At 33.5% G+C, this 70972-nt stretch overlaps 6 protein-coding genes and 1 pseudogene across 15 annotated transcripts in view; 5 read left to right on the top strand and 2 right to left on the bottom strand.

Annotated features, from left to right (window-relative positions):
* Positions 1 to 1826, top strand: part of LOC145626764 (uncharacterized) — a 4122-nt gene extending 2296 nt beyond the window's left edge. Inside the window, exons 5-10 of one of the 2 annotated variants that reach the window (XM_081679240.1) lie at positions 1 to 42; positions 130 to 258; positions 342 to 470; positions 561 to 755; positions 1104 to 1255; positions 1345 to 1826. The exon at positions 1 to 42 is cut by the window's left edge and continues 84 nt beyond it. In XM_081679240.1, the coding sequence (XP_081535366.1) occupies positions 1 to 42; positions 130 to 258; positions 342 to 470; positions 561 to 755; positions 1104 to 1255; positions 1345 to 1629 (932 nt within the window). In that variant the 3' untranslated portion in view covers positions 1630 to 1826. The remainder of the gene's footprint in view (positions 43 to 129; positions 259 to 341; positions 471 to 560; positions 756 to 1103; positions 1256 to 1344) is intronic. The other variant, XM_081679241.1, reaches the window with a different exon arrangement.
* Positions 1827 to 4002: 2176 nt separating this feature from the next.
* Positions 4003 to 6128, top strand: LOC145626763 (B3 domain-containing protein Os11g0197600-like). 2 transcript variants are annotated; one of them, XM_081679238.1, is made up of 5 exons: positions 4003 to 4564; positions 4651 to 4779; positions 4874 to 5044; positions 5278 to 5438; positions 5514 to 6128. In XM_081679238.1, exons 1-5 carry the CDS (start codon positions 4024 to 4026, stop codon positions 5793 to 5795), a joined length of 1284 nt encoding a protein of 427 aa, XP_081535364.1. In that variant the 5' UTR covers positions 4003 to 4023; the 3' UTR covers positions 5796 to 6128. The 2 variants fall into 2 exon arrangements, with proteins under 2 accessions (XP_081535364.1, XP_081535363.1); XM_081679237.1 differs by having other exon boundaries at positions 4648 to 4779.
* Positions 6129 to 19222: 13094 nt separating this feature from the next.
* LOC145626762 (uncharacterized) lies at positions 19223 to 22358 on the top strand. Its single transcript, XM_081679236.1, has 8 exons — positions 19223 to 19492; positions 19602 to 19730; positions 19827 to 19937; positions 20025 to 20153; positions 20240 to 20368; positions 20461 to 20649; positions 21666 to 21829; positions 21923 to 22358. Exons 4-8 carry the CDS (start codon positions 20081 to 20083, stop codon positions 22205 to 22207), a joined length of 840 nt encoding a protein of 279 aa, XP_081535362.1. The 5' UTR covers positions 19223 to 19492; positions 19602 to 19730; positions 19827 to 19937; positions 20025 to 20080; the 3' UTR covers positions 22208 to 22358.
* Positions 22359 to 23015: 657 nt separating this feature from the next.
* On the top strand, positions 23016 to 27366 carry LOC145626760 (B3 domain-containing protein REM16-like). Of its 4 annotated transcripts, XM_081679235.1 has the most exons (9): positions 23016 to 23377; positions 23483 to 23618; positions 24560 to 25118; positions 25211 to 25339; positions 25737 to 25868; positions 25950 to 26135; positions 26336 to 26496; positions 26782 to 27054; positions 27139 to 27366. In XM_081679235.1, exons 2-9 carry the CDS (start codon positions 23502 to 23504, stop codon positions 27154 to 27156), a joined length of 1575 nt encoding a protein of 524 aa, XP_081535361.1. In that variant the 5' UTR covers positions 23016 to 23377; positions 23483 to 23501; the 3' UTR covers positions 27157 to 27366. The 4 variants fall into 4 exon arrangements, with proteins under 4 accessions (XP_081535361.1, XP_081535360.1, XP_081535359.1 ...); XM_081679234.1 differs by having other exon boundaries at positions 23017 to 23377; positions 26339 to 26496; positions 26782 to 27366; XM_081679233.1 differs by having other exon boundaries at positions 23018 to 23377; positions 25740 to 25868; positions 26782 to 27366.
* Positions 27367 to 33525: 6159 nt separating this feature from the next.
* LOC145626759 (phosphatidylinositol 4-phosphate 5-kinase 1-like) lies at positions 33526 to 39059 on the bottom strand. Its single transcript, XM_081679231.1, has 8 exons — positions 37457 to 39059; positions 37151 to 37315; positions 36880 to 37045; positions 36587 to 36703; positions 36304 to 36497; positions 36093 to 36211; positions 35866 to 35950; positions 33526 to 34763 (listed from the first exon to the last, which is right to left on the bottom strand). Exons 1-8 carry the CDS (start codon positions 38764 to 38766, stop codon positions 34457 to 34459), a joined length of 2463 nt encoding a protein of 820 aa, XP_081535357.1. The 5' UTR covers positions 38767 to 39059; the 3' UTR covers positions 33526 to 34456.
* A 4391-nt stretch (positions 39060 to 43450) lies between these two features.
* On the bottom strand, positions 43451 to 46779 carry LOC145626758 (protein ROOT PRIMORDIUM DEFECTIVE 1-like; annotated as a pseudogene). The gene is made up of 3 exons (XR_014111070.1): positions 45680 to 46779; positions 44478 to 44803; positions 43451 to 44033 (listed from the first exon to the last, which is right to left on the bottom strand). The product of XR_014111070.1 is annotated as a protein ROOT PRIMORDIUM DEFECTIVE 1-like (transcript).
* A 12536-nt stretch (positions 46780 to 59315) lies between these two features.
* On the top strand, positions 59316 to 68418 carry LOC145628971 (uncharacterized). 4 transcript variants are annotated; one of them, XM_081681423.1, is made up of 4 exons: positions 59316 to 59456; positions 60747 to 62831; positions 62932 to 63022; positions 68004 to 68418. In XM_081681423.1, exon 2 carries the CDS (start codon positions 60775 to 60777, stop codon positions 62371 to 62373), a length of 1599 nt encoding a protein of 532 aa, XP_081537549.1. In that variant the 5' UTR covers positions 59316 to 59456; positions 60747 to 60774; the 3' UTR covers positions 62374 to 62831; positions 62932 to 63022; positions 68004 to 68418. The 4 variants fall into 4 exon arrangements, with proteins under 4 accessions (XP_081537549.1, XP_081537551.1, XP_081537548.1 ...); XM_081681425.1 differs by having other exon boundaries at positions 59322 to 59456; positions 60757 to 62831; positions 68014 to 68418; XM_081681422.1 differs by having other exon boundaries at positions 59322 to 59456; positions 60757 to 62831.
* The last annotated feature ends 2554 nt before the right edge of the window (positions 68419 to 70972 follow it).

Here is a 70972-nt window from a genome sequence, read left to right as displayed (position 1 = left end):
CTCTAGCTGCAGATCATTCTCACATATTGAAGGCCCACTCTGGTATCTAATTATTGAAATGAAAAGCTATCTCTCATAAATTCTGTAATTATCTGTATTACTTACACTTGTATGAACATGATATGGCAGAAAATCCACTGCGTAAAAATGTTACTGCAATTGATCCGAGTCAGACTAAAGTGAAGTACTTGCTTACCATGGAAAATGGAGATGGTCTCCGGGTCACAGACAATTTTTACTCAGAGAAAGCACCATCTGGTCAGTATTGCTTAGCAGATTTTCTTCAAGAAGCTAATTTACTTGTTGGTAAAATTGATGACTTAATTTACATGATATGGCAGAAAATAGGCTTAACAGAAATGACACTTCCAAGGATCGAAGTCAGACTTTACAGGAGGAGCTTATCACCCCTGAAAATAGTGAGATTTCACCAGTTGCAGATTGTTCTCCTGATTTCGAGGGTCAAGCAGGTAACCTTTTGTCTCCCTGTAAGCTGGAACACTAAGACGTTTGTATGTAAATATTTGAAACTTGACTCATTATTATTGATTTTATGTAAGAATTGGCAGAAAAGGAGCCAAATGGAAGAAGTATACCCAAGGATGCCATTCCTATTTCAGTGTGGGGGCCGTTGGTCACATCTGATTATAGAGAAAGTTCCCCTGAGAGAGATCATTCTTGCAAATCTCGTGGAAAAAGAGGGCAACCAAAGAAGCAAGTTCCTACATCTTCAAAGAAATCAGGGCTCAAAAGAGGTAATCCTCTCATCTTGTGGAAATTTTGCCTGGTTGATGTGCTGCTCAATATATTATATATTATTGTTTTCTATCATTTCTTATAGCTTATAAATTGTCGCTTTCTAACAGATTATTTATAAAAAATAAATAAATAAATAAATAAAAAACCCCTTGCATAGGGATGAATGAGGTGAATAAAGTTAGGGCCTTGCTCTGTTTGATGTTATGTACTCCGTACTTGATCAAATCTTATTACTCTTGAATGAGTTGATAGATGTTTTAATAGATTGTAGATGATACTGGTTTTTCTGAAATTTGGCTTGCGTTCAAACTACACCTTCTTATCGTGCTTGGAAATCTTTTCAGGAAAGAGTTTCTCAAAGGAGTACATATCAAATAGAAGGCCAGTGACTGAAGAAGAAAAAAATGATGCTTTGCGAAGGGCAAATCAAAAACAGACTGAAAATAGTTTCACTGCAATAATGCGACCTACTTGTGTTTACAGGAGGTTCTTCTTGGTACTGATTATTTGCAACTTGATCTTTCCACATTGTAGTATATGTCAGAAATATGTTTAACAGATCCTTTTTTTTTTTTTTTTTGGCAGCAAATTCCTGCTGAGTGGCAGTTCAAGAATCTATTTCGCCACAAACAAGAAGTCATTCTTCGTGTAGGGGAGAATTCATGGCATGCTTCAATAGTTAATTATGGCTGCAAAAATAGAGGGATTTCTACTGGGTGGAAGAAATTTGCGCTTGAGAATTTCTTGGAGGAGTTTGATGTTTTGGTATTTCAGCTGGGTAGCCAGAAAGACGAGGCACTTGTTGTGATAGATGTTGACATATTTAGAGTGATCCCAAGCACCATTCCTCCTCTCCCCATTAGTTCTTAGGCTAATATTAGTTTAAGTTATTTTCTTTTTTGGTCGAAAGTACAAAGTGTGTGCCTCGTCTCATGAGCGTATTTTGATATAATAAAATCGCAATTTCTTGTGAATGTAACTCTGGCTCAAAAGACTCCCTAGTGTATGTATCAGAAGAACAGATGGTAGTATGAATTATTAACTGTCAGATTTCTTAGTTGCAATCTTAATAACCTGTTATATGCATGACAAATCCTTCAAAATTTGTTCTTAAATACCAATAACAATGGTGCTTTAAGGTAATTAAGCCTTCTTAAGGTCCAAGGATTGTATTTCGAGTATTACACATAAGAGAAATTGTTTCCCCTAGTTATTTGATACTCCCTCTGCCACTTATTCACAAAGTTACAGTAATACTTTAATTTGAATCAGTGAGGTGGCAATTGATTTCAAATACGAGTTTATACTTTCAATATTCCAAAGTGTGTGCACCTAGTCTCATTATACCTTACACCGTGCTATGACAATCCCCATTTCTTGGCTTCGCCACGAGAAAGTCTCAATTAATCAATTTGATAAACAAAATTTGTTTATCAAATGGCAAAAATGGTAAATAAAACAACATAAATGCCTAACATAAATGCCTAGTCATCATGGCATATTCGTAAATATATCAACAACAGTGAGACCATATTCAATAAAAGTTGTTGATTTATTTACAATTTTGCCATTTGATAAACAAAATAAAAGTTGTTGATTTATTTACAATTTTGTTTATCATATTGATAAACTTGTATTTTTCTCGCCACAATATAAATACATAAACCCGTCCCACATGATCTAATTCATATTTGAAATTAGTTGAGCAAAATTGTCACAACCCGACATTAAGCATACCTAAATTGGCAAATTGCTCTATTTTCATGATAAGCTAACTTGACATTCAACAATAAATTTTTAAGTATTGCAACCTAAATCTACTCGACCCAAGCTAAAATCGAACGATTTTCACCCGAACATGACATGACAATAATAGAGTCGATCGAACCAAACGACCCATATGCCCACCTTGTAGCTGTATCATAAATTTATAATGGTCGTATGCTCATTCCCTGTCCGAAAGATGTTCAATCATGAATTCATGACCTTAATTAATGCATGATACACATCCTTGGTTTTAAACCCAATTTAGCACAATTCAGTGGGTTTTTCTTACCTGTCATCACACATTCTACACTTCTACTGGGTAATTCTCTCTCTCCTCTTTTTCCTTTGTGTGTTAGTTTTCATGGCTGATTGTTTCTTTTCTGTGTTTAGGAACTCATTTTCTGTTGCAAAGTTTCGATCTTCGGAAAAAAAATGGAGGAAATTTCAGGGTGTAAGAAATGCAGGACATGGGAAGAGGAAATGTATTGGAAACATTTCAACTCCATGCATTTCTATCTTACCTTACCCCCAAACTTCCATCATCATCTTGTAAGTTCATTTTAGTATTTAATTATTTTTAATGCTGTTTTATTTGCAAGTGGTTTTTGTAGTAATTAATTTTATTCATCTTTTAAATGGTATTAAAAACATATGGAAATGAAATAAAATAAAAACAGAATCCATGCAATTATAATTTAGTAGCTCAGGACCAATTGGATGATGTTGGTGTAATGGTGATTGAGATTACACTTGGTAGGGAGGTCTTGTGTAGTTGTGTTTGATCCCACAACAACAATTGGGAGGGAAATGGAATCTAACCACCCAGAATTTATCCCCGAATCCAGATTAGCCCTAAGGGTGAACCGGGTGGAACACCAAAAAAAAATTAGCAACTTAGGGAAAAATGTATAGTCAAAATGGCTAATTTCAGTTTTTTTTTTTTTTTTTCTTTTTTTTTTTTTTTTTTTTTTTAAACTGAAGAGGAATTTTAATGTTTTTGTTCATGGCGAGGATGAGATATTATGAGATTTGTTTTATATGAAAAATCTCTGTGGTTAGAGATTGATACTTGGGGAAAATTTTAATTGTGAATATACTGTACTAATAAAAAGATACGAAGTATTAATAATGCTGTATTGTTGTGTATATACATGTTTTGTTATTTTGTGTGGGGAACTTTTAGTTGTTATTTGTTACTTATTCACTTTTCGAAGTCTTAAACTCAAGTAATTGAGCCTTTTACAATCTTTCAAGTGTATTAATCTGAATCCGTCCACGAACAATCTGCAGCACATTTGACCTTAAAAATGTGTGACACTAGGAGTTGAGGTTCTTGAGGATCATTGTGAATCTTCTGTGATTGTTTTATGTATTTAAATCTGGTTTCAAATGTTATAAGTTTACCTTTGAAGATCTTGAGCTCGAACATAATTTACCACATAGCTAGCTGAATGTTACGTGATCAAACAGGTACTACCTCAGAAATTCGCTGTAAACATGAAAGATCAGTTGCCAGATAAAGTGCCTGTAAAAGGCCCGAGTGGTGTTCTGTGGGATATAGAGCTTCTGAAATCCAATTATGTTCTCTTTGTTGGGAATGAATGGAAAGATTTTGTGAAAGTTAATGATCTAAAGGAAAACAACCTCTTGATGTTCAAATACAAGAGCAACTTGACTTTTGAAGTCTTAATCTTTGACCAAGGGAGTTCTTGTGAGAGAGAGTCAGCTTATTTTGTTAATAAATGTATGCATCCTAAGGCTGACCTTGGAGGTATAGAAAAGAAAACTACAAGAAAGGCTTCGAGCACTGAGGTTATTGAGGATGATGGTGAAGAATATTCTGCCTTTCTTGTATCAAAGAAAGATAATGAAGGGGTGGTTTGCTCAGGAGAAAAGGTGAAAACTCCAACTCCATCACCAAGTGGAAATGATGCAGCATTTGAATCTAGGCCGATTTCAAAGAGGGACTATAGCGCCTTTGAAAATGAAGAAAATTTCCGGGTCATAGATCATTCTCACAAATTAAAGGCCTTATCTGGTCAGCTTTGTTATGCAGATTGTCTTCGAGGAACTAATTTATGTTTTTATGGTTAACATGAATTTTTGTGTACATGATTTTAGCAGAAAAGGGGATTAGTAGAAATGGCACTTTTGAGGAACTAAGTCAGATATTAAGGGAGGAGATGACCACCCTTGAAAACGGTGAATGTACTCCAGTTGTAGATTGTTCTAATATATTCAAGGATAAAGCAGGTACGCAATCTGTCTTCTTGAAATACCATAATATTATATAAAATATGTATTGAGGATTGACATGTTACTATTGGTTGCATAAATGATTTGGAAGAAATGGGTCCGAGTGGAAGCAGTGGAACTTTCAAGGAACTGAATCAGATTTCAAGGCCTGTGGTGATCAGACCTGATTATAGAGATTGTTTCCCGGAGGGAGATGATCAATGTCACAAATCTCATAGGAAAAGAGGCGGACCAAAGAAGCAGGCGCTTCCTAATTCCCCAGGTGAGCTGGTATTTTAAAGCGGTAATCCTCTATTCCTGTAGTTGATGCCTGGATCAAACAACTATTGTTGTCTGCTTGGTATCTATCTTCACTCTATGAAGACGGAGGATGAAAGTATATTTTACTTGAAATACCTTAGTTCGATTACGATTGAGTGTTGGTGATAAATGATGCTGATATGTCTCAAAAATCTGGTTGTTTAAGCTTAACCTTCTCATTATTCTTGAAAACAGCTTCTGCTGGAAAAACATCCTGCAAGGATTACATCCCAAATAAAAGGCCAGTTACTGAAATGGAGAAACAAGCAGTTTTTCAAAGGGCGAATCAAAACATGACTGAACATAGTTTCATTGCAATAATGCGACCTAGCTGCGTTTACAAGAGATTTTTCTTGGTAATGATTATTATTAGAGACACTATCTTTCGAATGCATTAAAAAACATGATATACCACTAATTCTCTTTTGCAGAATGTTCCTGTGGAGTGGCTACACAAGCATTCCCTTCGCCATAACCAAGAAGTCGTTCTCCATGTTGGGGAGAAAACATGGCTCACTACTTATTATTCCTATGGCAAAGGTCAAGGGCTCGGTCCAGGGTGGAAAAAGTTTGCTCTTGAGAATTTCTTGGCGGAGTTTGATGTGTTGGTCTTTACACCAATTGACAAGAAAGATGAGGCAGCTATGGTGATTAATGTTGACATATTCAGAGTTGGCTCTACCATTATGCCTCTGCCACCCATACTTTCCTAGATTAATAGTGCTTATATGGTGGTATAGTGGAGTCTATAATCTTATGGTGAATGTTACTCTTAACAAAGGTGTTACAGATTGGTACTCTGTAACTTTTAGTACAAGTAGCAGAGTTACTCTCAGCTATTTTAAGTCTGACTGACAAGGTGCAGTCCATGTATGCTGTGTTTAGATTGTCACGGTCTGAGTCCTGTAAAAAATCCTCGTAATGCTCTAACCAATCGATGTCTCTTGCCTGCAGTAGTGTTATCTGTCAAGGTTGTCTCTAAGTATAGCACAAATTCATGCTCATAGTTTGCTGCCTTTCTTGGTGATCCCCTCCCCCCCCCCCCCCCCCCCCCCCCCGCGCGGAAATGTGCAGATTCAGTGCCTGAGAATCATCAGTATGTGAAAGAGATGGAGAATACTGCATTTCTAGCTGACTCTACTTTGCACCTTGTTTGATATCTAAAATGTGAATATATGGACAGTTTAAGCAACTGTATTTCTTGTTATATTTAAAGATAACTTTGTATTGTAGTGACTAAAATTTCATGGCCATAAGAACTTGAGAAGGAAGTGTATTTGCGCAAGATTTTTCAATCTGTTATCGAATGTAAAGGGAGAGGGAAGAAGGTGTTCATCCACCCCTCTCCACCTCTCCCTGTTTCCACATGGTCACATATATGTATACTCGTCTTTAACCATTCATAAGTTTGTTGATTTGCCTGTCAACTTTGTCTTGGTGATATGGTAAGGTGTAATCTTGAACTACTACTAAATCTATAAGGTTTATCGATTTCCAAAGGTTTGTTTCACTCTTCGCAACAAACTCAAGTAAGAATACGACTATAGCAGAAAGATTTGACGATCAAATGAGCATCTCAGATTTATATGCAGACAAGAAGCTGGTGTAAGATCTTTCTTTGTACTCATATCAGCTGTATGTGGATGTTATACATCCAACTTTGCATGTATAAATGTATTGAGCTTAAACTTATGGGAAAATATTATGACTTTATCTAGCCCTTTGTTGTTACAGTGCAATAAACATGCATATTGTGGCCTAGATTCCAGAAATCTTGCTCAGAGTGATTTCAGTAATAGCTTTTTGTTCAGATGGATTTAAAAAGCTTTGTAGATGGAATAAGAGTATAAACGAAGTCTAAAAGGATCTTGGCTATTGATTTGATGATTTATAGCATGGCAATTTCGTAAATAAGTTGATCATTGTTAGCCGTTTAGAACGCCTCCTACAAGATACAAATTAATTGTTTACCATGTGTACGACTCATTAAGCCGTGTCCAAATAATTATGACTCACTAGTTTCGATATCTAAAGTCATCAAAAGTTAATCTGACATGACAACATGATATGAGTTAGACATGAATCAAGCGGGTTTGGGGCAAGTCTTTTTACCCATTTATATATATAAGAGAGTCAATTAGAGTTTTATTATTTTATAAATAATCAAGTATTCAAGTTAGTGTTGAGATTTTCAATATAAAACTAATATAATTACTCAAAGTCAAATATAAATTCAAGTTACAATCAATGGGTTAAGATGTCAATAAAGATCAAGTCATTTAAAGATTTTTGATAGGTTTATTGCTCCATATATTAAAAAAAAAAAAAAAAAAAAAAAAAACCCTAGCATTTTGGCCCGTTCAATGTACGACTTGTTACTTGGATTAATTATTTTCATATATAGGTATGCTTTTTAAAAGTTGAAACTTTTGATATTAAATACAAAGTAATTGTTTTGTTGCTAAAACTTAAAGGAAAAAAAGAGTCAGAGTAGAACTATGAAAAAAGATGAAGGAATTTGGTTACTGTGAAATAAGATGAAGGAATTTGGTTACTGTGAAATAAGATGAAGGAATTTGGTTAAGTATACATACATGAAGATTATGGGATATGAAATGACATATTAGTTTAAGTTATATTTTAATTCTATGAGATGAAAAGACAATTTTTATTATAATTCATATGTTTATGTAATGTGTACTAATTATAGTGGAAATGAAACACTTCATTTTCTTCCTTAATTTGCAAATTATAGAATGCATAAAGACTTAAACAAAAATATTAAGGGAGGTTACATGTGACATATGGGGTAATGAGTGATTTATGATATGTGTCATGTGAAAAATAGTGATTTGTGTTTTTAAATACTAAAGTATATAGATTTGAATTGAACACGGCTCTACCCGGACAAAGAGGAGGAGAGTTTGTTATTATTGTTATTATTGTTAAATTTTTACAAGAATATGAAATGAGTCTGGGCAACCCGGACAAAGAGGAGGAGAGTTTGGTCCACAAACAAGGCTATGGAGATTCCATACTAAAACCAATTTTTCCCTGGTCTCGAGACTAGCCATAGGAAGCTGGTCTCGCACTATAAAAATGAACATTTGCTAGAAACAAAAATTGAGCATTTACTAGAAAAGAAATGAACATTTAGTAATTGAACATTTACTAGAAAAGAAATGGACATTTAGTAATTGAACATTGCAATATATAAAAATAAACATTTATAATATGGAGCCCACTCTTATTTGGCTGATCCTTCCTCTAAACAATGTTGCTTTCTTTGTCAGCTAATATCTACAATTTTATTTTCTAGCTATATTTAATTTGTTTCCTTTGTTGAGTATATAAAGTATTTGTTTTCATTTAATTCAAACTTTCTCTCTCTTCTGGATTTTACAATATTTTCTCTCTCATTGTTCATATTCGATTTTTTTTTTGGATTTCTTGTGTTGAATTGTTCTACATATTCAAGATTTTTGATTTTTTTTGTTTATGAATAACAATGGAGCTTGCTACTAATTGTTCATTTGCAATTCTTCCTTCATTATTGGATGAATGTAAGTTTATTTATTGTTTTTATTATTCAATGTAGTTTTTTTTCTTTATTGAATAATTTTGTATGTTTTTTTATCCGTTCTTTACGATTGATTGTGAGTATATTCCTTGTTTAAGTTTGTTTACTAGAAAAAAAGGAAAATTTACTAGAAAAAGAATGAGCATTTATTAGAAAAAAATGAACATTTTAGTAATTGAACATTGTAATATATAAAAATTAACATTTATAATATAAGAATAAAATAAAGAGACTATGAAACTGAAAAAAAAAAAATTGTACATATAATGTTATATAACTGAACATTTCAGTTGTAAAAAATAAACAGAACATTTCATAGTGTTATTGTTCAACATCTATGCAATAAAAAAGGAAAAATTGACAAAAATAATCCCAACTTTCGCCGATTCGCTCAAAATAATCCCAACTTTGTATTATTTTTAAATAATCCCAACTTTAGGGGTAATTCGCTTTAAACGATCCCAAGTGACCGGTAACTTGCTAAAGAGGTAATTTTGTTTTATTTTTTTAAGTGACATGTGTCCCCACATGGTTGGTTGATATTTTTTTTATTCATTTTTTCTTTAAAAAAAACTTGAAAACCACCACCATCAACCCCCGGATTCCGGCAGGCGGCAACCTTCTCCCACCGCCCAGCCATACCCAAGCCCTAACCGTGGAGCCAGACCGCCTCAACCCCGTGCTGGCGCTGCTTCGGCGCTTCCCCCTCCCCTAGCCCCTGAACCACCTAAACCACCTCCGCAAAACCACCTTACCAAAACCCCGAAAACACTTTAAATAACCCAGCCCCACCGATAAAAACCCCAAATCGGCCCTCCTACAATCTCGGAACCCTAGCGCCGAGGGTTTTGAGGGTGGGGGAACTCGGGGAAGGTCGATTGGGGTGTTTTTGCGATGGGGCTGGGTTATTTTAAGGGTTTCGAGGTTTAATTTCGGTGGAGGCTTGGTGATTTAGGGGAGGAGGAGGGAAGCGCCGACGCCGGCGTGTTGGAGGGAGGTTCTGGGAACCGGCGCCGGTGTGACAGAGGTTGGCGGCGGTGGTTTGGGGCTTCGGAAGCAGCCGACAATGGTGAAAGGGAGGCGGTCGTGGGTGGGATGTTTAATTTTTTTAAAAATATATATTTTTTTATTTAAAATTTCCAACCTATCATGTGGTGCCACGTGTCCTTGTAACCTGATATAACAGGTTAGGTGACCGGTTGGGACCGTTTAAAGTGAATAACCCCTAAAGTTGGGATTATTTAAAAATAATCCAAAGTTGGGATTATTTTGAGCGAATCAGCGAAAGTTGGGATTATTTTTGTCAATTTTTCCAATAAAAAGTGCACATGTTATTTTGTACACTTTCGTGTAAGTAAATATTCATTTAGTAATTGAACATTGCAACATATAAAAATAAACATTTATAATACTAGATAAAATAAAGGGACTATGACACTGGAAAAAAATATATATATTTAATATTATATAAATGAATATTTATTAAGAATGAACATCATACTACATGAAAATGAATGTTTAATTATTGAGAAATACAAATTTATTGTAAAATATGTTCAGTTAGAAAATGTTCATTTTTGTATAGTAAATGTTCATTTCTGAATGAGAGACCATAAATATTTATCTGGTATAAAATATGGTCTCGAGACCAGCCTTCAACTAATATATATAAAAAAAAAAAAAAAAAAAAAACAAAACAAAAAAAAAACAAAAAATCTTATTAAATTAATTTTTTTCCCCCCCTTATAAAATCACTTATATTTTTAACCAAATGACCCCATAAAAATATTATCAAACGTATTTTGACCCCGTTAAATATTTTTTTCTAAATTCGCCACTGCTCCTCTACCTAACAAAGTGGAACCATTTCTCCTCTTTCTTCAATATGGGACACTCACAAGTGGGCAATAATGGATTTCAACAACTATAATAGTTTGTTTTAATGTCAACTTCACTAGTTTTTCTGTTTCTAATAAGGAAAATTTGTGAATTAATACCTCAAAAAGAGGGCCTTTGTGAATTACTACCCCTAAAAAAAGTTGTAAATTACTACCCCTAAAACCGATTAATTCTAGTAACTACTACCTTTTTCCCTAATCAACCTACTTAAGATTTTAATGACATGATTATTTGATGAAATTGTAATTAGTAGCTTTAAAGCCTTAATTGATTATATAAACTCTAGCACCACCTCCGGCAACTCCCCTTTACTACCTCCGACAGCTCCCCCACCCCGAATTCATCCCTCTCTTGGTCATCCACCACGAAACCTACCCTCTCCCGTTCTCCCACCGCAATTATCACCCCTCCCTTTTTCCCCAACCAACCCTTAAAACTTATCCCTTCCCTTTTCCTGAACCTCGATTACCACATCTCCCTTTCCCCCAAGCCCCGGAAACAACCCAGGCACGTGATGGGGCTGCAATTCATTGCGGGAGAACGAAAGGGGGATGAGTTTCATGGTAGGGGAAGGGGTGGGGTGGGAATTATGGTGGGGTGGGAATTATGGTGGGAAGCGGAAGGGAGGTGGTAATCGTGGCGGGGGAATGAGTGGGGATTAGATTGGATTTCGTGGTGGAGGGACGAGAGGGATGGTTTTCGAGGTGGGGGATCAAAAGGGGAATGAGATTTACGGTGGGGGAGCTATCGAAGGTGGTAAGGGGGCTGTCGGAGGTGGTGAAATGGTGGCGTGGTGGTGGTGCAAGGGTTTATCTAATTAATTAAGGTTTAAAAGTTATTAATTACAATTTAGACGGATAATGATGTCATTAAATGATTAAATAAGCTGATTAGGAAAAAAGGTAATAGTTACTATAATTAATTGGTTTTAGGGATAGTAATTAACAACTTTTTTTTAGGGGTAGTAATTCACAAAAGCCCTCTTTTTAAGGTAGTAAATCACAAATTTTCATTATAATAAATTGTAACATTTTTTTCATTTTCATTGGTTTTATGATTACAATCCTTCTTACATTGGAAGGGAATCAATATCAATTTTATTATTCACCTCCTTCAACTAACCTCACCTGTAATAATTTTTAATGTACCTCACAAAATATACTATATACTTTTTTTCCATTACTTTTTTCATTACTCAAAACATTGTCTCAAACACGATGACACGATGGGATTAGATACATACTTGTTTGGTTGACATTGTAAAATGGAGGAATTGATAAAATGAGTAGTTGTTTGGTTAACATATAAAAGCAAAAATAGGGGAAATGAAAATTTATGGGAATTTCAACTCCCCACAAAACATGGGAAGTAAATTACCTAGGCCCCTAGATAAACTACAATTTTTGGGAATTTCAATTTCCCTTGTTGTCAACCAAACACATTTAAAAAATTCCTAAGAATTTCATTAAGGAATTAACTTCCCATGAAATATAAATTCCTATGGGAAATTAAATTCCCACATCAACCAAACAAAACGGCGTGGGTAAAATTGTGGTATCAAGTGACCATGTATAAAGCATAATAAAGTTTCAAGTTTTATCACTAGACTAGAATTGTAATTAAAGCTTTACATTAATGAGTGCAATATTATGAGTTCAAATAGAGCTTTGGCCTACTGCCAAGTCAGCAAAATAACGGACCCTGACGCGCTCATAACGGGGGTTACTATTCATGCACATAATGGGGTTACTGGTTTTTTTAGGGTTACTTGTATTTTTCAAGGGTTACTTGTATTTTTTTTCCAGGGGTTACTTGTATGAATTACTTATCCTGGGTTACTTATATTTTTCAAGGGTTACTTGTATGGATTACTTATTCAGGGGTTACTTGTTTGGGCTAATTCAAGGGTTACTTGTATGAGTTACTTATTCAAGAGTTACTTGAATTGTATGAGTTAGGGTTACTTATTCAGGGGTTACTTATATGAGTTATAATTTTAGGGGTTACTTGTATGAGTTACTTAATCAAGGGTTACTTGTAGGCCCCATACCAAACCAGTAACACCCTACAAGTAACTAACCTTTGACAAAACCAGTAACACCTCACAAGTAACCTCTGACCAAACCAGTCGCACCCTACAAATATTCTACAATATACTCATATTACTATTGTTGTTTCTGTTGCTGAATTTTTTATGAAAAATGTTCGATCTAAGATTCCACGAAGAAAACGAGCTCACATTTCATTTCCGTAATCGTATTTAACATAAACTGTTAAGTGGGTGATTTTTTTTTTTTTTTTTTTTTTTGACGGGATAAGTGGGTGAAATTTAACTGAATTATTTTTAATTTATTTTTTAAAAAAAAAAATTAAAACACCCCTCCCCCACGCACTAGCCTAGCCACCTCCCTCACCTAGTCCCCTCTGCCGGCGCCGCCACTCCGTCTGCCGCTGCCGCTGCCCTCCCCCACCCCCCACTCTTCCCCCCAAATCCACCACAATCACCTATACACCACGAAATCACTTCTTTTCTCTTTCCCTTTTTCTATAAAAGCCCTCAAACCAACCATATACTTCTTTCCTTTCTTTGGATGCTCACGATCCACCCCAATTTAACCATCTTCATTCGTCCTCACCAACTATCTCCATTAGTCAGCATTATCATCAAAAAGATCAAAACCTTGGTTGTTTGCTGACTGGTGTTGTGGGGTTTGTCGATTTGGTGCGCGAGGGATAAGGGGTTTGGGTTTCGAGAATTGGAGTTGGGATTTTCGGGAATTAGGGCTGGGGTGTCGGGAATTGGGGCCGGGGTGTCGGGAAGTGGGCGTTGATGGGAGGGGAAGCTTGGGCACCGGCATCGACGTCGTCGGTGGAGGTGGAGATGGGAGGGGGTGGCTAGGCTGGTTAGGGGAAGGGTTGTTATTATTATTTTTTTTTTTGTTGAAGCATTATTTTTTTTTAAGATTAATTTAATTATGATATAACTAATCTTAGACCTTAGTTAAGTATTTTTTTAATAATTATAAAGCTAACCTCAGTTAAATTTAACAGTCATCTAACGGTTTGATCTTAATAAGGTTGTGGAAGTAATTTCTTAAGATTGGCGGATACCAAAGATAATTCATATAAAAACTGGCTACCAATGGGAAATACGCAAAAGTACGAGGCTACCAATGAGAATTTTCCAAAAAAAAATTATTTATTTGTAGTTGTTGTCGTTGCTCTAATATTTAGGCGACATATTCTCTTTTATTTTTTAAAAATCAATTATCTTAATATTGTTTTAGGAAAAAAAAAAAAAAGTAAAAAAAAAATTTTCGGAAATTTTTTTTATTATGGAAGCGACACATGTATTTTTGGGATAATCTTAATGATTACTTTAGTATATTACTAGTTATCTAACGTCCAGGGAATCCGGCTATCTCATTAGAAAGATCCATTATATATCTAACCATACATAGTTAATCCATCTCGCATATTGATTTTCCCGTGGACCATGGTAAAGGTGTATACATGCAAGTTCTTCGGATTGAGTTTAGTTCTATTTGAATGGATGGTCATTTTTGGCTAATTAATTAGATTTTTTTTTTCTCTATGTTTCTAGAGTTACAAAAGGAAATATGAATATGTAACTAAGCTAATTGGCCACATGTTTCAATCATAATATCAGTTAATATATATAGGTCATATTCAAGTGATCAGTTATACACATAGTACTTTTTATTAAATATGTTTTTGGTTGTTAGTTTGAGTCTAAATGATTTGTAGAAAGTTGTGAAGGTTAGTCAAATAGACATAATTAAGTTTATTCCTTAGTCCTTAGGTATGTACCACCCTCAAGATCAACTTCAACTCATCAACTAAGCTAAATATTATTAATTGAGATTTTACTCTGTTCACCTTATTTACTTATTTTATGTCTTAAAAAATTTAAATAGTATATGAGTTAATAAATTCAGACAAGATAAATTTAAAACTAATAAATTCAGACAAGATAAATTTAAAACTAATAAATTCAGATTAGATAGTAATCAAAGCATCATAGATTAAACAAAAAAAGTTGGAGTATAAACTTATCACAGAAATTATAAGCCTCAAATTACTTACTTTGTAAGCTTTGCAGATTATTATACCATGAATTGATAACTATTATAATGACTTATAAATTCATTTACTACATTTGCAAAATTATTTGAAAGATTAAGATTTACTTTGATGAGCAAAGTTAGATTATCAACCATATAATGAGTTATTTCATCTTCAATTCAATACTAAGGTACTCAAGATTTGGTGCTTTAATGCTAATACTCGGAGGTTCATGCATGTAAATTTTGATTTACGGTATCACGTATTTCTAATGTTTTCAACATCAAAATACTCCACATACAATTTCTTATCCAAACCACTACATTCTTTGATAAGTAGTTGTTGAAGAGATGGACAATTTTATGTCAACCTCTTCATATGTTCGTCGCCATTAAATTCTACGAGTAAAATTTATATCAAGCTCAAAATATTCACGTTTTTTTGCAGCATTCAACCATGACTCGTAGTTGTGAGTATCATCATAACAAGAAAATTCGTAATGAAAACGTTGTAAATAGAATATATCGTTCTCAACTAAAACCTTGCTCACAAAATTATTGTTACAGATTTTTGTCATGTTGCACAATGGAGGCATTGATGTATAATAATATTCTGGTATCTCATTAAAGTAATATACACAAAAACATTAATTATTATTATTATCATTGATAAACTATTGTAATTAATTAAAAATAAAACTTCTTTTTATTAATAAGATATAAAAACATAAAAAAACAATTTGTCAGTTCAATTCAACTAGAATTATCTCTTATCTTTGTTCTACACCTCTATATAGAATAGTCTATTCTTTTCCTGTAATTCTGGTACATATATCTTGGGTCTCCTGTGAATGACGCTGGCAAGATTATTCTACTTCCCTCTTCAGAGTATATTAATCTAAACTAGGGAGTCACTTTGTATAATAAAAAGTTTGTCATGCCACCATATAAAATTTTCAGATCTTGGAGGCTACAAGGTAGAATTTCCCTAAAAGTTATAATTAAATTTTGTTTTTATGAAATATTAGAAGTATATCGATAATAAAACACTATATAACATTTTAATCTTAGAAAAATCTATCCAAAATTCGTTTACTCAGCATCCTATGTGTCACAATAATACTTATTTGTCGCCTACGTGACTCGACACTTGGCGAAAAACTGGTATGGGTTAATTCAAGGGTTACTTGTATGAGGTACTTATTCAAGGGTTACTTGTATGAGTTACTTATTCAGGGGTTACTTATATGAGTTATTTTAGGGGTTACTTGTATGAGTTACTTATTCAAGGGTTACTTGTAGGCCCCATACCAAACCAGTAACACCCTAGAAGTAACCTTTGACCAAAACCAGTAACACCCTACAAGTAACCTCTGACCAAACCAGCCGCACCCTACAAGTATTCTACAATCTAGTCATGTTACTATTGTTGTTTTTGTTGTTGAATTTTTTATGACGAATGTTCGATCTAAGATTCCACGAAGAAAACGAGCTCACATTTCTTCAATTCTCATTGATTTCACTCAAATGTTGTTGATGATTTTAAGATTAATTAAAAGCAAATTTTTCACAGCAATTTGACACCCAATTTGTACAATTTTGGGCTTTAATTAAAGCAATTTGGCAAACAGGAGAGAGAAAATGGGTGGAGTAGAGATATGGTTGTTGGTGATGTGTGGTCTTGGAGAAGAAGCTAAGAAAAGAGTAGAGAGAAAATGGATGAAGTAGAGATCAGACATGTTATTGGTGATGTGTAGTTTAGCTTGAAGACGAAGCTAAGAATTTTTTTTAAAAAAATAGAAATACAAAAAATTGTGGAGTTCAAATATTGATACTAACATTTGTACCTAAGAGAAGGGTCCGGTAATTTTATTATTTTGTACTCCGTAAAAATAATTATTAAACCATGTATGGTAATGATCAAACTCACAAAAATAAAGAAAAGTCCAAACAAGACATGACTTGCTCAATACAATTACGTCAAAGTGATAAGTGTCCATAGATTAACATTTTTTTTTTTGGTGTGTGTGTGTGTCCAACACACATTTAGGTGTGTCTTTTTCAAACACACTGTTTATAGGGACCACATACAACAATTTTTTTATTTTTTTTAACAAGCGCATACAACAATTGTATGTGTAGCCTTTACAATGGACGATGTGTCCTTTATAATTGTAAAACATAAGTTGACGGGAAAATAATTAGAAGAGTATAAAAGTTTACTAATGCACAATATAATCTGTATTTATTGCGGACTAGAACTAGATGTCATGGCCTCATGGGGAGGTCTTAGACCAAACTGGTCAAATCATTTCATGCAAAATGTACACTACAATTATTACAGTAATGTTTTTCCCAAAAAAAAACTCCGATAATTACTTGTACATTAATATTTAATACAGATAGCAGTCACATTACTCAATTTTTAGCAACAAAAGTACACTGCATTAAGAGGAGCATCCTATTGGCTACCTCGGTAAGGAACTCTACCTCTCTCTTAAACAGAGACCTCTGTAGTCTGTACACTTCTCATTTATTCATGGTAGTAATTGGTAATTGCCAAATTGCTCAATTTCTCCCAAAAATTCACACATTTTCCTCAATTTCACTCTCATTTCTTCACTTTTTTGTAAGTGGGTATTTCTTCTTTACATTACATTGGGGTTAATTTACCTGTTTTATCTTAGTTAGTTTTGTAATCTCTTCCTGAATTATGTTAGGGATTTGTAGCAGATTCTCTGTACTATAAAAAGTTTTGATCTTTGGAAAAAAAAAAAACGAACATTTTCTAAACTCTTGTTTGAATTATGATTAAGACTTTGAAGCAGATTTTTTGTACGTACAAAAAAGTTTTAATCTTTGGGGAAAATTGGTGGAGATTTTTCTCATTTATTAATTTTTTGGTTTGATTTATGTTTAGGAATTGAAGCAGATTTTCTGTACTTCATAAAGTTTTGATCTTTGAGGTTAAAATGGTGGAAAATTATCTAATTTCTTGTTTGATTTGTGTTTGGGAATTGAAGCAGATTTTCTGTAGTACAAAAGTTTTGATCTTTGGGAAGAAAAATGGTGGAACATTTGGAGTGTAAACATTGCAAAACATGGGAAGAAGAAATGTACTGGAAACATTTCAACTCCATGCATTTCTTCCAGACTTTAACCCCAAACTTCCATGATCATCTTGTAAGTTTTCTTAATTTTAGAAAAATTTGATCAAGTGGGTTTAGGTTTATGAAAGTGTTTATGTTAGTACTTAATACAAAATTAATAGTCAAGTGCACCAACTCTGCTCCACTATACTCTGAACAGTGAAAATGCACCAACTCCGTCAAAAATTAGTAGTCACGTTGATAGTGTAATTCGATCTAGTGTTACCCGGACAGATATATATTTTTTTTTCTTGTTTCTAGAATCTGAAATAATGTTTGTTAATGTGACTTTAATACAAAGTGTGGTGATTTATCCCAATTTCTTGAGGTTAGAGAATTATTAAATGTAGGATCATGCAATTTTAATCATGTTAAATGATTATTGTGGTATTTTAAAAAAGTAAGATCTCTTAACAAAAATCGAACTATTTCTCTGGTATAAACAATTTGTTGTTTTTGTTCTTGTGTTTTGAAATAGTAGACTATTTCACTTTTGATTTTACGAATTAAGGCACATTATTTTTGTAGTTAGTTTGTAATGTGGTACTACCTTGGAACTACTTACGTAGTATAACTAATCATACTACTGTAAAGAATTGTCAGTTAGAGTAATAGAGATAAAGATAAATATGGGTAGAACTAATGGGTTATTTCAAATGCAATGATGGGCATGTATGACATTGCTTGGTGCAGCTTACTTTCATGAGAAAGTTTTGAGATTTGATGATCAGATCGATTCTCGTGGTTGTAAAATAACTTGGATAGAGACTTTTTATGAGATAGGTATGATGGTTGTGTTATGTTTTCTTGAGGAATATATGTAGTTAATATTAGTACATAATTGAAAAATAAGTAGTTTGTAATACTCTTAGCCTATTTAAAATTGTTACTGTGATAGTGTGATGTGGGTATGATGGTGTGCTTGTGCCTTGTGCTATGTTTTCGAGGGTTATATCTTATATTTGCTTAACTGAAAAACATATGTATAGTACTTTGTCATGCCTTATAGCCTAGTTTCATACTTTCATTGTTATTGTATGATGTGTGTGTGTGGTACATTTACTTGTACCTTTGCAAAATCTTGAATTCTCGAGCCTCTTTAAGTGTTTCCTTTTTACTATGTATCAATCTTAATTTGAGTTTGAACAATCAGGTACTGCCTGAGAAATTCACTGCACACATGAAATCTCAGTTGCCAGATAAAGTATTTCTTAAAAGCCCGAGTGGGGGTGTGTGGGACATAGAGCTGCTTAAATCCGATGATCTTCTGTTTGTTGGAAATGGATGGAAAGACTTTGTGAAAGTCAATGAATTGAATGAAAACTGTGTCTTGATGTTCAAATTTAAGAGAAACTCGAGTTTTGAGGTGTTAATCTTTGATCAAGGGAGTTCTTGTGAGAAGGAGTCAACCTACTTTGTTAAGAAATGTAAGCATACTAAGTCTGAGCATGAAGGAAAAAAAAGGACTGCAAGAGAGGCATCCAACACTGAAACTATTGAGGATGGTGGTGAAGAAGATTCTGCTTTTGTTGCATCAAAGAAGTCCAAGAAAGATGATGAAGCAGTGGTTTCCTCCGGAGGAAAGGTGGACACTCAAGCTCCGAGAAAACGTGTGCTGAATGCAGCTGCAAAAGCTAGAGAAGGAACAAGAAGGATACTGCCATGCCGATTGCCAATCAAACGAAAAGCTCAATCTGGTAAGGATCCTAACTTTCTAAAAAACTTTCTCTTAATACTTGTAATCTTGAAATGAAAACCTACTTTAAGTGCAAGAGCTTGTTAATATACTTCTTTATGATTTGGTAGGAAAAAAGTCTTTCAGAAATGAAACAGACAAGGAACTGAGTGAAACATCACAGAGAGATGTGATCACAGCTGAAAATGGAGAAATTTCCCCTGAGAAAGTTGATTCTGAGAAGCTAGAGTCCCATTCTAGTAAGCATTGTTATTTAAAGTGTTTTTGTGAAATTAGAAGCTGAATTTTTTAAAAAATTGCATACATATGTTGATATTGTGTACTTAATTTGGCAGAAAAGAGCTTGAACAAAAATAATCAGATTTCAAGGAGGGAGTTGATCGCCCCGGAAAATGGTGAAAATTCTCCAACTGCAGAACGTTCTAAGAAATTGAAGGGCCAACCTGGTACCTTACTTATGAAATGGTAAAAGTGATTTGTGTGAATTCTGGAATTTTAAGAATTTCTGACAGTTGTGCTTGTGCATACTATAGCAGAAGAGCAGCCAAGTGGAAATCATGTTGAAAATGAACCGATACTGAATTCTGAGATGGACATAACCACTGAAAATGAAGAAAGGGAGTTGGTTGTGGACCATGCTCCTAAACTGAAGCCCCAATCTGGTCAGTTTAGTTTTGCAGATTGTCTTTGAGGAGTTGATTTATGAATATATGATAAAGGTGATGTCTTTGTCTACATATTGTGGCAGAAAAGAGGCCTAGTAGTAATGGAACTCCTAAGGAACCAACTCAGATACTAGAGAAGGAGATGATCACCCCAGAAAATGGCAAAAATTTCCCAGTTACAGGTTGTTCTAACGGATTCAAGGGTGAAGCAGGTAAGCTACTTTCTTCTTGAAACACCAAGATGTTTTATGAAAATATTCAGAAAGCTATTAGCTTACTATTGGCTGTATGCATGATCTGGCAGAAAAAGAAACAAGTAGAAGAAGAGGAATTATTAAGGAACGGAGTCAGATTTCTGGGCGGGAGGTGATTAGACCTAATTATAAGGAAACTTCCTCAGAAGAAGATCGTTCTCGCAAGTCTAGTGGAAAAAGGCGCAGACTGAAAAAGCAAGAGCCTCCTAATTCATCTAAAAAGCTGGTATTCAAAAGCGGTAATCCTCTATTCTTGTAGTTTGGTTGCCTGGTTGATGGGTTGCTTTTTTTTGTCTTTTCATTTATTACAATAGGGTGAAAACACTGTGTCTTGTTACTGATGCAAAGTCGGTCTTGATATATGATACTGGTGAAGTGGTGATCATAATATATTTTGTGAACAAAATGATATTAAATGGGGTTCATTTGATTGTTAAGTGTGGAAAGAGTTTATATGGGTTTTCAACTTTTTATCTTTATTTAGCTGTAAAAAGAGTAAATAAAACCTTGGACTTCTCTGCTCTAACCATCACTCCCCCCACCCTCCTTTCCTCAATCCTCCGACTTATCTCATCTTTACTGATGCTTCTTCCTACATCGTTACCCTCCTTCGACATTTTCAATGGATCAAAGTCCTTGTCATGAGGCTGAGCTTATAGCAATCCTCATATTTCCCTAGTCTGGGTGAGCTTATAGCTACCTGCATCGCAATGGTGGGCAGGACTTCACATTCTTATCAGATTCTAGGACTACTGTCCTAGGAGTAACAAGGAACTTAAAGATTGCTGATCAATAGTTCAATGTGTATATTCTTTTCAGGCAAAAGCATACGAGGCTAGAATTGGAAGCACTCAAAGAATACTGTGTGTCAGCCATCCCACGGTGGATTTAGTGGATCGTCTGCTAAGCTAGCTAGAAGAACTTCCAATGTCTTATATTGCTTTCTCCTTAGGAACTAACCCATTTATCAATAATTGTTGTAAAATATCTAGTCTCCTAGTCCTAGCTGCTATTTCAAACAAGTTTGTGCTTGACTGTAATAACTCTAATATTCTATCCTAATGACTATCTTTTGATACTTCAAGTACGACTTTAGCAGTTAATTAATACTAAGTATTATTTTTCCCTTAAACCAAAAAAAGAAGGGTGGATCCGTTACAGGATTATACTTAATATTCTGGAACTGGGTTGTGATTTTCAGTAAATATCAGTAATTTCAGGATTATACTTATTTTTAAATTTTTGCTCAAAATAGTTCCGGAAGAAAGGAAATCTGTGGTGAAGGAGTACATGTCAAACAGAAGGCTAGTTACTGAAGTGGAGAAAGAGGATGCTTTGCTAAGGGCTAATCCGAAACAAACTGAAGATAGCTTCATTGCAGTAATGCAGCCTACTAGTGTTTACAGGAAATTTTTCTTGGTAATTATATTCGGAAACACTTTTTCTTGTTTTGGTGTTTCCACTTTCCAGTATATTTCGTAAATGTTTTTTTACTGTTCTTGTTTTTTGCAGGACATTCCTGCAAAGTGGATGCAACAGCATCTCCCCTGCCGAAACCAAGAAGTAATTCTTCGTGTGGGCAAGAAAGTATGGCATACTTCTCTAATTACTTACGGCAAGAAAGATGCAAGTATCTCTACTGGATGGAAGAAATTTGCCCTTGACAATTCCTTGGAGGAGTCTGATGTGTTAGTCTTTAAACTGGCTAATCAGAAAGACAAGGCAAGTGCTGTGATGGATGTTGACATATTCAGAGTCATCGAGAAAACCACTCCTCCTCTTCCTGTAATGTCTTAGACTATTAGAAGGCTTTTAGTGGTCTAGCTAAGAAATTAGACTTTGTTTGCCTAATCTTTGGCTGTGTTTTGATATACTAACAGCCATCAGACTTATTGTAAATATAACTCTTAACAGACTTAACCTTTAAAAAATACCTGGTGTCCTGGTGTATGTATGATATGGTATTAAAATTGCATCAGCTTCCTTAGATGTGGCAATTTTGTCTGAAGTATTTTTTTTTTACTTCTGTTTTAAACTTTGTTTACTGGATATGTTTCTGGAACAATGTTACTGATTGTTGAAACGTTGCTAGTGATCTGCAGTAGTCATCTCGCGCTAGCAGCTAAGCTAATGCTTTTGTAATTCTTGTCTCGCATATTCTAGTTTCTTTGGTTGAGAGTTTTTAAGATTGTAAAATGCTACACTATGAAGGACAATGGAAACTCATTGTTGACTCTTGTTATTCATTGGTGATTTGGTGTAACATCAAAGCATATACTGTTAATCAAACTTTCCTTTTGATTTAATACTTTGAAATCTAATTGCTCCTTCTATGCAGCACGTACCCATGAGCTTTTCATTTTGATTTTGGCACAAGGTTGAAAACGTATTGTAGAAATTTTTATTAAAATTACACTACGTATATGTGTTGGTAAATTTACTAGATTTATACACACACAGTGGTTTATAAGAATACTTCATTTTTTACTTGGTATGTTTTAATAGATTCGTAATTTGCATAAATCACAAGTTTTATATCGATTAAGGATGGTTGTGAGCCGAACTGGGTTATGTCTCGTGCCAAGCCTAAGTGCCGTGACCTTGACTAAAATTATCGAGAGTCTTGAATGTGTATACATACATGATACATATACATGTATTTTTCTCGTGCATGATACGGAATTACGGACCACCATATGAAGCCAATAAGCTGTTACAATTTGTCAATTAATATAGTTCTATTATCTAGGGAAGGTAAAGAATATGTCAAATTCCAAAGATTTTGTCTTTAAAATAAATTGCATTTCTACTGTATCATGCAAAAACACATTAGCTATTAAACATCCCATTGGTAAATTTCATAGCCTATAATAATCTTTGTCACAAATCACTAATCTCGAGGTATAAACACTTCAAAGTTTCTGAAAAAGTGTGTTTTTCTTCAATCTAGCTTCTGGGTTATCAATTGTGAGTAAAATCTTTTCTTTTTCTCCAGATTGTTTTTTTGTTTTAAATTATTTTTTGTTTTTTGGGTGTTTAATTATTTTTATGTTTGATTTTTGTTTTTTTTAGGTGATTAATTTGAGCAACAATGGAGGAGAAATCAGATTGTGAGAATTGTAGGACATGGGAAGAAGAGATGTATTGGAAACATTTCAATTCCATGCATTTTTATCAAATTCTACCCCAAAACTTCCATGATCATCTTGTTAGTTTTCTTCAATTTTTTAATTTTTATTTATTTTTGTTATTATTTTTTATTTTTCTTAATTTTGCTGTCAATTTCATGTTAACTACCTTTAATTAATACAAGTATTATAAAATCCAGAATCCCATATCTTAAATTGTGCCGAAAATTTTAGCCATTTAATGTGCAAAAATGTTTGTTGATATGCCTTTATTTATGCAACATGCTAGGTTTTGACTTTTGAGGTGTTTGTGAATTATAGTGATTTGCTCTTGAAAACATGCATTTTTGCATTTGATTTGATTTCAGTGGGAAAGACTGTCTTAAATTGGTATACTGAATGTAATGTGTTAGTGATTGTTGTTAGGGTAATAAAGTAAATGAGCTTGTATATGCTATGGACTCAATTGTGAGTAGGAGTGATAGGTGGATAAGTATTTTTATTTTCCGAATGAATCACTAGAGCATTACAAATTACAATAGATGAATAGGGAAGGGGCCGGGCTGGGGTGATTCAAACGGTGACCTATCGTATAAATGCCCTTAGTGAAGTTTGCATAGGTATTAAGGTGATTTGGGAAGGACATACAAAGAATGCTGAAAGGTGAAACAAAGCCTAACTACGTACAGCTTGAATTTTGTTTAATAGAATCTGTGTACATGGAGTGAGTTATTTAGTCTATAGCATGATGGGAATTTGTTGATCGTATACGGTTACACCAATTGAGTGGCCGTGCTCGGGTTAAAATTTCAGTGTATGCTTGAAGAATTTACTATGTATTGAGTACACCTTTCGGCCTGTTTGTTATGTTTTATGAAAGTTTGTGGTACCTGCTTATGATTCATAATTCCAAACTTGGCCATCTTTAATGAACAGCGATTATTATACTTTTTATTTGTATAGAAGATGGCCTTGTTGATACAATTTCCTGTGTAATTTGAACTTGATCATGAACAAACAGGTATTGCCTGAGAAATTTGCTATGCATATGAAAACCCATTTACCAGAAAAATTGTCTCTCAAAGGCCCCAGTGGTAATGTATGGCAAGTGGATATTCAGACAACTGATAATGTGCTGCTTGTCGGGAATGAGTGGAAGGACTTTGTGAAAACTTACAAGCTAAGAGAAAATTGTCTCTTGATGTTTAAATATAAGCGTAACTCAAGTTTTGAGGTCTTAATTTTTGACCAAGAGAGTTTGTGTGAAGAGGAAGCATCCTATTTTATGAAGAAATGCAGCCACACCAAGCCAGTAAATGAAAATCATAAGAAGAGAATTGTGAGAGAAGGTTCAAACACCAATGTAATTGATGACGATATAGATGATGATTCTGCATATGTTGTATCTAAGAAGTCTAAGAATAATGTTGATGGGGAGGTAAACTGTTTGGGACGAGAGGAGAACACTCAAAATCCTAGGAATCAGATGTTAAATATGGCTATAAAGAAAAATGGCAGAGGCATGCCAAGAAAGATGAAAGAACCATGCAATTCTTTGAGTAAATCAAAGGCCCAACCTAGTAAGCACCTTATATTTTGTGTTTCTTGAAAGAATTTTCTACTTAACATGAAATAAGGAGTGTTGAATATCCTTGTGTACATCGTTTTGTAGAGGAAAAGCCCGGCATAAATGAAGCTACCCATGTAGTGAGTCAGGTTTCACTACAAGACCTGAACACCCCTGAAAACGGAGAAAGTTCCCCCAGGAAAGATCATTCTAACAAGTTGAAGGACCAATTTGGTACGTGTTATAGTTACATCATATTGCCCTGAAATGAGTAGCTATTTTGTGTAATAATGTGAAGTTATGCTACTCGGCTCTTATTTATCTTGAATACCTGTGTTAGACCCTCAGCACTCCAACAACCAATGTGGGAGTGGAATCCTTATACATTTTATTTGTATTCAAAATTGGACTTGAGATAAGAATTTTAACCAGAAGTAGGTATAATTAAATCTATATTATGTCGCAATTAATAATTTTTATTAGAAGTATTCTATTATCAGAACTATGCTTAATTGCTTATGATCTTTGGGCCCATAATTTTTAACTAGGGGTATATTAAACTTACTTGTGTCTGTGTATCATAGATAAGAAGTTATGAATTTATCCTTTTTTTTTTTTTGTATATTTTTAGCAGACAAGAATCCTAGCGGAAATGACGCTGCCCAAGAACCAGGTACAAATTCAGGGAGAGACTGGAGCACCCCTGAGTATAGAGAAGGTTCCTTAGAGATTAATAATCACCACAAATCTAAAACAATATCTGGTAAGCATCGTGATGTATTATTATACAGTATAAATATTAGAAAGTTACTACATCACTATTGACTATGCCGAAATTTGGCAGGAAAGGAGCCAAGTGAAAATGGTACATCAGAAAAAATAAGTCAATTTTTGGGTAGCAAGCCAATAGTTCTAAATTTTGAAGAATGTTCTCCGACGGCGGATGCTTCTCACAGTCATAGAAGGAAAAGAGGCAGACCAAAGAAACAGGCAGTTCCTATGTCGTCAATGAAACAGGTGTCCAGAAGTGGTAAATCTCTTATCTAATGAACTTATGTCACCTCAATGTTACTTCAATAAAAATTATGGTAACAGGTAAAACATATACATGTAAATGTTGATCTCGATTTTTGGTGAAAAATTTGTGTCTTGATTATTAGACACTAGAAAAAAGAAATTTCTAATGTTGATACATAGTTGTAGGCTTAACCTGCTTTTTTTGCCCTGAAGTAGTTTCATCTGAAAAGGAATGCCCCGAGTATGTGTCCAATAGAAGGGCGGTGACTGAGATGGAGAAAGCAGATGCTTTGCTAAGGGCTAACCAAGAACAAACTGAAAAAAGTTTCACTGTAGTGATGCGACCTAGTAGTGTTTACAGGAGGTTTTACTTGGTATTGATTCCTTACCAAATCTATCAATTCTGTTCATATAAATCCTTCCATTACAACTCCATATAAGCTTTGCTGCAGTGTATCTAGCTTCAACTTTGAGAGTATTGATAAAATTATGTTGCTGTATTTCATATACTACGTATAAACTTACATTCATAATATATCTTGTTATAAACCTACAACCATAGTTCAATCATGAAAACAACCGCTATTTAGTAACAAAGGGAGTAATGAATATTAACATCATAGCAGTGAAAATTTCTTTTGTGCTTTTCTCTTTGCCAGAGCATTCCTGCAGACTGGATGAACAAGCACCTTGCTCTCCAAAACCAGGACATCATTCTCCGAGTGGAGAATAATATATGGCACGCCAAGTTTTATTATAATGGGAAAAGATGTGTGGGAGGACTCTCAGGTGGGTGGAAAAAATTTGCCTTCGAGAATTCCTTGGAAGAATTTGACGTCCTACTCTTCAAGCTTGCTAACCCGAAGGATGATGCAACTGTCTTTGACGTTGAAATATTCAGAGTGATCCCGAAGATCCTCCCTCCCCTCCAAGTGAGTTCTTCCATTTTGACATGAAGATCTTCTATAGGCTACATTAGCTTCTTGATCTTTAACTGCACTGTAATGGATTTGCAGGCATTTGATATGATATGATACATGTACCTTTTCGAACTACTTCGTAAAAGATAAGGCAATTATGAATGTTGGAGTCAAATATTTACTGGCTTTTTCAATATAATTGACATTAATCATGTAGCATTGGTCAAGTGACATTGAGGGGGCTTTTGGTTCAAATCAGTTGATTGAAACGGATCGGGAACCCATACCAAGGAGGTATGGATTGAGAATTTCATATTGATTGTATTGGTAATTGGTGTCTTAAATCTAGTAATGTTTGAAAGTACTAACAAAGTAACAACCATCATGAGTGATGAAATGGCTGCTATAGCTTTTTTCAATGGAGAAGTTGTGCAACAAACTTTGGGAGATACTTTATTAGAGTATTTCCATTAAAATTTGTTGAAAAATTTAAGTCTAAAGCATCAACATCTTTTCATATGGAGTATCATTGTAGTAACTAGTAATTGTATATTCCCTTTGTTTTTTATCTGCTTGCTCCATTTTCTCAACATGATAAACATATTGTATGTTACAAGTAAATCACCGAAAAAAAATATTTTGAATCAATTAATAGCAATCGGAGAAATCCAAGTAAGTTAACATGATAAACATGCATTATTTATCAAATGGCAAGCTTGTAAATAAATAAATAAACTAGTGTGTGGCCCGGGCGATGTCCCGGGTTGCTAGTTTTTACATGTTTAATTTGCTAATCAAATTCGACTGTTTAAATAATAAGACTTGTTGGTTTCAAGTTTAAGTCTTGCTATAAACATTTTTTATTTGTCAAACTCAATCATTACATAATGGAAACAAATAGTATAATAAAACACACAAATTAACTTATGTAAGTTAACTATAATTTTGTTGGATAAAAAAACACATTTAATAAATGACTAAGATGGTAAGACTCTTAACTTAAGACTTGTTGGTCTTGAGTTCAACTCTTGTTATACTAATGATGTTAGCGGTTTTATCCATTTTTGTCCTAAATATGCCAATTCGACCTTTTGATAAACAAACTTTCATGTGGAATAACTTGGGCCACCTCTGGGTAACATACATTTGATTTTTTTCACAATATACATTCTAATTAGTTAAAAAAATTTGAATCCACAAAACATACAACAACTTTTTGGTGCAGCAGGCCACACCATGCGGTAGTAGATACCTGAGTTTTTTTGCTAGGGGTTACCTGAGTTTTTAGTCAGGGGTTACTTGAGTTTTTCGGTCAGGGGTTAATTGAGTTACTCGGTCAGGGATTACTTGAATTACTCAGTCATAGTTACTTGAGGGGTTCGGACAGGGGTTACTCGAGGGGTTCACTCGGTTAAGGGTAACTCAGTCAGGGATTACTCGAGTTTCTCGATCAGGCCGCATACAAAAAATTGTGACTCGAATAATTCCGGCAACTCGAGTAACCCTTAATCAAAAAACTCAAGTAACCCCTGATCGAGAAACTCAAGTAACCCCGGAAATTCGAGTAACCCCTGACCGAGAAACTCAAGTAACCCCGAAAAACTCAATTAACGCCTGACCGAGAAACTCAAGTAACCTGGAAAACTCAAGTAACCCCTGAGCAAGAAACTCAAGTGACTCCGGTCACACGGTACAATAGATCACATATAACAATTGTGCAAGACATAATACGTTCGTTTGACTAACATTAAAATTAATTAAAATTTAGGCTAAATTTTCGCCTGACTTATATTTCTTCTTCCGTTTCTCAACTGATGCATCTCTCTCTTTTTAGGTTTTTAATCGATGCATCTTTTTTCTAATTAGTAAAAAAAAAAAAATAGTAAAATTCTATATGGAGTATGTAGGGCTGTACACAGTTTGGTCTGGACCGTAACCAAACCAGACCAAACCGCATTTTAGCGGTTTGATTTGGTTTACGGTTTAGAAAAATACGGTTTGGTTTCGACTTTTTGGGAAGTACGGTTTGCGGTTTGGTTTGGTTTTTCAAAAATTATAAACCAAACCAAACCGTAAACCAGTAAATCGCATTTTAATATTTATATAATTTCTAAATAAATTAAAATAGTTATTATATATTATTAAAAAAAAAAATTATTAGAAGACTATACGGTCAGTATACTACTATACTCTATACTCATTCTCAAATAGTTATTATATATTATGTATTATTTTTATTATGTGTTATTGTGTTAGCACTTAGCACTTGATTAGTTGGTTGTTATTTTGATTAAAACTTTGTAGTATAATTTAATCCCTTTGGCCTAATTATTTGAACTTTATTATAAATTTATTAATATTAGACAATTTTTAGGAAAAAATGTCGTCTCATCATAAACCGCAAACCAAACCGCACCAAACCGCATTATTATGGTATGGTTTGGTTTGGTTTCAATACTAATATGGTTTGGTTTGGTTTGGAAAATTGACCAAACCGTATTTTGCGGTTTGGTTTGGTTTAGACTCAAACCGCACCAAACCAGACCATGTTCACTCCTAGGAGTATGTGAAATCATTATGTTGCCCTTGACTTAAGTAAGGATCGGATCAACTCCACCTTTTACTTTACATGCTATGGTTAAAAGTTAACGCGTGTGCAATTATGTAAAATCTTCACTCTCCCTCCTTTTTATTGGTTCGTGTACCAACTCTCAAGAATTCATCAATTGAGAAATGGAGAATGTAGTTTATATCTCAATATAAATGAGTCTAATTAACAAGAAATTCCAAAGTTTCTTAAAATAGGAACAAACTATGTTTCTATGTTTCTCAAATGACAAAGTAGTAAACAAATCATTATTTATAACTTTTTATCGACAAATACGCTACTTGAAATAGTGGTTTTGCCTGTAATTTTACAAATTTGACTTCTTGAGAACAAATCAAAATTTGTTTATCATAATTAACTATGACAAACTTTCATATGTGGTTGGCCACACCGTTTGACCAACCACAATTTTTTTTTCCCCACTTCTCACTACTCACTATATTCTCTCTCCTATGTGGCATGAGGATGATTTCTCTCTCCTACCTTTCATGAATTACAACATACAAACAAATTCGTGCAAGAAATTACACAAAAAACAAGTAATTTGTAAACCGCAAAATTGATTTTTGGAGTTTTTAAGTGCAATTTTCGGCAAAATTTTCAAGCTATTCTACAACAAAAGTATGTATTAAAACTTACATTGATTGTTGGACTTCTGGGTTTGTTTGGTGGGTTTCTAGGTTGGTATGGACGTATGGTGTTGGGGTTTTTCGGCGCCTTTTTCGCCGTCATTGAAGTAGCTTCGAATGAGATCCATTGAAAAAGAAGAAGATGAAGAAAAGGGGTTACTTAGTAGGGGGTTATTTGGTGAATCAGGGGTTACTCAGTTGGTCAGTGGTTACTCGATTAGTTAAGGGTTACTTGTATATTAGCTGGCCACACACAAAAATTGCTAATTAAGCATTCATTAACTTAACCAAAAAAAAAGTAAGGAAAAAAAATTAACCCAAAAAAAAAAGGATAGGTCAAAATAAGTTGTGGATCAAAGCCTCTTAATCAAGTAAATTTACGACACTGTGATCATGAAATGAGTATAAAAAAAATCGGTCAAGGTCAAAATAGCTAGAATAGGATATTAGTTATGAAGTATAAAGTTAATCATAATCACATCACTGAAAAATATAAAGGAAGAAAAAGCATATAAGACAGAGCATGAGAATTGTAATTGTCTTTTGCAATGAGCATGATTATTCTACTTAAAGTAGGACACCAAGCAAATCGTAATGGCAGTAACTAAATCTTTTAAAATTGCACTGCCATGTGATCACAGTTTCAATACTACTGGATTATGAAAAGACCAAGTTATACCATTTCATGCTTTAGATCCCTTGCTTTTTAGGTCATGTTCTCTTATGTTATTTTAGATTAGTTTAAATTTAATCTCATTTTACCTTATTGTGGAATAATTAGACTTTTTTTTTTTTTTTTTGAAAACCCGTTAAGGGTGTCTCATATTGATAATTTATCCATCAATATATACGGAGCAACCTCACAAGGACTTGTGGAATAATAAGACTAGGTTAATGATCTAACAAAGTTTTATGCTACCCCGAAAAACGGATTTGGAATAGGCACAAACAGGAAACCATAATTCAAAAGTCAAAACGACCTACAACATTATATTGAGGGTGTTGTTTTCAAACCGTTGTGCTAGGTAATTTGTTATCAATAAATACTACAATAACTAGTCGATCCCATAGGAAGAAAAATTTGTTTAATACTCCCTCCATTTTTAAAAGTGTCACATAGGTTGTGTATTTGTTGGGTAGAATAACTAATTTATCAACTAATTCAACCATGAGTTGGTTCATTGGTTGTTATTGATTAAAGCATTCATGGTTAAAAAAAATAAATAAATAAATAAATTGTACCAGTATGTAGTATTAATATTTACATTTGTATATTTAATGATAAAACAATAATTACATGATAAATGTGAACAATCATAACATTATAGTACTCCGTATTTTTTTTTTTTAGTGTGGGGGATAGATCAAGTGGTTAGAGCTCCCCTCCCGATTCCAGGTGAAACTGAGATCGAAACTCATCACCTGCCCTTGTGGCTCTCTAAAACACCAAAAAAAATAGTACTCCGTTTTTTTTTTTTTTTGGGGGGGAATTGTATAAGTTTTTTTTTTTACACAAAGAATTGTATAAGTGAGGTGTTAGCTCCTTATACATAGCCCTAAGGGTTATGTTTATCATTTTCCTTAAAATTATACATTAACAAATGTGCCAAATACAGTGAAACAAAGAAAGTCATCATCTACATTTGATTTTATACTACAAATAGTTCAAAAGATAAAGTAAAAGCGGCATAAAGTGGGTGGAGTTTTCAAAAAGTCATAGTGAAAGCAACATAAAATTATTGTAGGCCGAAATGACAAGAGAAAGACTAGTAAGTTGGGCATGGGTCGGGCCGGCCTGCGGGCGCAAGGGCGCGGTACGATAGCGGGCCACTGAGTAGTGGAGATTGGAAACTAGAGAGAGAAAGTTAGGGTTTGTAAATTGTTTAGAATTTTGTTTCTGATATGGGCCGAAAGTTGTGAGTCTTGTATTAGAAATTTTATTTTTTTTACACAAAATAAATTTATAAAACGGATTCGGGTCCAGGTCTGGGAGTTAGACCCAGACCCAGATTCGTTTTTTCCAACAGGACCCGGATCCGACCCGGACCCGTCGGGTTCAAAATTTGAGGACTCGGATCCGTGAAAAATGGATTTGGATCCACGGATCTGGGTCGGATCCAGATCCACTGCCATCCTTAGTAGCGGCCCGACACGAGGAACGAGGGGTGGGTCGTGCCGTGAACAAAAAAAATAAAAATTCGGCACAAGCCCGCGAGCAGCACGAATTTTTGGCCCGCCAGCACTGCCTGCCAACCCGACCCATAATAATAATAAACTATAAATAATAAAAAAAAGTCATAATAATATGAAGTACTATAAATAATAAAAATAAATTAATATAAATATTAAAATTAATTAATTAAAAATAAAAAAAATAATGGGCTGGTCCACGACTCGGCACGACCCGCCCGACACGGCACGACACGAGGAACGAGGGGTGGGTCGTGCCGTGAACAAAAAAAATAAAAATTCGGCACGAGCCCGTGAGCAGCACGAATTTTTGGCCCGCCAGCACTGCCTGCCAACCCGACCCATAATAATAATAAACTATAAATAATAAAAATAAAAATAATAAAAAAAAGTCATAATAATATGAAGTACTATAAATAATAAAAATAAATTAATATAAATATTAAAATTAATTAATTAAAAATAAAAAAAAATAATGGGCTGGTCCACGACTCGGCACGACCCGCTAGGCACGTAAGCTATGTCGTGCCGTGGGATGGGGTGTGCCATTTGGTGGCCCAGCACGACACAGCCCGCCATCACCCAGGCCTGACACGACATGACATGACACGAGCCACCTTTTGACATGGCACGATGCCCAGCTATAAGAAAGAGTAACAAATGATTCATAGACACTATGTCATGGACGCTAATTCTATATTACTTAGGGTCTGTTCTCATTTATTGAACTCAGCTGAACTGAACTGAACTGAATTGAATTGAATTGAGCTAAACTGAACTGAACTGAAATGAATATTTTATAAGAGAAGGAAATTAGGAGCTGAGCTGAACTGAACTGAACTGAACTGAGTTAAACTGAGCTAAACTGAACTGAACTGAACTGAATTGAATTTCAACGTAAGAGAACAGGCCCTTACTCCGTTTTTACAATTGTTTCTTCTTTTCTCTAACATCACCCCCAAAATCAACACAAGTAATCTATAAAATTAACCAACACAATAAACGTTCTTGTAACAGTGACACAAGCTCTTGACATCTATTCAATATGTCAAAATATTCAAGTACTAGGTTAAACATAAAGACAAATGTCCTAATGTCTCATCTTAGTGAAAAATCCAAATAAATCATTAAATAGAGCATCAAAAATGCACCAAAATTAGAAATAAAGAAATTATCCAAATAATTTATGAAGATCTCCAAGCTCCAGCATTGTAGAATTGTTTCTTTCAAATTTAAGAGGGGACAAGAATAGAAAATGAGGGGCCAATATCCCCACTTCTTTAATATTATGCTTTTGCTCTTCTTTTAATAACCCAACCTCACTGCATAAAGCAAAACCAACCACATTTTTTTGAATTAATGTTGCTTTTTTTGGTCAGCAAAATCAAAGTTCTATGTTAAAATATTACAGTACATTACATTACAATTAAAAAAAAAAAATTACAAAAAAATAATGAAAATAATTTCACTATGTTATCCAAACTTTCCCTTTCCTGTTTAACTGTACAGTTATTTTGAATTTTCCTATTTCCTTCTTTTTACTTCCTGGCAAAATAATCCAGGGAAGGGAAAACACAAAAATAAAATTTAAAAAAATTCCAAAAAACGAAAAAAAAAAAAAAAAAAAAAAAGATACAAAAAATAAATACAAAAATTATGCTCCCCAACCCAAATGCATGATTGTTCCCTACAATGTACAAAATGTATTCACCCCCCTTTGATTAATCTCTCTCTTCAGTATAATGGCTGATCCCAAAAAATTCAGCCGCCATAAAAATTGTATTAGTAGTTTAGTACGATATGATGCAACAAGCCATTGATGGTTTAGATGAAGCTCATTGAAGCCGTGTTTTAAGAGCCCCGAGTGCTGTGCTTCTAGGGGGTCCGAGGCCAGGGCCAGGGTCAGGGTCGCAGAAGCAATCAACAATGTGTTAATGGTGTAATCTGATGATATGGTTTAGTGAGTGATTGTCCTTGGTTCTTATGCTTACTCATCTTCCACAAAGACGCGATGCATGAAATCCCGGAACCTTTTGGAGTAGAGCTTTGGATCCACAGCTGAAATAAGGGTGGGATCCACTTGCAAGGACTTGTAAGCATGTTCGAATTTTTTGATGATATCATAATCTTGGAGGATGTCAATGATACCAAAATAAAGAATTACTTCGAATACCTCCCCACCACCACCATTTCCACCAGTTACACTTCGTGGAGTTCCATTCCCTTCGAATTCTGCCCGTGATACTCGCTCTGCTCGTGCAGGCATGTTTGCTCCTAGCCGGATGAAAGGTCTCCTGTGATTTAACAAATCACAATAGCACGGATTAGAATAATGCTGGTAGAGACATGATTACTGTATTTTATTATCAATATTAACATCAAACGAATTTCTTACTACTAACTACTACATTAAACATAATTCACGTAGTTTGACTCGTGATGATCATGACAGCAACTCTCACAATCTGACTATATCACCAGTAAAACTCTTGACGTATTCGTTCATTCTCATTATTTATTATTTTAGTCCAGCTTATACCTTATCACCACATAATTTACACAAGTATTTGGTTCGTTTGATATGCCAGTCATGTTCTGCGGTTGTTAACACAAGTCCTAATCATCTACATTATTGTAAGCATACTAGATTTTCTTTTTTTGTAAGTATTCGACAAACTCCAACTTCCACCTATTAGAGATTACTACACATAACTGAAGATAATAACAGCTATTACACCGGCCAAAAGCATAAATAGCATAAACTACTCATATTACTGCAAGGACCGCTAAAATTATTCAGATTCGTAAGAACGATTTACTGCCACATCACAACTTAAAGGTTCCAACAATATATTAATCAATTTGAGCAAATCAAAGGGCTAAGTAAGCAGTATATAACATTTCCAGCCTGTCAACTACCAAATTATGAACCATTCCAAAAAAATTTGACAGTCCATTTTAAATTGGACCATATCCTACAGGTCATATATATAAACAAAGAAAATGACAAACAAACAAGTTCCTTTCATTTTAAGACAATTCATTCAAGGCTTAATGGAAAACTACTACGTCAGGAGACCAAAATCTATCAATGCAAAAAATAAATGAGATTAAACAGAGACATTCCAATGGTCTGTCTTACAGTACAGCATAAACAGCAGTAAATGCAATGTCGACGACTGAGGGCAGAAATGTAGACAAATCAAGAGTAGGAATGTTGGACCAGTACACTAATTAATCACTGCCACACAAGGCTTAAGAAAATACGCGGGATCAGATGATTTCCCATCCCAATGTATCTTATATTCGTAGCAAATCAGATATAAGGAAATTGATCTTCTGGTTGCAATATTTGAACTGAAGAGAGAATAAAAAAACAATGGTAAGAAGACTTACGTTCCCTCCATTATGCAGTTTGAGTCCTGCGTAAATATCTCGTACCCTAGAGGCGAACTCTTATCATGATTTGTACCCCCTCTGCCTGGAAAGAGCCAAAGAAACAATTCAGTAAATATCACATGTTCAGAGAGGCTACTCATGTGAACTCAGCCAAAACAGAAATATCGGAGGTAATAGTATTAGTAATGAAAATACAAAAACATGTAAGAATGGCAATAGTATACCAGTAGGAGACAGTCCTGGCTCATTACTGGAACAATCCTCACGAAAATGAAGACCGATCAACAGACTATAATCCATGATTTTCTCTGCCTCTAAGAACTCGCAATCTCTATCAACTTGACTATTTTTTAAAAATGTAAACCATTAAATAAATGCAAAACTGAATGAAATTGCAGTTTTGAACAGTTGAAACAAATTTTGAATGAAACTGACCTCATGAGCTCTTGGAACCAAGATTGCTGTAAGCGAAACACAAATTTTAGGTCAAGGTCCTTAAGGGTGGTAGTCTCATCAATTTCACCTTCAGGTTTGTCAATTGACCGACCATGGGAAGAACCTTTTAGATCAAATCTTTTATGAATACGGTATTCAGAGTGAAACAAATTTCCCATAACAATGAAGCGAGTCTATCGGCCATCAAAAAAAGAGAGTAACAATTAGTTTTTCAGCACAGCAACAAATTTGTAAGCTTACTCGATTTATGGCAAGATAGTACCTTTTGACCACCCACTGCTTTGAGTTTGACACAATGCACACCAAAGAACTTTGTCACCAAAGTATTCTTGTATTTGGCAACATGGTCATAATACTTAGGCAGCATTTTGATGAGTACCTGACATAAATTCCCACAATAACCAATTATGAGAATCCATTTTCAGAAATATTATGATGAATCTCTCATTCTAGCATATTAATCAACCATTATGAGTTGTAGTATTTGCTCATTTTTAATATACTACATGAATGAATGTCTTAAATAACAAACCTATTAGACAAGTGCAAACTGACCTTAACCTCGGCCTTCTTGACAGTTTTAATCATATACCGATCATCTTGAGTTAGATAGAAGCAACTTCCACTCTTTCCAGGGGAAGAAAACTCTCTCAACGCGTCACTTCCACAAATAGCTAACATATACTCAGCTGGATCGATCCCAAATAGTTCTCTCAAATGTCTAGACATCCATATCAGCCACATATGGCAACAATGAACAAAGTCAGCAGATTACACAAGCAAATTGAAGTTCGATCATGACATCAAACTAGTACAATTCATTCACCTGAACACCATGGGACAATAGTCTTTCCATCTGAAATCAGCTGATTGATGTGGTGGTGTATGTTTTGATCCTTCAGGAGGGAACCTAGTCCAAAATTTCTCCTTAGGCTCAAAATCAGAACCTTTAAGATCCCGAGTTTTCGAGGCATGCTTCCCAACAGAATGCCTATACATTATCAAATTCAAAATTCAACCCACCATTCAAAATCAACCTAATTACCTAAAAACAATGCATTCATGCTAATCAAACTCAAAACACAACAATCAAAAACCAACAAAACAAAACCAATGCTAATAATGTCATTACCTGATACCTAACTGCAAATTAAGCATAAGCTCATAATTCTTATGACCTTTGGAAATGGGTTGTCCAGGCTTCTTAATCTCATCACATCCACCACCATACCAATACGGCGTTGAAGGAGTTGAACCCACATTTTGATTACTATGATTACATACAACAACATTCATATCCCTAGGACTTTGACTCCTACTCAAAGCACCCTTAGGACTCTTCTTAGCACAACTACTAGCAACCCTATACAACTTAGAAGCCTCAGAATTATCAATAATATCACATGTAATATCCCCAGCATCCTCATCCGCTTCCCATATACATATCCTTGGAAAATTCACCCCTCTATCCGACACACTCATCCTCCCCCCATCCTCCCTCTTAGCATTCGTCGTAACGAAACCTTCATGATTAGTCCCACTCCCATTCCCATTCCCATTCCCCCAATTGCCGGCATAGGTGCTACCATCAGGCCGAGTAAAAACCCCGGCGCCTTTCGGAACACCGTTCTCCCAATGCCCTTGATACCTATTACCATTAGCCCAAATCAAAACCCCTTTCCCAAAGATCACCCCATTCCTCCACTCCCCAATATAAACATTCCCATTACTCCAAACATATTTTCCTTCTCCATTTTGCACATTCTCCTTCCAATCACCATCATACAAATCACCATTAGCATACAACTTCTCCCCTTTACCACTCTTCTTATCACACACCCACATTCCTCTATATGTATCCCCTTCTGTCCCTGTAAACGTCCCTAACCCCTCCATTCTCCCTGACTTGAATTCGCCTTCATACGTCGCACCCGACGGCCATGAAAACCTCCCTTGCCCCGTCGCCTTCCCTCGCCGCCACTCCCCCTCGTACATACACCCATCTGACCACAAATATTTCCCATTTCCATGAGGTACATTCCCCACAAATGTGCCTGTGTAATAATCCCCATTTGCCAGATTCCTCTCCACCACCTCCGGCACCTCTAACTCCGGCGACACTCGCCGGAGACTCGCCGGAGATCGGTTTCTCATCTCGGCTGTAGGTAATACAATCTGGGTTGGTTTCTCTTCTTCTGAAGATGAAATCTCCTCCTCTTCTTCCTCCTCCTCCTCCTCCTCTGCTTCTTCGTCGGAAGATTGTGTAGATTCGGAGTACTTTGTTGTTGTTGTTGAAGCGCGTGAGCATAGACTGTAGGATCTTCTGAGTGTTTTCAGCTTAAGGGTGTCCTGCATTTTGTGCACCGGAGAGAGTTTTGCTGTTTTCGACAACGGTTGCTGTTGTTGTTGGTGGTGTTGTTGGTGGTGTTGGGCTGTTGTCATGATGAAATCAAGTAGTGGGTAGTCGGAGATTTAAGCATTCTTTGATTGTTTGATTTGAATTTTGTATTGTTTTGTGAGTTAATTAGTGAACTAAAAATGGATGGTTTTTGAGGTGGGATTTTTGGAGAAATTGGTTGGATTTTTGTTGTGATGATGAAGAAGAAGTGTGTTGTTTTTGGTTTGAAGAAAGAGGGAGAATCGAGAGACAGAGAAGACAATACAGGAAGAAAATGGGAAAGTGTAAGAATGAAAGAAAGAAATTCAGGAGAGAGAAACTCAAAGAGAAAGAGAAAGGCCGGCTATACGTTTGAGAGACTACTTCAAAATTTTATTTAAAAAATAAATAAATAAATATTGTTTGAAAAAAAATTATTTTTAATAATAAAATTTGGAAAATTATTGCCATTATTGATAATCATAATAATTATAATAATTTTTATTATAACTGTAATTATAATAATAATAATTTTTATTATAATTATAATACTAAAAATTTATTATTATTATTATTATTATTTATTTTGTTTGGTGAATCTGACTTACAAAATAAAAAAATAAAAAAAAAAACAACAAATTTTGATAAAAAAAAAATTGATTTTTTTAAAAAAAAAATATAAATAAATGTTATTTTTGGTGATTTAATCAGTAATGGGGGTGTTAATAATCTGGTTTGGTGAATCTAAGTGACCTCTCAAAATTTTATTTATTTTTTTTAAAAAAAAAAAGGAAAAGATAGGGGCTAATAAATGTGATTTGTTATGCCAACAACTTAATTTAATTGAGGTTATTATAATGAAAGAGAATTTTGGGAGTAGTGACATAGCATTATAGAAGCATCATTTATAAGGTTGCTGTGTTTCTGATTTTGGTTTAGTTTTGTGCTTCATTTTGGGAGGAGTGACTACTTTATGACTTTTGATTTACTACCAATATTTTATTATTTGAACTTTGTTTCTAATTCATGAATTAATTATACAAGTGTTTGATTCTGGTTAAGTTGGGATGCTAAAATAGGTTTGATTTTTTAGATTTTTTTACTCACGTACAAAGGTCCCTAGAGGTCTAACTCGTAATTTGTAATATGTAATCGGAGTGTTGATCCCAGTTTTTAGTTTTTACTACTCCTTCCGTTCCTTAAAGAAACGATCATTTTGGAGAGTTTTCACAGGTATTAAGAAATTTAAATGGAAAATACAAGTGTATGGGAAAGCTAATAAAAGTACATTGAAAAAATACATTTATAAGGATTTTTTTTTTAATAGCAAAAATATTTCATTAATTAAAAGGCATACGACATCTACAATAGAGATTCGACGTTAACAAATACATCTGTTCGTATTCGAAAACTTGATAACCTTTTCACCAACGAAATCATTTCACGACAATCCATTAGATATGCTACCATGGATTCATAACTAAAAAATTTCTCCCTCGAAAAGAGGAGATAAACCTTGTCTTTCGAAGGAGGTCGAAAAACCCTTGTCTTTCGAAGGAGGTCGGAAACCCTTTCTTTCGAGGGAGAAAAATTTCACTGGTTGTTATTCGCCTATTTCACAAAATATCACTGGATCATCAGCATGTGATCTTGTTGGACTTGCCGACTTGGACTTATTGCATTCATAAGTTGATTGCATAGTCCAACAAAAGCATAAAGCTAACAATAAGTCTATTGTAGACCCTGGTCCATCTAGAATAGATGGAACACTGGCCCATATAGGCATATACACTACAAACCTCAAATTTTGTGACCCAAACACTCTCAAAATTTCTTCTTTCTTTTTGTTATTTTGCTTCAACAAACATATCTCTCTCCTCTGCAATTACTTTCATTTTTCAATTGCTCAATACTTATTTCTCTCCTCTGCAGTTGATGAATCGCCATGGAAGAAAACGAGAAAAAGGTCCAGAAAGGTAATTAAATATTTGAACAACTTAAAATTTCTTTAGATTTCGAAATTCGTTAATTGATTTCCTTCAAACTTGTTGTAATTTGTTAAAATTATTTAAATTTTGATAATTTGTGTATAATTTCTAAACATTTTTCACATTTTTTTGACAAATTATTCTACAAGTAGTGATAAAGATGAATTGTTGAAGCTAATCCAATCGATTTCAATGCGTGCAGTGGTACATTGCGATTGTTCGGATATTTTTACTAAATGTTCAAAATTTGCGATGTTCGGATTTTTTTACTAAAAGTTCAAATTAAAATTTGAAATTGTTCAGATTTTTTTACTAAATGTTCAAAAGTAAAGGCGTGATATATTGCGATTGTTCAAATATTTTCAATAAATGTTCAAAATTTTCGATGTTCAGTTCGGATTTTTTTACTAAATGTTCAAAATTTGCAACATTCAGATTTTTTTACCAAATGTACAAAAGTATTGGCGTAATACATTGCAATTTTTTAGATATTTTTACTAAATGTTTAAAATTTTCGATGTTCAGTTCGGATTTTTTTTTACCAAATGTCCAAAATTTGCAATCGTTCATATTTTTTTACTAAATGTTCAAAAGTATCGGTGTGGTACAATGCGATTGTTCAGATACTTTTACTAAATGTTCAAAAATTTTGATGTTCAGTTCAAATTTATTTTTTTTACTAAATGTTCAAAATTTGCAATCATTCAGATTTTTTTTACTAAATATTCAAAAGTATAGGCGTGGTACATTGTGATTGTTTCGATACTTTTACTAAATGTTCAAAAATTTTAATGTTCAGTTCGGATTTTTTTACTAAATGTTCAAAATTTGCAATCGTTCAGATTTTTTTTACTAAATGTTCGAAAGTACAGGCGTAGTACATTGCATACATTGCGATTGTTCAGATATTTTTACTAAATGTTCAAAATTTTCAATGTTCAGTTTAGATTTTTTTTTTTTTTTTTTTACGAAATGTTCAAAATTTGCAATCGATCAGTTTTTTTTACTAAATGTTCAAAAGTATAGACGTGGTACATTGCGATTGTTCAGATATTTTTACTAAATGTTCAAATTTTCGATGTTCAGTTCAGATTTTTTTTTACTAAATGTTCAAAATTTGCAATGTCCATTTTTTTTTTTACTAAATTAATCGACAACAATAAAAAAATATCAATTAATCGATCATAATGGATTACGATTGAAATTGATCAGATTAGTTGCAACAAATTCACTTGATATTAAACAATAATTTCATCCACAAATTCATTGTAAAATCAAAAAATTAATTAATATTGATCACAATGAATTCATAATAACTAACCTAGATTGATCTCTTCAGGAATATCGACAATTTCCATCACGTTAAATGTAGAAAATTAATGAAAAATAAAAATCAAAGAATAGAGGAGAGAGAAAATAAGAATTTGAAAAAAAAGGGGGGGGGAATGAATTAAAATCGAGAAAGAAATAAAAAGAGATCAAATTTTGTGTTTGTTTTTTTTTTAAAAAAGAGAGATTTTGTATGGAAGGAACAAAAAATTAACAAAAAAAAAAAGGACGAAGAAGATGTAAAGATGCAGGAAGAAGAATGAGTTGAGTAGAGTTGTATTTTATTTGTATAGAGGTGTCTTTTAGGACGTGGTCCATCTCTTTTAGATGGACCAGGATTCACACAAGAATTTGTATAAAGCTAAGGCTTGTGTCGAATGCCAACCTTGGACTTGAGCACATTGAACTGAGGTTCAGAAAGTATCTTGGTTATACATCAGCCAGGTGAGAACCTATAGGTAGATAAGTGACTTTCAAGTACCTTGTCTCATGTAAAATGAGAGTCAATATCTATGTGTTTATTTTTTATGCTGTTGAACGCAGGGGGAATCTTGGCTGAATAGAGATTTGCGAGCCGCCCTATCTCTTCTAATAAATGCAGCATCTGTGTAAGTTCAATTATTCAAATATGCTGCAACTGCCATTGCTCTGCACTCGACTTCTAAAAAAACAAGGAAATCATGCTCTACTTCTTAGATTTTCAGCTGATTAAAGCCAAGACGAGCTTGAAATTAGAAGATGATTTCTACCTGGACTTGAGAAGGCTAATAATCTGAGTTGATCAGTTACCATCAGTTGATCCCTTTTCATGCTGCTGTTGCTACATTATTGAGAACATGCACTATGTTTTTATAATGCAGTTTCTTTAGTTGATGCATATACTGACTTCGGGGTATATATGAATTGAAACCTATAAGCAAGATCAGGCCAATATATTTGAGGAAATTCAACTTCCAAATTAGGTTCCTACTATCTGGCATATAACTTGCTCTAACAGGGTTAAAGCCTGAAACAAGTCACATTATTCAGCATATAATTTGCTCTAAGGTAAAGGTGTAGCCATTGGTTTAAAATGTTGATCCCACTATCTTTAAGAATTTTCTTAGTAAACTTACCCTAAGTGTATACTCTGTACCAATCTACCACATAATTAAACTAGACATCCCTAGAAGATAGGTTAACTGGTTAAGTATCCCAACTTCCAAAGGCTTCAATGCTGAATGCATTTTGCAGATGAGCCTTCAGCTTCTGAATTTCAGCTATATTAGTCTTCTTAGAACTACATAATCTACATATACTGCATCAAAGGTGATATTCCCTTTTCAAGTAAGGAATTGTCATCCTAGGATTAATCATAATCTTGCATCTCTAAGTCTAAAATTAATTTGGCAAACCATTGTCTGCTTGCTTGTTTCAAACCATAAAGCCGGTGGATAGTGAAGTCTAGCTGACCTCCAAGGTTCAATGCTTAAGGTTTTAGTGTTAACTGTGATCTCATGAATTGGCAATAAAATGTCTGTAAAATAACTTCCACACAGTAAACCCCCAAATGTAAGTTTCTAATATGATCTATACCTTGTACATTAGCACGGTATACTATAGTAGATAAAATAAAAAAATTAAATTAAATCAAAACACATACAGCCTTGAGGTGATTCAAACAACAGTAGATAAAGCTGTAAGTGCAACCATAACAAAGTGTCCAAATGGAGAACACATACCAAGTCAATGTGTAATTTAGATAGCCTTGGGGGATGACTGAGCTACAAATCTAAGCACTACCATCCTGTGGATCACAATATGGATTTCTAGGATGAACATATTCATTGATGGTCCTTGTCTTGTAGACTGTATTGAGGAAGAACTGATGCATGGGCAATGGCAGGGACATCCACGAGAAATCACTGACTAGACGCAGGATTAATTCCTTGGGAAGAGATATGATTGGCTTCTTGCTCGCACAAACCACACCAGCTACTTCACACTTTCACATGAGTAATAGACAGAGTTGGCTGCTGCACTTAACAACAGGGGAAATTGGATCAACCATAAACATATTTACTGAATGTATCCTTGATAACAAAAAAAACAAAAAAAACAAAAAAAAAAAGTGCAAAGTTAAAAAAGCTCAATCGTTTGGGGCTTTATTTAGACCAAAATCTCATGGTATTTAAGAAAAATGGGTCTCACATAATGTAATACACTTAAATGGGGGTGAGAAATTGTTAGAAGTATAATTTAGTTGTCCATGTGCTTTAAATAAGGTTATCAGTACAACTTTCAACAAAATAACTTTCCAATTATAATGTTGAATGTATTGTGGCATTTCCATTTTAGGGAAGTATTACAAGTATTAAAAAACGGAGGAAGTATGAATTAAACATAAAGACACAATACATGCAGAGAATTTCAGCGAAGGCAATTGGTATTCAAAGCTTTTTAGTACAAAAAATACTCACCCCATTTTCCTTTTCACCTTTTCAGGGTAGCTCAAATACTTGCCCCATCCTTTTATGGTCAACTTTTCACTAAAATGTCAGTGACGTTAGGCCTTTTTCTCTCTATTATTTCACTCATTGAATAATGTACCAACTCTGCCAACTGCATACGGAGCAAGTAATTTGAGAGATTGAGTCTGAAGAGTAGATATTTCAGCAAGAAGTATTCCATAAATAATTAATGTGACTTTATTTCCAATCTTTTGAGAGATTGAGTCTAAAGAGTAACAGTAAATTGAATAGGCTTCATTGCCAACCTTTAATTTCCAGTAATCCAACATTTTGATCTGCAGCAGCAATACATCAACTGTTAAACAAAACAGTTTAAAAAGTAACACAAACGGTACTTGAATTCAAGTATTTCCTAAACATACAAAGCATCCACCACAGAACAATCCCTTCAACTTTACAAGGGAATATACACTCTAACAGTCAGCTTCAAAATTTCCCCCATCCCCAAATTTAGGGTGGAAATGATCCGACTTCTATATGCCTCAAAATTTAATTTGCCTGGATTCATACAACTATTAATGAAAAAATCCCGATGAAAAAACAGCATTTCAAAAATAAGATAACATGCTCTGATTTGGAAAATATATATTACTAGATAGATAAGTGATCACATGTACCCTTCTAGTGTATTAAGTAACCAGTTCTAATCATCCTTCTATGTTCTTACCAAAATCAATCATACATTTCTCTACATAATATACTAAAAAAAACTGTGCAGACATGACTTAAGTAACCGATTTGAAATGATGATATAAGTATTTATACCTCAAAATAAATATACATCTGATAAGGATGTGAAATTGATGCCATAATAAATGAATCAAAAACTCACAAAGTTAAATATGCAACACAGATTGCATCAAATCTCAGAAGGTAGAAAGCTGGAATTGTTACAAATTTCAGTAAGAATATACAGAGTCAATATTGTATAATACGAAGTTAACAATATGGATTTTTGACGAAAGCTGCTATGTGAAATCACTGAAACGTAATATGCAATAGATAAAGTGATCTCTCCATACCAATATCAGTCAAGCATTTTAGCATAACGAGATAGTAGTATATATCAGATTGAGATAAAATTCAAATCAACAATAGTTGTTTTTTATTAGAATGATCAGAAAGATGGAAAAAGATGAGCATGTACCCACCATCTTAGTTATGATATCATTGGTCTCTTTCAGTATTGTCTAAAACTGAAGAGGCAGAAATCTGTCTATCATCTTTGTCTCGCACATCATCTTTAGCAACAGCTCGTTTCTCCAACTCCTTTAAACCAATCTTTGATCTCTTCTTTTCTCCTACAACCTCATACGGCCCAATATACGGCAACTTCTGCCATTCCCTAACCTTTGTCCTAAAAGTCTTCTTCAACTTCATTCCAGGTGGAAACCGTTGCTTAAAACTATATTGCATCTCCGTCCTATCAACCTTTGAATCCTCCTTACAACACTCCAAAACCCGCCAATTCAGGATTCCTAGCAGTAAAATGATCACTAGGGTAACTACCAACTAGCTTCAAAACATGGGTATTAGGCTCATTCCCATCACAAAGCAAGAACTGAGGATTCCTAGCAATCACAGACTCCTTAAAATCATCAGGAAGACCCAACTCTCTCCACACTTTAAAAACCGCCCTCAACGGCACTGACCTAGACACGGACATCAACAACACTCGAACCAATCGTTCCACAACCAATGACAAAAACTAGTAATTGCACCCACCTCCAATTTAGCAATCTCAACCACTTTATCATTCAATTTACAATAAGGCATAGACTTAGTATGATCATAGAAAATGTCAAAAACATGAGGGTACCGCCGATGGTGCACCCTTGTTTAGGTGAAGTCTTTGAGACAACCTAGACAAGAAATCAACTGAAACTGAAGGTGGGTTTTTGTTAGGGTTTGCCAAGATTAAGTCTTGAATAGCAATTACTTTAACAAGCTTCTTGTAATGATCCATATACTTCTCAAATGTTGGGTCTCTTGCCCTAGATGCTACATATTGTACCGATGAAATTGTTCTTATTGTTGAATTTGAACAAAATGAAGCAGAATTTGAGAATTTTAACATGAATTTGACTAATTGAATAACCATTACACTAAATTCAGATTAAATTCAAGGCTACTGAACCCCAAAATCTGAAGAAAAACTTGTAAAAATTGAAAAAAAAATTAATGTAAATTTGAATGAAATTAAGATAAACATTGATTTACCTGAGCGAGAAAGTCCTGAAATCAATTTTCTGGAATGTTTAATTACTCATGAAAATATGAAATCCCTTCCTCAATTCCAATGTGTTAATTTGATTATAAATATATTTTATTGTAATATCAGAACACTAAACGCTGCAGTAGCACATTGGCTAAATCTTAATGTCAAAGATCCAGGTTCGAACCCTGGCTGCAGCATATTTTCAGTTTTTTAATTCATCGCTTCTTTATAATTTTATATTAACTAGGGCAGTCAACGCGCGCAACAGCCTTTGCAACGTAATTTTACTTGTCTTGTGTTTGCACTTCACATGGAGGAATAAAAGATCGACAAAGGAATATACGTAGTATTTTTATTGCTTAGGCATTGTTTGTTTGTAGTCGTGCTAAGTTGAATGTTACGTGTGAAATATCTCGTATATTGAAAAAAAATCTTTATTTTTATTATTTGTATATGGTGATTCTTTTAATTGGAATACTATGAAGAGTCACAGTAGAATATAATTCTTAGGTTTTTCAATGATAATGTAGAAAAGGAACAAATGTTAGAATTGTTGTTTGTTTATTTTCGCTGTGTTGATGTTAGCATTACTTAATTGTGGTGGTACAATACGAAATAGAGAAAGAATCATCAATGATGAAATCGAAACGAACAATTCCTAATCCACCACAGAGGCTAACAATATTAAACAACCGCTATATATTAGTATTGTCAACTTTTTTTTGGCCACAATTTGATTTGGAAATTTTGGGAAGGTGGTGAACAAAGATGTGGAATTTAGTACTTGGATTGACAATGATAGTGTGGAGAGAGAAAGTTAAAAACTTTCAAGAGATGGAGTCATGGAGAGGAGGAGAGAAAGCTCAAATGTGTAAGGAAATGTAGACGGGTAAGAACAATTTGAAGTTGGACTGTTGGAGTACAAAATTACAAATAGGGATACAAAGGTAAAACACATTTTAAAGAGTAAATAGGGGTACAAAGGTAAAGTAACATTTTGAAGGGTATAAAAGTCTGTGCACTATTCATAAGAACAACTTTCTACTTTTTATAAGGTAGGGATAACTAGTTTTGCGTCCGTGCGATGCCCGGGTTGTTTATTGAATTTTAAGATATATTTTTAATCTATATGTCAAAATTTAAAACATATCATTGATACAAAATTAGTTAGGAATTGATGTGTTTTTGTGATGATTTAAACTTGTAGACATGTAATGACTAATAATAATAACATTGGTGAAAAATATTTCTTGACCCGTAACCTGAAATAATGACCCTGCCTAAAATGACTGTGACCCGACCTGATTTACAGGTCTACACACAGTACTAAAATTATATTAGATTGTGAAGTATATTATTTTAATTGATTAAAATATATTATAAACAATCGATGTGGTACATTTTGAATTAATTCCTTCACTCCAGAAAAATATTATGATACAAAAAAAAAATTATATGATAATTTATAAGAGTTATAATCTAATTATTTTTTGAATAAAATTATAATTTAATTTGTACCTATGAAATATTGGTACTTTATCAAAAATAAAACTCTAAATTAAAAATTTTATCCTAAAATTCTATCCAAATTTGATTGGAAATAAAATTCTAAACTAACTTTTTTATCCTACAAATTGAATTCGATATAACTCTATCTTATGTGGCACGACACTTGGCGAAAAGTTGGAGCGCCAAGTGTCGCTGTCTTATCGCCTGACTAAAAGTTTAGCTTTATATATTAGTTATTATATTATATGATTAGTTTTTGAAGATTGTTATCACACTGAAGCTGCAGTGGCACATTGGCTAAATCTTATAGAACAAAGATCAAGGTTCAAATCCTGGCTGTAGTATTTTTTAAAATTTTTTTAGGATCAGGGGTTACTCAATTAGAGGTTACGTGGTTAAAGGTTACTCGATTGGTTAGAGAGGATACTTGATCAAGAGTTACTCAATCAGGGGTTACTTAATCAGTCTGAGGTTACTTAATCAAGATAGGGTTACTCGATTAGGAGTAATTCCCAGCTCATTCAATGTTTTGGTGTGTGTCATTCGATGTGGCCAGCCACACAGAAAATAAGCTGGATGAACACATCGTGTGACATGGATTATTTGGTTAAGGGTTACTCGATTTGTTAGGGGTTTTCTGTTGGTCATGGATTAATCGGTCTGAGATTACTCGATCGATTAGGGGTTACCTGACTAGCGTTTTGGTGTGTGTCAGTCGGTCACACGATGTATATAGGGGTTACCTGAGATTATACACTGTATTTTTTTAATTTAAAAAAAAAAAGTTTGTGGCTATATCATGGGATGTAGATAGAGAGTATGTTTTATTAATAATAATAATAATAATAATAATAATAATAATAATAATAATAATAATAATAATAATAATAATAATAATAATAATAATAATAATAATAAAAGAGCACAACAGTCATCAATAATCAATCAATCAATCAATCAATAACTATATACTAAAAGACACACCAAAAAAGACACGTGTCATTTTCTGGCGTGTCCCATAGTTTTTTTTTGTTTTTTTTTTTTTTTTTGTGAAACAAATCTTATACGAAGTACATAAATAAAATATTTAAAAAGACTTAATGTATTCTTCCACAAAATATGTTGATAAAGTAAGTTTAAAAAAATCAAATTCTTAACAAAAATTGTTACATATATATAGTGTTATGTCCTACTTTACCATTAATAAAACAAGGATTTGTGAAAAAAAAATTAATGTATCCTTCCACGATATATGTTGGTACCATAAAGTAAGTTTTAAAAAATCAAATTCTTAACAAAAATTGTGACATATATAGTGTTATGAACTACTTTACCATTAATAAAACAAGGATATTTTTAATTTTTTTTAAAATAAAAAAGGATTTTGTATTTAATTGTATATGAAAAACTTGCCAAGAAAGATTTTAAACAATACTTTAAGTCAGTTGATTATTGGAAAAAAAAATAACTACATAAGAGAGAATGAACAATAGTGTGCAAAAAAGAAATCTATTTACGGGTTAATACAAAAAAAAAAAAAAATAGTGTGCAAAAAAGAAAAAACTACGGGACACACCAGAAAATGACACGTGTCTTTTTTGGTGTGTCTTTTAGTATATAGTTATTGATTGATTGATTGATTGATTATTGATGACTGATGTGCTCTTTTTTAAGAAATCTATTTACGGGTTAATACAAAAAAAAAAAAAATAGTGTGCAAAAAAGAAATCTATTTACCGGGTAAATACATATTGTTAAAATATTTATTTAATTAACAAGAAGAAAATGATATAAATTTGTTGGTAAAATACTATATATAAACTAGATTAGATCTCGTGTCATGCACGATATATTTTAATTTTCACTATTAAATTAGCATTATATTTGATTAAAAAAATTCTAAAACTATTGTGAACAGAATTCGATTTTCTTAATGGTCGTTAATTAGCGATCATTTTAAAATCATTCGCTACCATTTCATTTTACCGACTGATTTGATGCCAGTTGGCAATATTGTTCGCTAAAAATGCATTTTCTTGTAGTGTTCATTAATCGTATGGGTAATTTTAAATTTTCAAAGACAAATTGATGTATCCTTTTTATTTCTTACTATTAATCAAAGAAATATTTTAAAATTATATATATAGGCTTTTTTTCCTAATTAAGTAACTATTCCTATCAAGTATACGAAGATTATATTCTGAAAAAATGATTCTCAAATATTGTGTTTTTTATGTAATTATATACTGCCAAAACAGAGACGTATAGTAGTTGCATATCCATCTATAGCATGTAAAAGATCTTTACTTATTTTATACGTTTACCTATGGCAATTATTATTGTATATAATAATTTTCTAAAATATAAGAGCTTTATATAAGGATTTTTGTTTATAAAAATAATAATAAAAAAAACACTAAGGACACACCAGAAATTGACACGTGTCATTGCTGGTGTGTCTTTAAATATATAGTTATTTATATACATACATATGTACAGAAAATCTTACGTGGACCTAAGGTTTATACACACGTAACTGCATTATATTCAACATAGTGACCCTTAATTTTAATTTAATAACCTTATTTTTAACAGGAAAACTTTTTTTTAAAACTTGTGTGACCTTTAATGTTATTATAAACTTAAATTACGACATTATGTTGAATAGTGACCTAATTTTAACATAGTGGTGTTTATTATTTATATTGACCATTGTATTAAAAATTTTATCAAAAAAATTAATTAACCTCTTATAGCTTATGACACACTAAATTTTATTTTAACATAATAACCTTATTTTAATATAGTGACCTTTTTTTTTTATTAACAAAACAATCATATTGTCTCTAATATTGGTGATGGTCCACAATAAATTAGTGTGAATCAAGCCCATTTAAGAATTTGTAACATATGTATTCAAAATATTTATTTTGCTAATAATAGACTATTCATAGTAAATTCATTTTACAAATTAATAACTTAGTCTTTTTTTTAATGATTAAACATAGTGGTAATTATAGAATAGTTATTAAAATTTACTGTGCATTGCATACTACCTCCGATTTTTTTTAGTTGCAACTTTGGAATATTTTATATCTCTCAAATAATAGCCCAAAATTGTAACTAAAAAAAAATCGGAGGTAGTATAATCAATGTGATTGTGCATAACTCATTATGATCTAAAAAGATTAAACATGACCAATATATTTGAAGGGCATAACTTAAACATTTATCATATAGCTATTTCTAAATTTTTTTACAGTATTGAACATCAAATTGAAAACATGATATGGAATGTTGTGGTCGATGATTAGATGTGCAACACATTATCCATACTATATATTAAAAGGCGTTCCTTTTAAAGAAACGGTGTCACGTGGCACTCTTCAATGTATGTGTGCCTATGTCACAATGTCACGTCATCATCCAACGTATATTCGCCACGTAATAGCTAGCCACTTCATTTAACAAAATAAAATATGCTTTCAACAAGAGTCAAACCCATATCCTCCAACCAGAGCTGTTCATGGACGGGTCAACCCGCTAAATCCGCCCAACCCGGCCCGCAAAATAAGCGGGCTTGGACAACCATTTTGAAAAAAATTGAAAATTTTGGCGGGCTAGGCCCGGCTCATTAATATAAATGGGCGGACACGGGCAAGACAATATGTACCGTGGGCTAGCCCGCCCGGCCCGTTTATTTCAAAAAGTAATAGTTTAATGATTTTCTAGTTAGTTGATTATGTAGTATATTTTAGAAAATAAATACAAAGAGACTATATTGGACTCTAACATATTATTAGCTACAACTATTTATTTCAATTTTATATTTAATCATTATACTTGTATTAAATAAATTCATTCTTTCCTTTTTTTTTCACTAACATATGTCACAAGTTAAATATTTTTTTTTCTAGTATCATTAGTGATCAAGAAATTTTTAAGATAACTAAATCGAAATAATATTAATATATGTAAATGATAAAAAAAAATAACTAGTGTTAGATATATGTAAAACAAATATTTTAGGCCCGTGAGCCCGTGGGCAAGCCCGGCCCGTTAATAGAGCGGGCTTGGACAATTTATCAAGCCCGCATAAAAGGGCTCGGGTTAGCTACAATTAGCCCGTTGGACAAAAAATGAAGTATAGGCCCGGCCCGTTTCCCGTCCAAGCCCGCAAATGATCACCTCTACCTCCAACATATATTGATAATACTTTTACCATCTCAACCAACTATTATTAATGTTTTAAGTTTCACCTAATATTATAATATTCCTTTCATTCATTAAGTAATATAATTCATTTATTAAATTTCACCTAATATTATAATATTCCTTTCATTCATTAAGTAATATAATTCATTTATTTTCACAAGATTAAAATATGAATGCATACATATGATGTGAAAAAAAAGTGACATCCAAGGCAATGCCCGAACCACTACACACACTAACTACACAAACAATCGAACATAATTGTTAAATTAAAGCAAGAAGTACACAAACTAGCAACCCGGGGCATCGACCGGGGTACACACTAGTTGTGATTAAAATTGTTACAAAATAATGAATAATCAATTAATCTATAAATATAGCTAAAGTAATTACCGCTGATGTCATTACTTTCCACATGCCGACTTCTTATAAGCAAGTTTCCCGCCAAAACTAATAATGACATCATTATTTTTTTCAACATAAATTAAAATTTGAAAATGATAAATTAATTATACATTTCCTAACATATTTTTATTTTTAAATTGACTAATTATGTAACTTCCATTGGAGAAATTAAAGGAAGGCCGGACTATTTTATTTTCTTATAAACATTATCTTTTTCTCCTACTTCGTATATTTTATACAGATTATATGATGAGGAAATACAAGTTTATCAATTTGATAAACAAGACATGTTTATCAAATGGCAATTATGTAAATATTTGGTCTTGATATTTGAGCTTATATAATAAAAAACTCAGTGTAGTACTTATGTATAACTGTCACTATTCACGGCGTTATTTGACGGAAGTGAAACTTACAAACATCCACTTGTTTAGGAAGAAGGTTAGACCAACTTCAATGGGGGAAGAAAAGCTCACAAGCAATCAATAAACACCTACCCTTAAGGGTTAACCATACCCTTAATTTCTCCTTTTTTATCTTAGGGTTTTCGTTTAATTCGGCGGCGAAGCTGCCGAAAATGGTGGTCGAAAATGGAGGTACTTGAGGTTGGCGAAATCTCCATATTAGCAACTTGAAGAAGGAGGCAAAGAAGATGAAGGTGGGTGGGGAAAAGACAAAGTCTCCATTGTTGTGCAATGGCCGGAAATATACGAAGAAGATGAAGATGAAACAATAACAGCATCTAGTTAACCGTGATTATTAAATTACATAAACACCCTTCATTATCAACTGAAAATGACGCTTTTACCCCTTGAAAAACTTCAATTGTTTATCAAATTGATAAACCTGGGCAACCCCTTATATGATTGGGGTTTCCACTCTTTATTAATTTATCAATTTATTAAATTTTGTTTAAATTATTTGTACTACATACATATCACACACAAATAAGCTAAATTTTTTTGTTAAAATCATAAAATAATGTTAAAAATCGTGCATCGCACGAGCCTAATCTAGTTGTACAGTAAAAGATTTCGCTATTATATACTCCCTCCGTTTTTAAATACTCGCTCCATTTCTCTTGGACACGCATGCCGATGTTAATCTTTGATCACTAATATCTTTAATTACCAATAAGTAAAAATTCTAGCAATTGAAAATTAATAATCTATTCATTGAGATAATTCTAACAAGTACCCACAAGAGTATATTTTTTCTTATGTATAAATCACAAACATTAGTCAAAGTAGGACAAATAAATAGTGCAAAAAATAGAAATGGAACAAGTATTTAAAAACGGAGGGAGTACTATGATAGCCAATAATTTAGATTGGTACTATACTAGTTTGAACTACTTTTTTTTTTTTTTAAAAAAAAAAAAAAAAAAAAAAAAGGTTTGAACTAAATGAAACAAAATTTGAGAATTTTTACATGAATTTGACTAATTGAATTACCATTACATTAAATTCAGCTTAAATTCAAGGCTACTAAACCCCAAAATCTGGGAAAAACTTGTAAAAATTGAAAAAGTTAATGTAAATTGAATTAAACTAACCTTTTGGCCCGTGCAATGCACGGCTTGTTCATAGAAAATTGCATTGAGAGATAAGTGAGGAAATACCAATAAATAATTATGAGTGTAATATGTAAATGAAAACATAATTAAAGAAATAAAAATTTTGGGACTTTAATTTGAAATGAGGCTTAATAGAAAGAAGATGGAGGGACTAAAATCAAAGAGAGAAAATAAAAAGGTTGAATTAAAGAGGGGAGATGAAGATGAAGTGTTTAATGAAAGAGTTAAGAAAAATTGTATAATTAAAAATAAAAAATGTAAAACGACATGTGACACATTGAGTTGAAGAAGAAGATAAGGAAGTGTAATAGAATGATGACATGTCTTTTTTGGTTTGCTTTTTTAAATACTAAGTATAGATATAGATTAAGATAAACATTGAATTACCTGAGTAAGAGCGAGAAAGTCTTGAAATCAATTTTCTGGAAATGTTTAATTACTCATAAATACAGTATATGAAATCCCTTCCATAATTCCAATGTATTAATTTGATTGCTATAAATATATTTGATTGTAATATTAAAATACAAAACAGCTACAGTAGCACATTGGCTAAATCTTAATGACAAAGATTCAGGTTCGAACCCTGGCTGCAGCAAATTTTTTGTTTTTTCAATTTATCGCTTCATAAATTAATTGGATATAAATTGTATTTTTCCGTATCTAAACATCACTAAAGCTGCAGTAGCACATTGGCTTAATCTTAATCAGAAAGATCCAGGTTCAACCCCTGGCTGCAGCAAATTTTTTAGTTTTTTTAATTCATCACTTCTTATGTTAATAATTAGTTTTTGTAGATTGTTAACACTTAACAGTAAAGCTGCAGTAGCGCATTGGCTAAATCTTATAGAACAAAGAGCAGGTTCGAATCCTGGCTGCAGCAAATTTTCATTTTTTTTTTTTAAAAAAAAAAATTTATCGCTTCTTATATTAATATTGATATAAATTGTTTTTTTCTTGAGGCCTTTTGTTTATAATTTGTGTGTTACTTGGTGTGTAAAACTCTATAATTAATTAATATATCGTCTTTTATGTGTTAAAAAATATATATATATTATTGCTTGAAAAGTATATAATCATAAATGAGTGGAAGGATAATAAAAGTATGTGATAGATTAATTTGGAATTTGAATTTTTTTAATTGTACCATCCAATACACAACTAAAACAAAAGTAGGTAAAAAATCTTATATATATATATATATATATATATATATATATATATATATATATATATATATATATATATATATATATATATGTATATATATATCTTGTTGTAAACAGGTCACAAAATATTTTAAGAATATAATATTTGGTTTATAGTTGTCCAAATTATTTAAAAAATATTTTAATATAATAATTATCACATTAATATGAAATATGTATAAAAAAATATATTAATTTTGTAAATAATTTGTTTACTTAATTATAAATAGATTCTTTTAATTAAAAAAAATAAACTTAAAAGCGCATCAAAAGATGACACGTGTCATTGCTGCTATGTCTTTTAGTGTACACACTATATAGTTATTGATTTACCAAAATCTAATATATTATATAAATAAAGTAGACATTTTTGGAGAGCATTGAGAGCGCCACATAAGAAAAGGTATATTTTCGACCATTAAAAATTAGATTTCTATTTTATTTTAGAATTAAAAAAATCACTCGTCACCTAAACAAAAGTGACGAATGAAATTTTAAATTTTTGCCACGTAGGTAAAAACGACGAATAGTAATTTATTAGGATATTAATTATTTAAGAACACTAAATTTTATCATTTTTATTTGTTACAAAACTAAAAATTATCTTTAGATATTAGGATTTATATTATTTATAAAACTAAAAATTATATTTTGATATTTAAAAAATATAAATTATTATTTGATGTTAATGGTTTTATGTAAATATCTGATGATATGATACTTTCATACAGAATTTTAAAACTTATAACGCAAGAAAAAAAATTAAGAGATCACCAAAAATATATTTATATACAAAATGTATATAAAAATTCGTGCATCGTACGCCACATAAGCAAAAGTAATATTTCGACCAATGAAAAATTAGATTTATATATTAATTTAGAATTTTAATTTTCAGTCGCCATTTAAGAAAAAATTAACAAATGAAATTTGAGAATTGAAATTAAAAAATAGTAATTTAAGATTTAAATTATGAAAAAAAACAAAAAATATCTTTTATATTATCTTTTACACTAGGATTTATATTATTTTAACAAATAATTAGAAATTAAAAAAATATATATTTTGATTTAATGATTTTATCTAACTATTCGATGAATGAGATAATATTATTTCAATTTATAAATTCAAGTTCTATATACGTAAAATTTGAGTAAGAATAATTTAAAACTTAACAAAATATTTTACCTTAAATTAATGTTAAAATAATAGAATAGAAAATAAAAACAAAAAAATATTAAGAAATTATAAAAAAAATATACAAAATGAAATATTTAAAAACCGTGCATCGCACGGGCTTACATCTAGTTTATTGTTAATTTGGGTCATTTTGTATTATAGATTAGGGAAAGCTATTGTTGTAATGTATTTTTGTAGTAAAGTATAGAGTTACTAATAAGAATTTCTCAAAAAAAAAAAAAAAAAAAAAAAAAAAAAGGTAAGAATAAGAAGCATTTGAAGAGAACTAAAATAAAAATAAAAAATTAGAGAAAACTTTTTTTTTTTTTTTTTTTTTTTTTTTTTAAAAATGCGAAAGAATGCTTTTAATTAGAATAAAAAATCGAGGGCTCGTTAGTCTTTGTTTAATGTTCTATGGTTCAATCTAGTTTTTAATTGTTTTTTTAAATCATGTGATATATGTCATTTAATAAATTAAAATCTGGTTAAATCTATATATATATATATAAAGGGGAGTTTTTCCCCGAGTTTTTAGAGAGCCACGTAGGATTTAATTTTCTTACCACGCCATGTAAGATTATAAATTTAAGTTGTAGCCAATTAAATAAGAGATTATTAATTTCTTTTACAATTAAATAATTCAAATGCCACGTAAGCAAAATTGACGAATAAGATACTAAAGTTTAAAGTAATTAAACACAAAATATTATCTTTTGAGATTAAGAATTTTATCTAATATTTTAAAGCTAATATAATAACAAAAATCACATAATATGAAAAATATTTTTTTTAAAAAATACTAACAAACCGTGCATCGCACGGGCTTCATCTAGTTTATTAATATCACGATAATTTTTAAAACTGGCATAAAAAAGTGGAAACAACTTTAACTTTAGGGCTTGTTCGTGGCCGTGTCTTGTTTATAATATGTTTCTTAAAAGGAAATAAAATTATGAAAAGTGGTTTGGACTTTTTTGTTGTCAGTTTAAAAAATTATATTGATGATTCTAATAAATTTGACTAATATTTTTACTCCCTCCGTTCATAACAATCACCGACCACATTTTGCTGGCATACATGCAAATGCATAACTTTGACCATTAATGTTTGAACTTTTATATCAGTAAGAAGTATAGTTTGAAATATACATAAATACTGATCCAACAATATTTTACGAGTACATGGTAACATATGTTTTTTTATATATTGGTATAAGTATAGTCAAAGTAAGTATATGAATAATGCAAAAGTTAAACTATTGCGATTATTATAAAACGGAGGTAATACTCTTACTTTTTAATTTTTTTTTTCTCGCATTCATTTTTAAATAAATTATTAATCACACTCTCTTTCTTTTACATTTTTTTTTAATACTTTAACTACCCTCCAAATTGCCTAAAGTTATGCAACGATTAAAGTGTAACACTTAAGATAACACGAAAGATGTACGACTTTTAAATCAAATAAACCTTATCAATGGGCGGGTCGGGCCGAGGTATAAGAATTCTACTCATTTCTCGAGTCGAGCCTTGCTTCGTGCAAAAAAATTCACCCCTAAACCCGCCCAAAATGGTTGGGCCGTGCGGGCTTTTCTGGTCAATTTTAAGTCGAACCAATAAAATGAACTAAAATAGCATAAACATGCACTCCCAAGCCCGCCCAATAAAATTTTTAAAAATTCGTGTCGGGCTTAACCTTAAAATGTTGCCCAAAACTTGCCCAAATTCGGTATGGGACGGGTCAGCCAAAAAGTGCTACCCAAAACTTGCTCAAATTAGGACCGGGACGGGCTAAACTAGCTTAGATCAGCTCTAAAATTTAAAAACCAAAAAATTGATAACCACTTTAATGGATACTAGGAGAGAGTAGTTTCATGTAGAGGTGATCAAATATAGCCCGCACTCGAAAATAGGGGAGTTTGAGCTAGACTAAAACACAATTGTTTAGTTATAAATCCTAATCTGACATGAAGAAAGCCCATAGAACTAGCTTTAGCCTGATAAGCCCATTACTTTTGCGAATTTAGGCACGATATATGTTGTTAAGGTCGAACCGACCCGAATTTTCAGCGCATTTTGTGTGCAATTGGCCACTCCATGCAGCCGCTTATAAAAGAACAAAGTAAACTCTGTAATACTGACTGAGTAACCTCTAAACCACTAAATAACCCCTATTACACGAAAAAAAAAACTATGTTAACATTAAGGGCCTATTCTCGTGACTGAACTGAGCTGAACTGAAATGAACTTATTAAAGCTAACCTGAACTGAAATGAATATTTTATGAGAGAAAAAGTTTAGAAGCTAAAGTAAACTGGACTTAAAATAATATAATAAGAACAGCGCCTAAAAGTAACCTTTATAATACTAACGAAGTAACCCGATGATGCTGGTCACACCGTATAACACATTAACACTAATGGGTCGGTGACGACTGACGAGTGATATACAGTGTGATCCTTGTAAATTAGTAGTCGTCTTGGTCATCATCATCACCCTCTCTCTCTCTCTCTCTCTCTCTCCAAACTTCCCACCACTATCTTTTCTTTCTTTCTCGCCGTCGCTCTGAAGAAATCCTTCCTTCTTCCACAAGTCACTTCTTTCTCTCTCCTCCTCCTGGTACCTCTCTCTTTTCTTCTCAGCTCCTTTTTTTTTTTTTTTTAATTATTTTTTTCCTTTTTCTTCCAGCTTTTATTTTTCATTAATTAATTTTACTTCTGATTTTGTACTCAATTCTTGACTGATTTAATTGTGTTTACAAACTTTTGATTTCTGTTTTATCAAATGGATCTTGTTATAATTTTTGAATTGGGATTTTTTTTATTTTATTTTATTTATTCAATTGGGTAGATCGTATTATTTTATTTTTCTTTGATTCCTTTATTTTGTTTGGTTATTGGTTTGGTTCTACTTGTATAATCATGATTTTTTCGACTTTGATTGCTTAATTCATGAGTAGTGTTTGATTGTGTAGGTAACATTTGTAGCAAATTATTTGAAGATATTTACTTTATTCTTTCTAATTATGCACAAGTTAATAGTAATTTATACAGAGTATTGTATATTTGTATTGATTGTATATTTGTATTAATTGATTTGGATTGATATCGAATACTCGTAAGTTGATGATGCTGGAATTAAAGCTACAAGTAGTTCATAGTGAAAATTAAGGAGTAGTAGTTTTGTGTTTTTTGAATTTGATTGGGTCGAGACTTCCCTAGATTGCTGTAGCTAGTAAAATGACATTTGAAGAATATTAAAGCCTTGTATGCTGTTGAATTGTTCCGTTAATTGCCGATATTTGTAGCCGCCTTGCTGTAGGTAGTTTAGCCCTGTTAAAGGAAAAGGGTGGCGTAGGTTTTCTTGATTAGCATAAGTGTGGAAATAACTAGTGAATTTCTAGAAATGGGACTTTGAGTGAAGTTGTGTGACCAAATAGAGTTGCCAAGGATGTGATTTGTTGTGCGTTTTTAGTTCTAGCGAGTTCATGTTTGTTCTTGAACCTTGCTATGGATTGTTGGGTTTTACTTTTACTCATAGGTCATAAATTTTGGCACCCCCTCCTCAATCTCACACTTTTTTTTTAAACATGAATATTCAAGGTTTTCAAGGGAGGGGTGTTTAAATCTATAGACATTGTTTCTTCTATTATGTAATACTTCTCTCTGTTTCTAAAAATTCTTTTCGTTTAGACTTTATTTTTTAGTATGTGAGGCAATCACCGTCTAGACAAGACAACTTTTACAGACGAAAGGAGTAGCGTACCTGCATTCATTCTCAATCACATGGTTCAAATTTGCTGGAAAAGTCTAAAGCTTTTTAGTTTTCTTTTGTTGAACTTCTCTTTAAATCTTGCACATAGAGTGTTTTCCATCTATTTTTGATGTTGTTATAAGATAAATTTTCTAGTTTATTGCAGATATCCTCTCATAGAACCATGCTTGCCAGTTCAAACATGACATCATGGGGAGTATCTTCAGATAGCTTGGAGAGAAGTGCTGCAAATGTGCCCAACTCTAATAGTAATGTGGCACAACCATCTGGCAGCCCCCCAAGCCGAAATTCCTCCCCAGGTCCTGTTGCTATTTTGTGGGATATAGAGAACTGCCCTGTCCCTAGTGATGTCCGTCCTGAAGATGTTGCTGGGAACATCAGAATGGCATTACGGGTCCATCCTGTAATTCAAGGTGCTGTTACATTGTTTTCTGCATATGGGGACTTTAATGCATTTCCCAGGAGAGTTAGAGAAGGGTGCCAGAGGACAGGAGTTAAACTTGTGGATGTTCCGAATGGGAGAAAAGATGCCGCTGATAAGGCTATTTTGGTAGACATGTTTCTTTTTGCCCTTGACAATTCCCCACCTTCTTCCATCATGCTGATCTCGGGGGATGTGGACTTTGCTCCTGCTCTGCACATTCTTGGTCAACGTGGGTATACTGTGATCCTTGTTATTCCTTCAGGAGTGGGTGTTTCATCTGCCTTGTGTAATGCTGGTAGGTTTGTCTGGGATTGGCCTAGTGTTGCACGTGGAGAGGGTTATGTGCCTCCGAATTTGGACCCTCGTGGGGGATATGATAATGCTGGGTTTTTGACGGGTTTCCATATAAGTGAGAATATTGATGGAAATGACGAAGAAGCAATTGTCTATCGAGGACTTTCACAAAGCTATTACAACTCAAGGGATTTTACAATAGTTTCTCAGTCTTTATCTGAGTATAACACTTGCACTTCAGCTGGTTTGCCTGCCTTTACCACGTCACTAAGAGCCAATTCTCTGTCTTCTGGTTTGAATGATGTTTCAGGCCCTACAACAGGTTCTATTGCTGTAATTGACCAAAATAGTTCAAATCGGTGGGTACAAGTACAACCTGGCGATGTTAACACTTTGAAGGCACAATTAGTAAAACTGCTTGAATTTTCTGGTGGATGTATACCCCTGGTTCGTATTCCTGCAGAATACCAAAAGGTGTTTGGTCGGCCTCTTTACATTGCAGAGTATGGAGCGTGCAAGCTTGTGAATCTCCTCAAGAAAATGTCAGATATGATTACTGTAGAGGGGAAGGGTCAGAAGAAGTTTGTGTACCTTCAGAGTGCGAGGGCAGGCCTTTGTGCTCCTTCACTTGCACCAAAGAGTAATAAGAAAGGGAAAGAAGTTCAGGAAGAGAATATGGAAGCTAATGCTATTTGTGGCTCATCTGATGAGTTCTCTGATGATGAAAGAGTGGTTGTAGAAGATCAAGAGCAAAGAGGTGCTGCAGACAATTCAACTTTGAGTACAGCAGCACTATTTGCACTAGAAGACCAGAACTTGTTACAGTTTAAGCATGAGCTGGAGGAGATATTAGTGAGTTATTCATGCGGGATATTTTTGAGTTATTTTGAAAATATATACCAGCAAAGGTACAAGAAGCCTTTAGACTACCAAAAGTTTGGGGTAAATGTGCTGGAGGAATTGTTCGAGAAGCTGACAGATGTTGTGCTTTTGCACGAGGATCCAGTGACTAAAAAGAAATTCCTGGCTCCTGCTTTTGGTTAAAGGCTTTTAGCAGCCTTGAGTTTTAGTTTGCACCTTGGATAAGAGAATCTGTGCCTGTGCTTTGATGCGGGTCATCCATGTGCCTTTTGAATTTGGGAAGAAATTGGTTTCACATGTTAATTTTATTCTGCATGTGCCCTACATGTTGCAAAGGTTACGACGAGGTTTTTTTTAGTTCAGAGTAACTGGTCAACATGTTGATAAGTTGATTGAAATAAGCTTGTGTATATTGTTGTGGCATTCTAGTGGCAAATTTTACTTATGATCTATTAAGCGATGAAGGTGGTTGACTGTGATGCAGAATATGTTGAAACCATAAGGGAACAAAAATGTATTGACGCCTTGACGGCGCACTTTTCTTTTATCATATCTTATAGCTGTGTCTTCGAAAGTGCATTTATCATTCTAAATGATTCAGATTTGCACCAAAGCATTATTAAATCCTGCAAAAGTGTTAGGTAGGCTATCTTAATCTTTTTTGCTATTTCCTTCCCATTTTTTGCCATTCCTTTGTAGTTCTTTGGTTGATAACTTATACAATTAAGACTCTATGGGCAGGTAGCACTTTATCGTGGAGCCTGCGTTGTTCATGCCTTCCACTTTGATTGTTAGGATACATTCTTTCCATCAAGTAATTGTGAATTTTCAGGTTAGGAGTTTTTTTCCCCCCCTCCGTTTCTTTCTTTCTCTTGGTCTCCTTAGACATATATGTGATATATCTGTTGATCCTTTTGCTTTATTTTTTTGCCTGCTTGTTTGCCACTGGACATCTCCATTTTATTCTTTACTAATGCCTGGATATTGAGCTTGTAATCCTTTGATGATGCATACTGCATAGTATATAGAACTATAGAAGCGTATATTAGGCCCCAGGCTGTCAGGTTTGGATATGTGTTGATAATGCCAAAATTATTGGCATTTATGATATACTAATAAATTTGAGTCATTTACGTCTGCCTCCTTTGTGTATGTATGAGATTGTGACGGGAGAGTGGGTCATTTTAGTGTGGACAAGTGTTCAAAAATTAGGATGTTACACTTTGCAAATATGTTTTTCTTGTAGATATACATCTTTTTGTGGTGTTCGATCTGTTCATTGCTTATCAAGAAGTTTTCTGTATTTGGTAGCTGTATTACTGATTCTCAAACGTGGTTGGATTAAAGCACATTCTCGCTTATTGTCAATTTGCACTTATCTGCTTTGGATTAAAGGCCAACTAAAATTAGCCTTTCTGCATCCTTTCTCTCTGTGATTTGTGTACTCCACTTCTTCCCAAGGCCTCTACCTTTACCTTGCCAAGGCCGGTATCCTCTTAAATAGGGTATGATGAATGAGCTCTCCACTTTGTCTTGCCCCTACTCATTTCGACCTGACTTGGCCCATTATAGTCATGTGAATATGAAAAGTGCAACTAGCACCTCCTAATCTATGGACCTGTTATATAGATCTTCTGGTAGATTAAGTCATAAAAGTTCCCTTTTCTATCTAAAATTTACGTCTTACAACTTAGGCCCTGTAATGGAGCCACTAATCCCTAGCAAAGTGTGAGTCTTCAAGGCTTTTGATCCTTGCATTAAGGCAACATTGGTTTATATTCTTGTAGCCCGCCTTCGATCATAGAGAGGCTATATTTAGATTGAGCTTTTTGACGAAGAAATATAAAGAAGTAGAAGGTGCTAGGAATGTGAAGAATGACAATATTTTAAAATGTAAAATTTATTGTGTGGGACTAAAGTAAAAGTATTAGGGCTTAGTATTATGTTTTATTCATTTTCAATTAGTATGGAAAATTTGTCAGAAAGAAGAAAGGCTCTTTTTTGTTAAAAAAATGTGGCACTTCAAGATATTAAACCCTTTTTTGTTGTCCATAACCTTAGTCTAGCTGATTCCAGCCGTTCAATGTCACTTTTCGGCGTTGACTATTGTGCTTAATCAAAGGCCTTGATTTTCTCCCTTGGTCCTTCCCAACTGTGATGCTCGGACTCGGTCCACCACCCTTCTATACTATACGGCGTGACCTGGGTACAAATATAGGGGTCGGACCCTTGGGAAAGAGAAAGTGGACTCGTCAGTCATGAACCCTAGTTCTAAAATGGAAGGGCGGATTCACCAAAACAAGAGCCTAAACCTTAGGGCTTTTTGATCAGAAGACAATGGTGAGCAGACCGATACTACGAAGTTGCCGATTTTCTTATCAAACAACTTCGGCATTTTCAGCTGTTCATTTTTTTTTTAAATTTATTTATTTAACGTGGGTTGGGGGTAGGTAGGGTAAATAGTCGATATGTGGGCGGGGTAAGTTTGTGGGCTTACATGATTTTCTTTACAATTTTTTTTAATCTTTATTTAAATCTAAACAATGAATATTTTTATTTTTATTGACTTTTCCAAATACCTTAAACTCTTTTTTTAGTTTTTAAAATTGTCGGGTACCTGAGTCCAAAATTTGGACTCTTTAAAAATGTATCAGCGGATTCTTAATTTTATAATTTTCCGAGTTTGACACTTGTATCTACATCGAGTCCAACACCCGTAGCCGAGTTTGAGCATCCTAGCTTCTTGACCACCATTTCCACAATCTCACAACCATTCCACTACTATTCCTTTACCATCCTCCTCAACATCATGCATAAAATCAAAGTTTGATATTTAAACCAAGTTTAATTTAAAAATATACTACCTCCGTTTTTTTAGTTGACACGTTTTGACTTTAGCACTATTCACGTACCTCCCTTTGACCGTGTTTTGTGCTTTATACGTAATGAAAAATTTAGTCATATGTGATTTTGTTAGATTCGTCATGTTATATACTTTCAAAATAAACTTTTCAATTTTTGCTTATTGATAATTAAAGATATTAATGATTGAGTAAGGGCCTGTTCTCATAAGTTTATTTTAAGTTTAGCACTCCAGCTCGGCTCCTAATTTCCTTCTCTTATAAAATATTCATTTCAGTTTAGCTCAGTTCAGTTGAGTTCAGTTAATGAGAACAGACCCTAAGTGCATTGATAAACGTGACTAAAGAAATGTGTCAATTAAAAAGAAACGGAGGAAGTATTGTATATTGGAATTAGAAAGGAAAGAGTGCAAAAGGAGAAAGAATGTGGTTGCGCGGGTTTGTGTGGGGCTATAGTGGGTGTTGGCAGAGTGAAAGGAGGAGAGAGAATGAGTAAGATAGCAAGAGGGCAAAAGAGGAATAAAAAAAACCCAACAAGAAAACAGTCAAAGACAACGTGATTGTCAGTGAAAATAATAAAAAAAAAAAGTTGTAGAAATGAGGAAGAGAGCGAGAGAGCAATAGGGCTAGTGGTCGGAACATGGCGGTCACCCGCTATCGGTGCACAAATCGTCGGCAATTTCGCCTATTATAACAGTTCGGCTATTGGTGCCTAATTTTCGACGGTTTTTTTACCGCCACAAGCCTTTGGAAAAACCATCGATAGTCACAACTAGCGCCAAACGATAAACCCCTCACTGACGGCTATAAATCGTTGGAGAATTTTAACCGTCTACGGAAACCGTCAATATAAAATCACCCACCAACGACCTTTGTCCGTTGGTATACCCACCCACCCCCCCACCCCCCCCCCCCCCCAAAAAAAAAAAAAAAAAAAAAAACCCGACCCCTACCCACTACCCCATTCCTCACACAGTAACACCCCAAACCGCCATCTCCCTCACCAACGCCCCCCAACCTACCACCGTCGTTCACCACCACCAAAAAAAAAGATAAAAACCTAAAAGCACGTATCCCACCACCGTCATCCACCCAATGCAAAAAAATGAAATAATAAACCCCTAAAAAAACCACTAAAACCACCCTATATACTAACAAAAATAATTGATATATCACCATAAAACAACCAATTAAACGAACTAAAGGGTAAAAAAACTCGGAAGTCATAAAAATATGAATAAAACAAAAAACAACACACGTTTGATATTTCATCAACTCTAGGTTTATATTGTGAGATTCGACCATGAAAACTTTAGATCTAGAGTTTGAGTTTTCATGTTCGAATTACACCATGAAAACCTTTATTTGCTTGTTTTTTTTTTCACCATTTTGAGTTTAATTTTTTTTTTTTTTAAAAAAAAAAAAAAAATAATAAAATAAAATAATAATCAATAAGTTAAAAAGATTTCTGAAATGTACCTTTTCCCTTTTAAATTTCATTCCCACTTGTCCAGATCCCTTGTCTGAAATTCTGACTACTTCTTAAAGGTGTTCATTTTTCTAACCTGTTAAACTCTTGAATCAATTCCTGAGCTGGATACCTGCCATATCTGAGACTAGGTATCACCGTATCAGTGTACAGGCATTACGGCAGTGTACTTGTGTCTTTTCTCTTGTTGATAAATTTTTCTTTATCTTCCCTGAAGCAAGCAGGCAGTACTTCTGCAGTGCTGGATTTGTCCCGTCTCTTTTTGAAACATACGAAGTATTTGTTACTTTTTGCATGTAGTTTCACTTGATGGCTACAAATAGTGACCCCCCAAAATGGAAGCAAGCACATCTGGTTCACAAATATCAAGATTAATTGGCAAATTGGAAAGTTGTATCTGGTTTGCCTGTGTCAAAACTTTTAGTTTCCTTGGGATGCTTCATGAATCATACTAAATAGTGAATGCACTCGAATTTATTGATCTTGAGGTGATGATTGTTGGCAATTCATATCAGGGATTTTCTCATTCAGAAGCTGACATTTAGATAATGGGCATAGGCATATTAAATATAGTACTGTCAAATGTTTTGTTTCCCTTTGCAAAACTTGAATGACTTGGCTGATCTGTTAACTAGTTTGTCTTATATCTTATAGTGAATGGATTGAACTTCAGAAATATAGCTAAACTTCTGAGTTTATATCTTCAAAAATTTTAGACTTGGATGACTTGCAAGTTGCAAGAGAAGTTATAGTTTTCATAATATTGTAAGCTACTTTACTCAAATCCTTCATTTCACCTCAATTAACCATGGCCAAAAACATGATTCTCTCTCTCTCTCTCTTTTTTTTTTCTTTTTTCTTTTCCTTATATAATACGAAGTATAAAGTAGCCAAACCTGACGGTTGGACATGTAATCGTGTCTGGCACTAGTACCTAGCATAGGGTATATAGGTCAAGCTTTTGAATTTCTTGCTCTGCATGACACAATGTAATCTTTCCTCGAGCATAGTTTAGGCTTTTAATTGGTGAAGATTGCTGCAAATCCGTATTACTTAGAAGCAGCATACCAGATAATTAGAACTTTTGAGTATACTTATTTCAAGTTCTCAATCTCAGCTTTTAATTCTCAAATAATGTCCCAAAGCGGGAACATATGTATGGCTTAATTCCTTTGAATATGCATTCATAAATTGCTATCAGTAAGTCAATTCTTCCTATGAAAATTAAGAAACTTAGAAATACCCGAATACCTTTTCAAGATTCTGAAACATATAGAAGTGTAAAAACAATTTGATGTCCTTTTTCATGGAGTGACTCGTAGGAAAATTTTGAGAATCAATATGCAATTTTTATTCTGCCATTGAAATTAACAAGATTAATTGTTCCTTTGACAGTTCTGTTTAATCTTGCCTGCCTTTGCCCTTTGCCTCAGCTCTTTGACTGACTTTGATTCAATTTGAAGGAATCTGCAGGTGCCACAACTGTTGTTTCAAATTCATTTCAGTGTTCGTTTTTCTGCTTTATCTGTCTAAACTGCTGGAGAGGAGAGTCCTTGATAGACCTTGTCTGGTGATTGATGCATAACCCTTTTTATTCTCTGGAACATGGTAGTCTGATTTGGTTGGTGCATAAGCGCCATGAAACTACAGATTTGAGAATCTGCATGATGCATGATGCATGATTGTGGAAATTGACAGATATGATTCTGTAGCAACTCGAAATTTGCTGTTGAACTACTTTCATGGTGCCTAATTAGAAATCCTTGGCACTAAGTTTATTTATATGAGACGAAGTTATTTCCTCCGTTTGTATTTAGTTGCAAGTTTGCAACCCTTCTATTTTTTTTTGACAAGTGCAACACTTCTATTTCGGCACTATACTCTCCTTTTTTTTTTTCTTTTTTCTTGTTTTTTTTTTTTTTGGGGAGAACGGGTGGGGACTAGGCCCTTTTTCTGGCCTTTTACACTAAACTGGATTACTGATATACAAATATTAAGGTAAAGTGTACCAAACAGTCACGTAGTACTTCTTAGGGCTTTTAAAGGTAAATAGTCAAAGTATTAACGTCTTATCATTTTTAGTTGCTGATAATTAAATGTATTTATGATTATACATTGGTAGGCGAAGAGAAGCACTATAACTAATGAAAACAAACCTATGTAATAAAGGTTATGGACTTGTGGTGTTAACCTGCTTTTTATGGAAGCTATTTATTCTCTCTCCCTATTCTTCTGTCCCATTTGACATAATGCATATAACTCTATTTTTATGTACGTAAACATTTTTTAAAAAAAACTTGATGTTAATTAAATATACGATAAGACAAATTCAAATAGTCAAATATTTAAAAAGTTGACCCAGTTATTTAGAATGAGCAAAAAATATAGGGATAGAGGGAAATGTTTCAAAATTGGTCATGAGGCCTCTCCTTTCTGCTAAAAAAAAATAAAAAAAAGGAAAATTTCATTTTTACCACCTTCAAATAATGACTTTGTCGAATTTACCACCTCCCAAAAAAAAACATTTACTTTACCACCTCATAAAAAAATTAAACATCAGTTTTACCACCTCATCTGAGCTTTGGTGACGAAAAGCGCTTGTGGGGCCCAACTAACTGTCACTTCCCTTCAATTTAATTCTTTTAAAATCGATTTCCCTCTCTCTCCTCCTTTTCTCACCTTCCATAATCAATTTCTCACCAAATTTCTCACTTCCTCATCAATTTTCGTCTCTCTCCTTTGATTTTTCTTGATTCTCACTGTAACTGCTTCTCTCTCCTTTGATTTTTCTCTTTCTCTCTGTAAAAACTGAAACCCTAGATCGCTTTGGGTGGTTGAAATCGAGCTGGAACCACAAAATTGCAACACATCAGCTTCTCTTGTCATCTTCCACAGGGTGAGGGACCAAAAGCTTGGTAATTTGCTGACAGAAATCGAGATTCCTGACTGCAAGAGGTACTTTAAACCCTTTTTTAGTACATTTCGTTGGATTTATGGTTGTCAATTGGGGTAAATTATGCTTTTTTGGGGAATATGTGAATTAAATTATTATAAACCCTAATTATGCGAATCTTTGACTGAATTAGAGTGTGCATTTGTTAAATAATTAGTTAATTAGGTTTACTTGTTTACTGTTAATTTAGTGCACATTCAATGTGAATTGCTTTTACTTGCTGTAATTGGTGAATTGTTTATTGTTGTTTACTGTAATTACTGAAATTGGTTATTGTTGTGTGTGCTTTTGTTGGTATTGTTACAGAATGGACACAGTGGACTTAAAAATTACAATAGGGGGTGCCTTTATACCTTCTTTAGTTGGTAAAAATAGGAGGGTGTTAACTTGGGATGGTGGGTGGGTTTATTGGATGAGAAATGTGGAAAAAAATAAGATAGATGTACACCTTTTGAGGCAAGCAGCTATACATGGGTTTGTGTATGTGAATGTGAAGGTTCCTAAGGGGTTTAGTTGCTGGTATAAACAAAAGGGCAAGTCTTGGGTGAATGGTAAAAGGGAGCTTGTTGATGGTGAGGTGAATGGTTTCCTAGAGTCTGTGAACAAAGAGGGGGCATGTGAGATGTATGTTACCAGTCATGAGCCAATTGAAGGGACTAACAAAACACCCTTCAAATGTATAGATGGGAATGAGCTAACCCCTGCACAAATGAAGGAACTGAAAAAGAGGTTTGGTGGGCCTAAAGTATATGAACCCAACCCAAAACTTAGTAAGCCCATTGAAGAAGAGCCATTTAGGAGAAGCCCTAGGTTAAAGGGCATTGTTATACATGACAGAGAGGCTGAGGAGAGGCTTCCTAGGGCTGAGAAAGTGACTGCTAATACACATAAAGGGAAGGGTAAACTCACTGCCGCAGATAAGGGTAAGGCTAAGGTTGGGGAAGAGAATGGAAATCATGATAATTTAGTGAGAAAAATAAAAGAAAGAGTGAGGAGCTTAAGGGATGACAGTGATGTGTTTACTGATGAGGATGGTGATACAGAGTCTTCTGATTCTGAGTTGAGTGATTTTGAGTTAGAAGTTGATGAGGGAGAGGAGGACTTATACTCTGATGATGATGAAGAATGGTTGAAGAAAAATTTAGAGCACATCAACAGTGAGGTGAAAGGCAGTTTGAGGGGAGTTACTGAGGGAGGGGATCATAGGGATGATGAGGACACAGGGTTTGACATAGAAAGAAATCTACAGTCAATTGAAGTGAGGGTTGAAGAGGAGGCATCTTGTGATTCTGATGAGCTAAAGAGTGTGAAAGGTGATTCAGATGATGATCAGGGTAGTGTTACTTGGTTTAACCCTGAGACAGACTTTGATAGGGCTATCAAATTTGTAGTTGGTCAAAGGTTCAGTGATGTACAAACACTGAGAAAAGCTTTGAGACAGCATGCAATTGAAAATAGGTATGAGTATTACCTTCTTCA

The sequence above is a fragment of the Chenopodium album genome, chromosome 4 (assembly GCF_948465745.1).
Source record: "Chenopodium album chromosome 4, dcCheAlbu1.1, whole genome shotgun sequence".
Classification (NCBI taxonomy): domain Eukaryota; kingdom Viridiplantae; phylum Streptophyta; class Magnoliopsida; order Caryophyllales; family Amaranthaceae; genus Chenopodium; species Chenopodium album.
Note: the sequence above shows the minus strand (reverse complement) of the source record. Positions and strands in the feature narration are given on the sequence as shown.

Excerpts from the sequence above, each read along its gene's own strand:
- LOC145626760 (XM_081679232.1), top strand. The coding sequence starts at position 23,502 with ATGGAGGAGAAATCAGATTGTGAGAATTGTAGGACATGGGAAGAAGAG. Across the intron at positions 25,340-25,736 it reads CAAGTTGAAGGACCAATTTG|CAGACAAGAATCCTAGCGGA; the intron begins GTACGTGTTATA and ends GTATATTTTTAG. Across the intron at positions 25,869-25,949 it reads CAAATCTAAAACAATATCTG|GAAAGGAGCCAAGTGAAAAT; the intron begins GTAAGCATCGTG and ends GAAATTTGGCAG.
- LOC145626759 (XM_081679231.1), bottom strand. The coding sequence starts at position 38,766 with ATGACAACAGCCCAACACCACCAACAACACCACCAACAACAACAGCAA. Across the intron at positions 36,212-36,303 it reads TGGTTCCAAGAGCTCATGAG|TCAAGTTGATAGAGATTGCG; the intron begins GTCAGTTTCATT and ends TTTAAAAAATAG. Across the intron at positions 34,764-35,865 it reads AACTGCATAATGGAGGGAAC|GAGACCTTTCATCCGGCTAG; the intron begins GTAAGTCTTCTT and ends GTTAAATCACAG.
- LOC145628971 (XM_081681423.1), top strand. The coding sequence starts at position 60,775 with ATGCTTGCCAGTTCAAACATGACATCATGGGGAGTATCTTCAGATAGC.
- LOC145626762 (XM_081679236.1), top strand. The coding sequence starts at position 20,081 with ATGGACATAACCACTGAAAATGAAGAAAGGGAGTTGGTTGTGGACCAT. Across the intron at positions 20,154-20,239 it reads TAAACTGAAGCCCCAATCTG|AAAAGAGGCCTAGTAGTAAT; the intron begins GTCAGTTTAGTT and ends ATATTGTGGCAG. Across the intron at positions 21,830-21,922 it reads TTTACAGGAAATTTTTCTTG|GACATTCCTGCAAAGTGGAT; the intron begins GTAATTATATTC and ends TGTTTTTTGCAG.
- LOC145626763 (XM_081679237.1), top strand. The coding sequence starts at position 4,024 with ATGAAAGATCAGTTGCCAGATAAAGTGCCTGTAAAAGGCCCGAGTGGT. Across the intron at positions 4,780-4,873 it reads TATATTCAAGGATAAAGCAG|AAATGGGTCCGAGTGGAAGC; the intron begins GTACGCAATCTG and ends ATGATTTGGAAG. Across the intron at positions 5,439-5,513 it reads TTTACAAGAGATTTTTCTTG|AATGTTCCTGTGGAGTGGCT; the intron begins GTAATGATTATT and ends TCTCTTTTGCAG.